Here is a 51,212-nt window from a genome sequence, read left to right as displayed (position 1 = left end):
ATGTTTGATAGAACAAACTTTACTTTTCTAATAAACATTCATCTAAAGGGGAAATTGCATTTATAAATAACACTGCTGCAGTCCCTTTTTTGACTGTGTGTTATTAATCCCTCATTATTATTTACAGAACAGTTTTGTTTTTGTTTCAGTCCTCTTTGATAGTAAATGGTCTTTCATGGTTGGACAAAAAGATATGCTTGAGGACATCACTTTGGAAACCTAATGGGCACTTTCTTTTTAAACAGTTTACCAAACAAGAAAAGAATGATATGGTTCATCAGCAATGAGAATAATAGAATCATAGAAGCCCGTCTCAGTGTAACTGAGAAAATAACACTTTGTATTTCATTGACCTCATTAAACACACAGTCAACTCTCTTGAATTTGACAGCTGAAAGTTGAATGAGTCATTGTTAATTTATGCGGCTCATGGTCATGTTCAAACCAGACTGACCTGTCTTCTGAACAAACATTGAGTGCTACTTTGTATATTGTTGTCAAAAGGAGCTATAAGCATTTAAAGCATTTGTGTGACTGGTTTTTAAGGAGAAGCGTAAGCACACTTGTTCCACTCATCATTTGCTTCAAGGAAGATGGAATTAGTAATGTATAAATAATAATATGAATTATTTAGGATATTTGTGTATTTCATAGCTTTTAAAAACAACTAATAAGGACTTATAACACACACACACTTACACACACACACATACTCTGCATTGACCTACAGAGATTCAGGGAAACATGCACCTGCAGTGCTAGTATTTATATTGCCTTGATAACAGTGTGTTTTTTAAACTCTGTGACCACAGTTGTCATCGGCCAAAGTCCTGCTATCAAAGTGTTTTGTCAAACAAGATGACTGCTTGTTCTTCCGCAGCGATAACTCCGGTCGACGAGCAGAGTCGCCTCCCGCTGCTGTTATCATGGCACATCAGAAATCCAAACACATCCAAGCACCTTCTGATGCTACTCATGCAACGGTGTGTTATCACCGGAAAAACAACGCATTGCGTGACATTTAAGATGTCCCAAGGAAGTGGACACGTGTCCAACAAGATGTCCCACTTCCTTGGAACTTTGCGGTGTCATCAATTAATTAATTAACTTTGGTGCCAAAACAGTAAGCTAAGGTGAAGTAATCTTAAATACCGTCAAATGGGACGGGAGCTTTGAAACGCCCGGTGACACCTGCCAGTTCTTTCACCTTGATTAATTAATTTACTGCCTTAAGGCCCTGAGACAAACAAACATTTACGCCCAGCCTCCATCTGGCTGCATTGTCAGCATCTGATTGCGGCCTTCACTGACCCGTACAGCAGCAAGACATTCAGGTGCAATATAAGTGATATTGCAATAGCTGTACTAGTTTCTAATGTGTCACTTTATCAAAGTTGAGAAATGATGAATGCTGAGTGAATCATTTGATAATGCCATGTAGATCAATTTCAGTTAAAAAGCCACAGAGAAAGCATCCCCACACAACAAAAGTTCTCCCCAAAAGTGGATTAAAGAGGTGACGTAGACAGGTAAATCTTTTATTCACATTTTCTATGAGTTTGGGCTTTTTATTTTCAACACATTGCAATTGCTGTATTTTTGAATTTCAATTTTCAAAGCCACCCTACATTTTTCATAATAATGATGTTTAACGCGTTTATTTCCCCTTGTGGGCCACCGTAGCATGCATACGTGTTGTGTTACGTTATACACATACGTGCATAAGTTTCATAAGCGGTAACAAAACAGTTACCAATCGTTTAATAAAGGTTAATTAAGTCAACAATAGATTTAGCTATGGGCAACAAGCCATAAAACAAACAAGGAAACCATTAAAAATCATTTTAAAATTGGCACACGTTTTAGTTTTCGTACGCAATAGGCACTACACAAAATAAAAAGGTCACGCTCTGTTTACAGCACACTTGCACAGGGCTGGATGTATTCTTCTTTGTAGCACGTTATCTTCGCGTGATGCCGCGCTACACTAAGCCCCCCCCCCCTCCGTATCTCCCTCTGAGAGCGTGTCTCCGACCCTGTCCTGTTTCTGTAAGCTTTAGCCCCTTGGCTGGCATGTTTGACGGATGATCTACTTGGTTGCAGTGCACGCAAACATGCCCCTCGCGTGGACTCTGTGTTCTGAGGGTGACGTTGGACTGCTTTATGAGATATATAGACAACAACTACTCCCTCAAATGGGATGGGGCTTGTTTCAAACCCTTGCAAACTCCTGTTTCATCCATGTGGCACATGTGCACAGTTGGCCAATGCTCCATGAGAACACATTCCTGGTAATTATCTTGCTCAGATAAAAGGTTATACAATGTTTTGCACCATTCTTCACCTGTAAAGCAAAGCAAAGTGCTTTGTGACTCAACTTCTATTGCGATCAAGGGCGGTTGTGCACGTGTTTCTGTCACAAGTGTGCTTTTGTGCGTGCACGCTCCCAACCTACCGACATGTTTGTGTGGAAAAAAACTGTTGACACCCATTAGTGCTATCGGCAGACTTTCAGCTGGAGGTTTCCTGACATGGGGGGGCGGGTGTTTGGCGCATAGTTTGCATTCGGACGGGTTCCACGAATGGAAACCCCCGGAAAGAAATATTGATTGGGTCCGGCGCGTCAGCAACCCAAAATACACATCACGGAAACACGTCAGCAGAGTCCTTACAGCAAACATTAGGGGACACTTTCCATTGACACATTCTGTGGTAACAACGCCCGAGGAGTTTGGAAGTGTGTGTGTGTTTGTGTTCAGCATGCGTAAGCTGAGTGGGCCTTTGTCTTTGCTGTGTGCCTGCAGAAGCCCTGCTATTGGTCATAAAAGTTCACGCATTAGGACACACGGAACTCCGACGCCGTCCTCGACCTTTACTCCTGCGTGCGCAGCGCGTGTGTGCTGATGCGGTGTGTGCACAGGGTTGTGTTGTCGCGTTAGAGTACACTTCTGATACACCCGGTGCGACACAGGCAGGGCCGTATCATTAAGCTGCTTGTAGAGTAAGTGTCTACATCCGTGTGTGCGTGTATGTGTGTGTGTGTGTGTGTTGCCCTGTGACCCAGGTAACAGTCCAGGTTAGTGATAACCTGGTGGTAATCTGATAGATTAAGCCTTAGATAACGCCACACTCGCTCAGGAGGTAAACAAGCACCGGGACTTAGGTTGAAAGTGGCGAGGGACCGGCTGTTCTGTGGAAATTTGCTGCACACGTCCCAATGTGGGGTTTTGTGTCAGTGGAAATATCTCTAGCCACACAAATGGTCATGTTTTCCCTCCGGTGTTGTGCAGAAATCACAACTTGCAGATGAAGTTTCTTTCTTATTTTACAAAGTCAAGCAAATGCATTCATGGCATCCCTACGTCTCCTGGAGGAAAATGACTGAATGCAGCTCTACATACCTCCTCTACAAAGTTTAAAGAGCTATTGTGTAGGATTATTTATTTATTTTTACCCCCAGTTTGTGGCATGCTTCTAAATCCTACACACGGATCCATTTGGTAGTATGATCGCTTTCTAGCAAAGTTTGAAGGGGAGATCGATACCACTCTCAGACAGTTAGCCTAGCACATTGACTAAAATCGTGGGGAAACTGTATTTATATGTTTTCACAGGACGGGCATTCCAGTAGCAAAAAAATCTTTCAGAATACTGCTCCAGGGCTATGGCTAATAGCAGCTTAAATGCCAGAAGTACATTTATGTCACGCTTACTGGTCCCAGTGCACAAAGGAACCCAAAAGCATAATTTTTTACTTTACTCTTAGTAGTACTGACGGATCTCTGACTTAGTACTACTAAGAGTACAGGCAAAGTCAAAACTCGGGAGATCCGTCAGTCGGGGCAGGCAGGTAATCCGTAGATGAAAACAGGCAGGGTCAGAACCAGGACAGCAATCAGACAGGTAGACAAATCCAAAAGGGGGAAGGCAGAGAATACGTGGGGCGAAAGGCAGGCAAGGACATCGGCTAATTCAGAAACACTGGAAACCTTGGCATACACACAAGACAATCTGGCAGGGATCAACAGAATGTGACAGGCTTAAATAGTGAGTGGCTGACGAGGGCATGTGCTGCAGGTGAGAAGGGCAGGTGAGGATAATGTGCTGATGTGGGAGGATCTGAAATGACAGGAGGGTTAGTAGACATCCAGGTGGGATGAAAAACAAACTAAGATGTGGTCAAATGTGTGAGAATTGATTTAGATAGATGTCCTCGTTTGGCAATGCAGCGAGCAGCAAAGCAAAAGTTTGGAGCAATGTTCATAAAAGTCTGGGTTTAAGAAGGCATCAGAAAGAAGCCCATAAATCCTCTTTTATGAGGATTCAGCTCAAAATTCCTTCTCCTTGTCGTTCATTCAACACACAAAACGCAAAATGGAGAAACTTAAGCTGCTGCCATTGAAATAAAAAATATATACTGTATATATAAATACATAGATGGTCCTTATGCAGACATCCACATACGAGCATGACTCAGAGTGTCGAATGCGTACTGACCCAAAGCTACAGGCTGAGAATAGGCTCAGAGACCATGGTGCTGCTTTCACAGCGCTCTTTTACAGATGGAGCAACGTTACTGGTGCAATGGAAGGGATCAGATTAGAGTAATGTAGGGCGACAAAATAGAGCTGGCTTCATAGCACGCTATCAAACAAAGGTAAGATATTTAACTCGTTCTTCCTGGGGTTTTTGTAAGGGAAATCTAAATATTTTTGACATAACAATTGGCAGTTTGCATTTATCGATTTATTGTAAAGTATTACATTGGGTGCTGGACTACCAGTAAAAGTAAAAGTAAAAGTAGTGTGAGGGATGCTGTCACAGCTAACATTAAAATATCAAATAAAGGAGATGAGATTTATGGTTCCATAAAAATAAATACAGCGTGTGAGTTTGAATGTGTGTTTTGCAGCTGGGTCACTAGTAGTATCATCCCAAATCCAGTGAGTCAGATTGCTTGTACGCTGAGGGGCCGCCCTCAATGTTAAACTGCCATGCTCCGCATTATAGGCTTAAACTAATGCCTCATTAGCATCAGTGTCTCACTGACTCTGCTCTGAAACCTCCTCCTCCTCCACCACGGCAAACCTGTTAACATCACTGCCAACCACGCAGAGCCGCAGGAAACTGGTGCATGTGAAAAAGCAATATATGACAAAAAAAAAACAATCCACACTGAATTTGAGTTCAAATGAAAGTTCAGATGGAACTCCCTGCAGGTTACTCCAGCATCTTAAGGGTGCTTAATTCCAATCAAGGAAGAATCCTGTTTTGAGAGAGCGGGGCCTGAGCACATGTGGCACAAATGACCTCACACCTTAAATCTGCAGTACAGGTGACGTGAAATCACTCCCACACAAAACTAATCACACAAAGCATGGCGTTTTTAGTAATGTCAAATATTCCTATGTGTGTTTGCACTCAGCCAGTAAAAGGTTGCACACACACACACAGATGGAAACATGGATAAGCTGACAGGCTTCATGGCGTCACTGTATTTGTGCATCAAAGTCACCATAACTCCTAATCTCGTCCTTGCGTGTTTTGGGTTTTTGCGATGGAGAATGTCGAGCTTAAAACTTGTGTTACCACTGACGTGTGTGGGTCAGAGTGCAAACAGTGTGCTCGGGATGTTTGCATTTTTCCAAGAGATTTGTACAATGACAGGAATAAAAGCAGGGAATCATGATTAACGATGGATTAAATGTCATGAAAACAAATGTGGTCCTCAAGCCTTTTAGCCATTCAAGGAGAATATGTTGTTATTATGCAACACAGGGATGCACAACGAGTCCATTTACTACACAGCACACACATGGCAGACAAAACAAAACCAAAACAGGAGTGCATTCCTAGAGCAGTGCATTGTTTTTCTAATTTGCCTAATAAGAAATGTAAACAGCAGCAACAGAATACAATTGTCTGGGCAGATGATATGACATCTTCACATTAACAATTCAACGTGAGGAAAAACATATTCCATTAAGTGTTTGATCACCAAGCATCATGATGTAAACAGTCCACCTCATTGTCCCGCCAGTCTAAGTGGCATCTGGTCCGGCTGGTCTCACACTCACAAATGAGCATTAAAACAGTCCAGTAGTGTTTCATATAGCAACATTTTGCAAGACTGATGTAATGTTTTCCTATTACAATTTCAGACACCAAATTCTTTTTTTTCCATGAAGCAAAAACAACCATTTGGTACGAGGGTTAGAAGGCCCTTTTCTCCCAGATACGATGTGTGGAAAGAGGTGAGGGGGGTAAGGAGGTTGGCGATCGGAGGTCGAGGTTTGGGAGCACGTCAAGCGCGGCCTTGTGTGTGTTGAGAATCAACTGGAATCGGATTCTGTACTATACAGGGAGCTAGCGTAGGTTTTGGAGGACTGAGGTGATGTCATCTCTGGTGCGGGAGAGCAGATTAGCGGCTGAGTTCTGAATGTATTGCAGTTTGTGAATGATTTTGGTGGATGAGCTGTACAGGGTGATATTGCAGTAGTCCAGTCAAGAGGAGATGAAGGCTTGAATGAGTGTTTCGGCAGCTGAAGAACGGAGGAAGGGGCGGGAGACGGGCAATGTTTTTGAGGTGTGATTAAATGTTGTGTTCATGACCGAAGATGATACCAAGGTTACAGACATGTGTAGAGGAAAGAACCGAGGTGCCATCAATGCACAAGGAGAAGTTGTGTTGGGGTTTGTTTAGTGATTGTAGTCTGAGTCTAAGGATTTCAGATTTGTCACTGTTGAGTTTGAGGAAACTGGCTCGCATGCAGGCTTTTACATAGACAGTTGGTGATGGTTGAGTGGGTGGTGGGGGTGATGGATTTGGTGGAGAAGGTGTCGTCAGCAAAGCAGTGGAAGTGGATTTGTTGATACTAAGTCACTATACAGTCAGAGAGGTATGATTTGAACCAGTATAGCAATGCTTGCTTTTTTCCTCCCATAAAACAATTTTATCACTTCCTTAGTTGCTAACTTTCCTCTTACTTCTTAATTTTTCCTCTGCACATAGATACTGAAAAAGCTTTCCCCCATGATCTGATTAGGTATAAACGATAAAAGCATGGAAGAAAAACCCATCCAGCAGGCAGTGATCTGTTTAAGCTGTGTCCATGCCCCCCACTAGCTATCACACCCGCTCATTGGGAAACAAATATGAGTCAACTTGTGCTTGGCTCTTCTAACGAGAGCGTCCTCCTAGAGGGTTTCCTTTGGAAAACATGTTTACGAGCCGCGAGAGAGCGTCGGCTGATACAGCGGCATGTGGACCGGGCAGGCTGGAGTCTTCCACTCCGCTGCCAGCGTGGTAAACAGCAGCAGGAGTGTTTTTGAACGGGGGGGGGGCGGTACATGGGCTCTGCATGCTGTCCAAACATGTGGAGTCTGAATGCCACAGAGCAAGATATACAGAGACTTTCCATTGACACACACATACACAGTCACATGTATGTACAGGCTCCCCCACAGATGGCAAAACAGATAAGATACGCCAAAAAAGTAAACTTTTCCACAGATTATATATATATTATATAAATCCGAATCCTAAGAGAAAATCTGAAATATTTTCAAAAATGAGTATCAAATAATGCTGATGCCTCATTGATCATTAGATCTCCCTATATAAACCACCAGACAGGAGATAATCGACCCAGAATTTTTCACTTGTTTTGCAGCAACAAGTCCAAAAAGGACAGATCAAAACGAAAAAAGAAAACACCCAGTATTAAGGCACTAAGCCAAGAATCCAGATGTCTCGCCTTCAGGCAGCTTTCCGTCTGGGCAAGCATGCAGAAGTGATGGCTGGTAAAAGCCAAAAAGGTTCAGAGAGAATGCATCAAGGCTGATTGACCTGTTGTCCTCTGTGTAACTAAAAAGTGCTGATGGTCCTGGAGAAGGAGGTTAAAGAAAGTGCAGGTTGGTAACTGATCAAGATTTGCCATGGCAACGGCACCGTATGTTCATCCTGCGGCCGGTAGCTCCCATTCATTTCCCCACGTGTTTTGTCTTTATTTATTGTTATTTAGTGTCACCAATGGCATTTGACAGAAGACATTAATCAACACCTGAAAAGGAACGCGTCCAAATTGAACTAAACTTTCCCAAGGAGGAGAAACCAGATGGAAGCAAAGCTAACCCAGCTAAGACCAAAGGCTGCTCCACTACCACTACCACCAGGAGGCCGTGGCTGTGTTTACAGCAAAGTGCTTTGAGCTCAAACACAATCAAGGTTTACATTATACTGTTTCTTACAAATGGTCTACAACTGGATGTTGTTGTGAATCACTGCGTTGCATAATGACAATGAACTGCCCTTGAAGATAGCGGAGGCTTTATAACCTATAATCACTTCCTGCAGTTGGCTTTCTGTGTCTCTTTGACAAGTCAGAGACAAACAAAGCAGTAGGCCAAGAACTAAACTAACTAAGCAATAAATTACAAATCCCATTTGGCCATCAGGCCATTATAAAAAAACTTTCAGTTTTCACTTGATTTGTTGACCCTGTAAATACCTTCAGTTATACTTTCCTCCTCCTTTAGCCCTCAAAGGTCTTCCTGCTGTGAATATTGTTGCGTTGTGATCTAGCACGCACGTGTGCAACGTGTCCTCCGTGTGGACAGTATAAACAGCAGTTCTACGAGTCCCTTAAATGACAACCGTTACTTAAGCCGTAACTCAGGTTTGAAAACAGCCGACTGCGCAGCATTTTCTCGAACCAATTGATATGGATAAAACGCCGGCATCATGAAAGCAAAACTACATCCTCACGAGTATTTTGATCATGTACTGTGTTCTAAAGAATATGTGTCAGTATGTTATGCTTCCATGTGGGCTCACAGGTCCTCTCTCTTTTCTGTGGATCATGTAAAGTGGGTCATGGCTCCGCCCGGCTGCTGCGGCTGCTGCGCAGTGGAGCCAGCAAGCCCCGGCTGAAAGACGTCCTCAGGCTGATCCAGGGAGAAATAATGGGGCCAGCGACTCTCAATCCCCTCGAGAGCTGCTGCAGGGAGGGAGGCCCGGTGGAGTGCGGGGTTGCCAAAAGAGCAGCTATAAGACCCTAATTTACAATGAATACCACACACGCAGCTTGAATGTGCAGTGGGTGCACGCGGTGCATGTTCGGGAGTGGTATTTGAAGTTCAGTTTCACAAGATTGTTTCCTGTTATGCCTCTCTTTGCAGAACAAGGCACCAACACATGAGGGAAGGGGCACGTGGGTTGGATTTCCAGTGCTGCCTTCCTGTTTAATGACTGAATGTTCATTGATGACAGATCTGAAAGTTTAAATAATAATATAAAATATTAAAAAAACAAAAGTATCTGAAGTAGCCAATCCACCTTCTTCTGTTTACGTCTTTTTAAACGTGTTTTCATGTTCTCCCCTTTGTAACGAATGCACTTGATTTCACTGGTAATTGGGGGCTCAAGACTTTGTCAGAAAGTTGCAGAAGATAAAGCCTCCAGATCGTGTGACGGTGATGTGGATTTCCGTTCTGAATTCATTCCTCGTTTTGTCTGTGTACAAGCATGTGATTGTGAATAGGATCCTACATTTGGGAATAATTGGGGGCATCCAGGAAGAGATCAGACAGAAACACACACAGAATAACATCAGAGCAACATCCTGTAAACTGTATTTTAGAAACCTTTAAAGCCTCGTTGCGCAGGGTTGAAAATTTTACATTCCTGCCACACATGATTTAGTAAGCTGTTCTCTATGTTGAAGAAGCAACAACTAGTGACGACAAAAGCATCAGGCAACAAAAAATGTTGGTCCTGTGTCCTTCTCCTGAGGTTTGCCATCAGAGCACAAATGTGCCCATACAGATATTATTATTATTTTTAAGAAAAAAGAAAAGGAAAGGGAAAAAAAATGGTTTTTTTGTCAGACGGACACTCAGTGCCGAGAATGGTGAGGAACACTGTGTCCCTCCTGGTGGCTTGGTGGGGTTTATGTAAGGCTGGTTTCTGCCTGGCAGCAGAGAAGAGCCCCTCTAACAGTGTCATATTGCTAATTAATACACACCAGCCGGAAGTGTGCCCTCACTGCATGTGTGAGTTTATGTGTGTGTGTGTGTGTGTGTGTGTGTGTGTGTGTGTGTGTGTGTGTGTCTGTACTGCAGACACTTATTACCCATGGAGAATATTAAAGCAACTACATCACTGTGAGTGTGGGATGTTTTTTCATAATTTAGAGGGTTCTGCGTTTTAAAGGGGACATACAAGCTGAACACACACGTCATCATGTTGGCTAGTTCCTAATGTCACGTTTCCCCCGTCGGATTGCTTATCTCCTGGCCGGGGACTAACCACTCACGCTTTTGGGTTTCAAACCTATTTGAACTGAGCCGTCACAGAGACTAACAGCATAAAGCCGTGCCAGCAGCTCTGTTAGGCCGCACGTTAGCAGTTAGCCTAGCTTAGCGAGGACTGGAATCGGGATAAGCAGCTAGCCTGGCTATGTCGCACATTGAATTTGACTAATTTGCTCTCAATAATAACAATGGTGGTTTGTGGTTTGAAGGGGAAACAGGGTTTAGAAATTCAACAGAATATGTGGGAATTTCTATTTTTATTCAGCTAAGTGTGTTCCCCAGCTGTTCTAAACTAGGCTAATCCCCCTCTAGCTTTAGCTCTGTATGTAACGCACAGACATTATTGTGTTGTTAGGCTTATCTAACACTTTGTAGGTAAACTATTTTTTTGAAAACCAAATTCCATTTGTCATTGGAAGAGGTCAATGGTGAATTTTACCTTAAGGTTAACTTTGCCTACAAATAATAATCAAAATTCTAAAATGAACATAACTGCAAAGAAACACGAGTCCCTGTAAAAGTTGCAGGTGAGTGTGTGGTAGAACGGAGCAGGTGGAATGGTGTCGTTTCACTTCGTACTTCGGACCTGCTCAACATCCAGACTTCCATCTACTAAGTCCTTCATGGAGACGCGTGGCTGGGAAGGAAGTCATTGGCTCAGTATGAGCTTCCTGACTTGGCCCCGGTTTGAAAAAAAAAAAAAAACACTTGCAGAAAAGGAAAAGCGACTTGTTCTTCCACAGATCGGGGGCACAGTAGGATATCCGCCTCCCTTGAAACAGTCAGGAAGCCGTTACACTTTGTGCTCAATGCATGATATTCCAGTGAGGGAGGGAGCAGAGGAGGGGCAAGATGGGATTTGGAGTGAGGTTCATAATTTGTGGTACAAAGAAAGATATATCAATATGTCAATATACAGTAAGTAACATCTGTAAAGCAAAACTTAAATGTTAATGTAATACTAAGCCATGCTTAGTCCGGTATGACCAGCAGCTTTGCTTTTTATCTAGATGATAGAATTGTTAAATTCTATACAGTTCTGAAATTTCTCACCAAAATAACACTAAAACAAGTATTTTTATTTTACTGTACTGCCAGAAATGGGTATTTCTTATCAAATAAATGTATTTATATCATTTTTTTAAAATGTCATATCAGTGTATTTAAAAAAGGCCTGAACATTACACACTAATAAGAACACAGATGATTTGTGGGAATAAAGGAAGACAAGCTGTAACTCTTTAAATAAATGCATTTATTTTTGTAGGTTGCTATCCATAATCAATACAGACAAAAGCAATACTTGACTATCAGAATTTATAAATCATCATAATCATTTTTTGTGAGCATCACAATAAACAGTATATTGAATTATGTACAATGGAAGACAACAAAGCTTTCAGATTGAGTTCATCCAAGATCAATCTGTCGGTCCGTGGACACAGAAATGGGTAAAGCGCTTTTGAGACAAGAAAAAAAGTTCCAGAAGAAAACCAAAAAACATGGCAGAAAGAGAAAAGTACATGGAGCAAAACAGCTTCTCCTCGCCACAAGAAGAAAATAAATCACCAATGCAATGTTACATTTGGTTCCACAGTTGTTGTAAACTAGATTGTATTCATGTCACGATTGCATATGCAATTAGGTAAAGTGAGTCAACAAGGCAAAGAGATCTGTATAATAAAATAGACAGAGTATTTTTTCATATAGTCAAACTGCAAGGGAGAAAAGCATACAATATACTGTACAACCCCAAAGCAAACATCCCATCCCCGTTTTAAAAATCTGTAGCCAAAGTCTTTACACAGGAACCTCATTGCAACATAGCTGATCTAGTTGAATATATTGTTTTAAGTTAAACTCTTTCTATGTACACAATATACACATTCAAGGCTCTGTAGATAAATAGATACCACATTTTAGCATGTTACGGCTGCAATATTATTAAACTCTGTGAAAACCGTTACTCGCGATATGTTTGTGCGGTGTTCCTACCAGCTCAGCGATACATTCAGACACGGTTAAAAGGTTTACAATCCACTGTACACCAAAGGGGGTTGTTAGCCTGCTGGAGTTGGCCCAGTGCACGCCCCAGTAGAACAGTCAGGGCTTTCAGATTATGTCAACTCACCATCTGTTGGCCATTACGGAGGTTCAAAGCTTCGGTTTCAGTTTTAGAGATCCTACAACTTTTGGAAGAGATACGACTTTTCTTTTTGTTATTCAAAAGTTAAATTTAAAAGAAATGAAAACAGCATTGGTTGTAAATGTCATCTATTAGGGGGCTAATGGTAGCCAAAAGCCAGTCTGTACCTAATATTAGCCAATGTCAGCACAATATGTGCTAATATTACAATTTGTTTTGGCATCATTCTGTAATTGTAGATAGATAATTTTCCCTTGGTGAGCTTGGCTAGTCACATAGCTTTGCTGAAATTGTAAAATAACGCAATGTTCTTCAGCGAGATCCAACTTTTTATGCTGTTGGAAATACAGCTTTATTTTACAGACAGCTGGTTTTCCCAAAGAACCTCCATAATGGTGCCAGATGTGTCGTTGTGGTTGGCCAGCGATTGTCTCCTCACTTCCGGCCTTACTCTTTGACCAGAAACCAGCTCCAGTGTGCCCCACCCGCGTCGTGGCTCAACCCCCTCCATTACCACCTCAGCTGTACAGTTGTACCGTCTAATGATATCACAGCAGCGCGGCCTGCGTTGAGCGCAACGGCAAGCCATATAGGTTTGAAGGTAGGAGTGTGTGAGGTTTTAGGGGCTCAAGTGACTGAGGAACTGTGGGAGGTACAGTGCATTCAGATGCCTAATATTGTGGGGGTCTGAGCGGAGTTAAAGACATGCATAACTCTTAACAACATTTAGAAATATAATTCTGTAAGTCCAGCGCATTGATTGGACCAAAAATAAACTAAGAATAAATAAGAAATTAGTAATTAAGAAAATATTTTAATATCGATACAATAAATCAGATCTCTTACTATATATATCAGAAATAATATTTTTACTGGTAAGCTTTTTAAGTTCCACAGAATAACAATATAGAGATGGAGGCCAAAACAGACACACCGTAATAGAATATTTATCTCTTATTTCATTAAAAAAAAAAAACTAAGAACAGTATAGGCATTAAGGCATTGGGTAGGTCCTATCAAATATTCGTCTTCCAAAAATAAATAACATTAATCTAAATATAGTTATATATTCCTTGTACCGTGGTATCTTCACTCCCTGGGCAATTTGTATGGTAAGTTTCTTTGTTCACTGTTAGTTGTACCTTGTCTCAGAAACACACTCGCATTCACACAGGCAGTTGTAAAAATCACCCTCCGGTAAATGAATCGTATCTGGTTACCATTGGAGCTTTGTTACTATCTAAATATATTTGCGCCAAAATGTGGGTCACAGGTGAGATGGCCTCTGAAAGCGCAGGGAACATTAGACTCACCAATACAACGTCCAAACATCCACCCACTCACACACACACACCTGTCCTGCCTTCAGCAAAATGACATGCATAGACGGTGACCTGCTTGTTGTGTGTGTGATTGTTGCCGGGGGTCCAGACAGTCTTTTAGGGGCGAGGAGCCCAGTGGAAGGGCAAAGTGGATTCTGGTTTGTTGCTGAGCAGCAGGTCGGTGAAGTCGCCAATTCAAAGGATAGAGGAATTCTTCAATCTGAAAGAGACAGCCACAGAGAAAGAAAAGGGAGTTAGTGGGAATATCCTGTCAACACTCTTTGGTGTAGAATGAGCATTTGTAAGTTTTTGAAAAATGAAAAAAAAGAAAACACCCGTTTTATTACAAAAAAAACCCAATGCCAACAACGCAGAGCTGAGAGGTCTGAGGGAACAGTCTCATACTGTACAGTGCAAACGCATTCAGACTCAGATTACGCTGTCTGTGCCACAACAAGGGACGCTGGGAAAAGCAGCTCCAATAACAGGAACAGCGAGTGCCGCCCAACGGTGTTGAACAGGAGGGATTAAGAAGGTTTTAAACTGATTCATGTCCCTTTATTTAATGATGATATTTAGTACCCATTTTGGTTCGTTACAGCCACAATTTGGATCAAGACTGGTCCACCAATGCTGTGGTTGGATGGCGTTTGTCCTTTCTTAACACACCAGCTGTTTTGAGGAAGCTGCTTGAAAGACGGTAGATGGGGGCGGGGGGGGGGGGGATTGGTTGTGGAAGTGAGAGGCTGGTCGGTAGCAGCCGTTATTACATAAGCTAGGATAAAAATGAAGGGGGGTTGGGGGGGGTTCTCGTCATGCTGTTGTGTTGCTATGGACACCGGCTGAGTGGAAGAGAACTAGCTTCCATTACAGTAGCTGATACATCTGTGATGTCATACACAGAGAAGAAATAACCATGCATTTGTAAGGATAATTATGAGTGATTGTGTGGCCGCTGTTGACATCTGTGCGTGTGTAAGGGGGGGAGGGGCCTTGCAAGCAAAGAGACGGAAGGATTTACTTAAATTTAGAGTGGAGGTCTGGAGGCGGGGGGGCCTGAGAGCAAGGCTGTCTTTTTTTTCCGTGGTCCTAACTAGTTGCCATATTTGGAGCATTCTTGAGAAATTATATTCTTAAAATAAAAAACTAATAATAAAACAGAGGGCGGCAGGGTAGTTGATGACATTGGATGTTACGTCAATAAATCCCGATAAATACTATCAAAGCAGGTATTTGTCAATTTAGAATATTTTGTTGACATGGAGATATTTCTCCATAACGATAATTGGGACTAAATGTTGATCTGCTAATGCAGGACAAAAATGTACACCCACAGTCCGCACCGTGTAGCCAGCAGCTGATGTCCACGGAATAGCCCTCATTGATCTACCTCTGGCCGTCTAATCCCGCCCGCAGAGGCTGTAATCTCATCTGGAGCAGTGGCTGTCTAAATGTAGGCAATGCTGGCCATGCAGTTATCTAGCAGCTACCGCTTCTGTCTGGAACATCCCGGCCTACTTTAGGCCCCCCCTCCTCTGTGCCATCACACCACACACACACACACACACACACACACACACAGAGCCTGGAAACTCTGACACAGGAACCTGCGGTGTTACGTGTGCATGTTTGCTCTCTATATATCAAGTAACACAGCATTTCTGGATTTGATTCCGGTTTGTTATGTTTGCAGGGTCTCGGCTTTAACGGCGGTCCGACGGAGACGTAAATAACCAATTCAGCGGCTAATGTGTGCGTGATTGAGTGTTTCAGCCGATGTGCAGGGAATGCAGCATCAGGCCAAAGACTAAAACCAGCGCTTTACGCCAGAAAACAGAGAGGAAAACGAGCTGCACGGGAACCACAGACTCACAATGCTTGCCAATTCAAACAGTACTAAAGAGTGCTATGTGCCAACATATTCATTCGCTAATGCGAAATGTTAACATAGTGGTGCGTCTTTTTAGTCTTTAAGAAAAATTTGTTTTAAAATTTTGTTTAAAAAAAATCCATTAAAAAAAGAAAAAAAGAAAAATCAGCTTGTTATGACAGCTGCATCAACTGGGCATGCTCACAGTCAGTTAGGGATGCATGGCTATCCCGTTAACATTGCGCACACAACACGCGCACACAGGAAGTGAAAGTAACATTTACACACATGTAAACCCACTGCGGGTGCATGTGGATCAAGCAGCGCCACACAATGACATCACCCGCTTTACTACCGAGTGAATGATGTGTCCTGAAAGCGGGATTTGAGCCAATGGATATGAATGCTTTCAATCTGGCCGATGAATTTTACACACACTCTTAAGTGCTGATAGCAGTTATCAGAGCTTCCTTTGGGCACTGAAAGAGTCACAGGGGGAGCCAAGGCGCTAGGCGTTAGGACATCTAAGCCGGGCTCTAGGTGGAGGATCGAAAAGAACGTCGGGAGAGGGAGGGCATCCTGGCAAATACATAAAAACCAAAAGCGCCTGGCAGCTAAAAGAAAACCCAGGCGATGCACTTTGACCTGCATCACCCAGCTTGGCGTCATAACGCTGGGTCCAAGCACGGAAAACAAGCCATCGCTTGTCCAACACTCCCAGAATGCACTTTGGTCGCTCTTACTTCTGCTAAGTGAACTGCCTAATGAGGCAGCAGTGTGCACGTGCCTTCCCCCGTTATGCACGCATTCCTTGACTTCCCTCCCACAAACGAGAAGGCACTGGAAAATATCTCTCCCTCCCTCTTAAAAAAAAAAAAACATCCCCAGGAGAAAAACACACCCCTGCATGCGTACGTGCTAGAGTCCACATGGATGTCCCACCCCGCTCCATCTCCCGAACATGACAAATAACAACTTGTTTTCTTCTTCTGTGCAACGTCCAAAATAAAAGTCCACATAGCGGCTCTCTCTGCGTAAGGTGGGCGTGACATCCGGGTACCTGAGCCCCCCCTCGCCAGTCTTTAATGTCAACACTGTGTGCTGTTGTCCTAGTTTTTACCGTCAGGTATATACAGATTGTATGGTTGGAATAAGAGGTCTGCATCCGAAAGCCCACCAGCCCGAAAAACTCGGGCTTTACAGCACTTGCAATTTTTAATGTATTTTTATTTAAAGAATCCCCGTTGTGTCATCCTTTTTGGCGCAAACACCGTTCATTCATAGTGAAGCGTCGGTGGAATTCAATTATCTACTCTTTTTTTGTATCTGCAGCCCACAGTGACGCGTCCTGCTCCCCGTGCTGCTTGTTTACTTCAGCGCTCTCAGCTTGGTCACGTTTTTGCTGCGTTCAAATGCTGCGGGGAAATCTTTGCTCAGACCAAATATGGACGGGACTAAAAATAAAAAATTAAGCAGGGTGAAGCATTGCAGCTACATTTATGACCCACTCCTGCTCGTTTTTGATACAGACACCCCGTTGTTTAAGTGCACATATCGCCAAAATTAACTGATGCATACAGAATATGAAGTACTCAGAAGTTGGTGTTTAAGAGCAGTACCTGAAGGCTGCACCAGCGTAAGGGCTTTAAAATCACAGAGCAGTTTACCTTGATCCTTGCTTTTTTCTTCAAGATTTGGTACAGCTCTCTGCTTTTTTTAATCTATAACGTGCTTTGGTTAAAATGAAATGAGCAACCGTTCACAACTCTTACACTTATTTAGCAGTAACACATTCAGCAGGGACCTGACTCACCTTTGGCAGTGGTTGTGGCCTCCTTGAATCCCAAACAGACATACGGTGAGCCGTGTAATCCATTGATACCCCCTTTGCAGCTGCTGGTGGGTTTGAAGCTGGCCAGATCCTCACATTTCTCCACGTCCCGATTGTCCAGCAGGTTCAAGGCAATATAGTTGAGCCTGTTCGGGTAGCCAGCCGAGCTATGCCGGCTCATCGGGCTGCCGTATTCCTCGTCGGAGCCCTCGCTGCTCCGGGACGAGATGTTCTCCACCGAGCTGTGCCTCTTCATGGCATCGCCGCGGGCGAAGGAGGGGAAGACCGGCGTCACGGTGGCGGTGGAAGAGAAGGTCTCAGAGCTGTGGCGCCGGCGTCCCTGCGGGTTGGCCCGAATCACCTTGGCGGAGCAGTCGGGGTCCACCGCGGAGGAAGAGGTGGCCCCGATCAAAAAGACCCCAATGCCTTCTGAGACTCCCTGGTCCTCCAGAGAGAGCCTGCTCTCCCTGCCGCTCTGGCAGCTGTGGAATAAAGTTCAAAATATTTCATGAGTCAGAAAATACATTTCACTGTCATGATTTAAAAAAATGCATCTTGTTGACAATAGTATTATACATTCATTAAGATCAAATGAAAAAAAAGGATACTGCTTAATATCTGCATCAGTGTTATTAATGAATTACCTCCCAGCACAGTTACACATACCTTGCGGTGTTCTGAAGAACAAGCTGCACAGGGGAGCTGGTCATCCCAAATGTCATCTCAGTGTAGTCACTTTTTACCTCCTCGCCACGGGCCTGAGACCCTTTCTCACCGTCCAGACGATACACTCCGTCCTCCCCCGAGCACATGGGTAACTCTGGGAGCGTGCCCAAGCGTTCAGCGGGAGTTTTCTTGGTCGAGTGCGAGCCCAGCTCCAGGTTCATGTAGTCTGTCAGAGAGGACCTGCCGGGGCCCCCGACTGTACAGCCCACCGATGACGACTGGCTCTCTGTGGAGGCAACGGAGAATCGGGCAAACTCGATGTTGATGTATTCCCCGAGGCTCCGGGGTTCTCCGGGCAGCGGGTGCTCATTCATGCTGGGCAGGGTCCTCACGGTGTCCAGGGACAGCCGGTTGGGCCTACCGAGCCGCCCTCTGTAGTGCAGGTTCTCCGCCCGACCGTGTCGAACAGGGGAGGGCACAGAGGGGCTCAGCGGGGAGCCCTGGGCCACATTGGGCTGCATTACTGAATAATAGTCGGACTCCCCCGCCCTCTGCCTCAAGCTCTGCGGGCTCATCAGCACATACTGGCTGCTCTCCTCAATATTGGAGGCCTGCAATTTAGCCGGGAGCGTGAGGGAGCCGGCCTGGTACGCCGACCTCACCTTTGCCGGTTCCCCAGCCTGCTGGCCCAGGTAGTAGTCGGGGGGTGTCTGCAGCGGAGGAGGGTTCCCAGGCGACATGTTCATGTATTCGCCGTGCCTGTCCGGGCTCTCAGCAGAGGACCTGAAGCCGCACCACATTCTCATGTAGCCGTTGTCCTCCAGGGAGCTGCTGCAGGGGGAGCTGGTCTTGTAGCCGCCGCCGCCGGCCGCCGTCTGGGGGTGCACCCTCGGGTTCACGATCTGCTTTGGTGCAGAGACACACATGGGGCTCATGGGCATGTAATCGGGCGCCTTGCCCGATTCGGACGACACGCCGGGCGTCATCGGCATGTAACCGTCATCGGCGAGGTTACTGCTGGAGCTCCTGGACGAACCGATTTCGACGTCTCCATAGTCCTCAGGGTAACACACTTTGGGCGAGGCGGAGTTAGAGTTCTGTCCTTGGGCCATCCGCATGAGCGTGTACTCGTCCAGGGAGGCCGACGACAGCGGCGCCACCACCCGCTGCTGACGCGGTGTAGTGAGGGAGTGCGTCCGCTTCCTGTACGCAATGTTGTTTGCCGAACCTTCGCCGCCACCGACCCCAGACCCGCCGTCGTTCGTCCCCTCCATGATCATGTAGCCACAGGGGTCACTGATGTCGCGGGACGGGGGAGTGCTGCACAGAGAGTCGGGGGTGTCGCTGCGGGTCAGGGGGATGAATCGCAGTTCCCCCGGGCTGGAACTGTAGTCGTCGCACGTCATGAAGCCAGTGTCACTGAGGGAGCCCGAGATAGAAGCGCTGCAGCTGAAGGGCCGCCTGCCCTTATCAGGAGTGCAGATTCTGCCCCCCCCTCTGGGAGACATGCTGACAGGGCTGGAGGTGCCCGGCGGGGAGTTGGAAACCGGCATGGACCGGCTATGATGCAGGCTGGAGGAGGAGTCGAGCATTCTGCAGGTGCGCCCACTGCTGAGGGTGTTGGACCTGATGAGGTGATTCCCGGAGCTCGGACTTCCATTCCCGCATATGGACATGGACACGGGCCGGGTCACGCTCCCGTCCCCCTCGCTCGCCGTTCTGGTACGACACGACGTGGACTTTCTCCCCGAGGAAGGCGCCACCATGCTGTCCGTTCTGGATCGCCTCACCAGGCCCGTCTGGCTCGGGGGGAGGTTGTTGAGGTTGCGCCGGGTGGGCACGGAGATGGGGTTGGTGCTGGCAGACTGGCTCTTGCTGCGCGGCCGGAATTCGGAGAGCTCCTTCATGGCCTTCATGGCCTCGAGGATGGTCTCGTGGATGTTCTGCGCCACCACAGAGTCCTCCGCCTGCATCCAGAACTCCCCGGGCCCGGTCACGGCCGAGCGGCCCACCTCGATGAAGAAGAAGCTGTCCGAGTGGCCGCATCGCCTGATGTTCATGAGCTGCAGACTGACAGCGGCGGACTCGGAGTTTAGCTTGACGAAGCTGATGGTCCTGCTGGACAAACACAGCCTGTACACTCCAGTGAGGTTCTTGATCTGACCCAGGCCTTTGGACTTGAGGTTGACCTGCCACACCTCCGTATAGGCGGCCGTCACGGGGGCCATAAGCCCATAGCTGGCTTCCTCAAAGCCCACCAGGGAGGACGTGGACGCGGGGCTGTCATACATTTTCCCCTCGGCTATGAGGTCGGTCAGAACCTCATACCAGCTCTCCTGCTCCTGCTCGCTGTCCGCGGCCACCGCGAAGTACTCGTCCTTGGTGTAGAGGGCGATGAGGTGCCTGTGTTTGGCGTCGGCGCGCTTGTTCACGCACAGACACGAGTCCAAAGTGATGAGGCGCTTCGCCGCTGACTTGTTCCTCCATTTCTTCTCGCTCTCGTAGTACTCCAGACAAGCGGGGCTGCGCTCCGTGGGTTCGCGCAGCACGAAGAAGCGCCGGTGTCCGTGTTTCTGCTTCCTCAGGTATCCGCACCTCTTCACGCCGCTCGTCCCGTTAGGTAACAGGTGTCCTCCCGTCGCCGGAGGACTTGCCATTTCTTCTCCACGTCTATTTATTTTCCTTCTCCAAGTTTCAGACAGACAAGCCGCTTGCCTTTTTTTGTTGTTTTTTTACTGGCAACCAAAAATACTTTAGAGAGCCCCGTTTAAGAAAAGTAAAAGAAAAAATATATTTCTAATTCATCGCAGACGTCAAAAGCTGCGTCCGCGGTCGCGCCACGGCAGAATAAAGGCTGCAGCCGGAACCAGACCGGAGACTGATCTGATCCTGGAGAAAAACAACATGTGACGCTGCTGCTCTAAAAACAGAATAAAACACGGAGTCATAGGGGGCGGGACGTGCTGCAGGGGTCGTGTCTGTTCGTCACGTGGCTCTGACGCTCCCTATTGGCTGTTTAAGTAATTCAAAGCGAGCAAACCCCGCCCCCCCCCGCCTCTACCCCTTAGCTTTTCCAACTGCCCCGTCGTTAAGAAACAGAAGTCACAGGCCCGTTGAATAACAGCAATTCCTGCAAACTGTGGAAAGCAAGTGTGGGCAAAACACACGGTAAATGCTCGGTTGATGTGTGCTGCACCAGGGGAACACTCATTGTCACGGTGCAATTGACGTGCCGATTTGAGATTATTAAGGATTTGAAATGTGTAACATAATGCTGAGGCAGTAAACAACCCTGATGTCCCCACTTGTTATGTAAGGAGCATTGTGGCATATATTTAAAGCTGTGGTTATTCCTCTCCTGCTGGAACGTAATGGTTCCTATTTCCACACCATCTATTCTCCCATACGACACTTCAGCAGTGTACACATTTGTTTATCATTATGGACATTAACTGTTGTGGAAAAAGGTAAATAAAAAACAGCTGAAGAAAGGGGAACCTTTTTTGTGTTATTTCTATGTTATTTTATCTTCCTTCGTGCTCTTGCATCACTTTGCTGCACATTTATAAAAACAATTCAAGGATGTTATTGTTGAATGAAAGACAGCCATCTCACAGAGGAGGGGATGACCAAAGCCAGTGCGTCAGAGGCCCCTGTGTCATAACAAGCTGTAGAAATGCTGCCATCGTCTGGCTGCTCGCCCTCCTCCCCACGCAGGATTCCATCAACACATTGTGGATCACAATTAAGAGACAAGTCGGAAGGGCGCAAAAATGACGTACAGAATAACGACAGGATTGTGCCGTGAGGGGCCTCGCACACATTTGTTTGTCAGATCATTTTGGCAATTCCAAGAGTTATTCCACCTTTGATCTTCAGGATCATTGGTCACCGGCCGCCCCCCCGCCCCCCAATCAAAAAACCCCAAAACACAATATTCCTAATCTCCTCAACAAGCAGATTACACTCAGTGAGGTGTCCGTGTGAATGTCTGGTACGGTATGGTGTGTATCTGCCCCGTTAAGCAAACACATAAATACTCCAGATTAAGGCTAATCCCCTCCTTCTCTAACCACTATTGTGTTCATTAATTAAATTGTTGATGCCTCTGTGTGTGTGATCACTTGGCCTTTGCCTATTTTTCTGTTATCACACCAGTGTTCACTTACACAGGGATCAACAGGGCCTGTGGCATGTGTTTTCAGCATTAGCCGTCACTTATAATCTGAAATGTGGGCAAAAAAACATAAACACCTTTGCCAGGATTTAGTAACACGTAACAGATATAAACAGCCTGAGGCAATAAAGAAACAAAGGAAACAAAGCGATTATTGTTGACATCTAAGCGGCAGGGACGCACAATGCTTCGGCAACAACACCAAGGGGATGACGCTGAGCGCTGAAAATTGTTTTGTTTCGCAGGCAGTGAATGGGATGTGGTGTGCTGATACGTTCCCACAGAGTTTTCCATTCAACACCAGTCTGGGTGTCTTCTGTCCCTCTGCAGGCCCGAGTGTGAGGACCATTTTATCACCTGTGTGTGCTGAGTCTGATTAACAACTTTTCCACCTTGTGCTCGGTGTGAACAGGACATCTAGAGTTTACAACTGCATCCAACAGCCTTCTTCAGCCGTCAGAGGTTGTTTTATTTTGAAGATAATAAGAATGAATGAATAAGAATGATAATAATCATTGTTGAACCCAAAACCAGTTAAAGCTGTCGCAGTCACCAGTTATGATAGTACCAGAACCAGAACCCATGAGGAAACCTAAAGGGTTTATTCAGTCTATATGTTTGCAAAAACCATTAAGAAGTCAAAAGGTACCAAATGTTTACCTTATTAATCCCAGTGTAGTCAAATACTGGTGATAAAGATCAGACTTCCTCTTTTTTTCTTGTTGCCAGACCCTCACACAATTAACAGATCAGTGTACCAAGGATTTTCCATGTTTCCTGTCCTGGGGCACAGAAGCCCTTTCAAGTGTCATAGCTTCCACACATAGAGGGTTAACTTGTAACACCTATGTGATTGTTGCTCACTTCAAAACAAGTGTGGATATGATCCCAGAGACCTGCAGTATCCCTTCGCGAGAGGAGAGGAGAGGCCTCGGCGGCAAATGCCTGAATGCATATATATGCATATATACAAACACACAGAGATGAAACAAACGTCCTGAGGCAAATTACTTTTACAATCGAACCATTGCAATTAAAGCTGCAGGTATTACATATTTCAATTACCAATTGATCCATATTTATGTTTTTTCTGTTAACCTATTTGTAGTTTAGTCTTCAGTTCCCAGAGGCACGTATGACCTATTTTGTTTTTCTTATGTCAAATCTTGACCTTCTTCTTATAAAAATAAAAACTTTCAGATCATATTTTTCGACCTATCGCGGCTAAAGCTTCAGCTTCAGCTTATGCCAAATACTTTTAGTTGGACGTGTAAGAGGATTTCTATTTGAATTTAGCACAGCACTGACATCTAGTGGCAGAGGACAAAGGCTGCACAGCCGTTACTGGGAAAACTTCTTGGATCCGCTTCATAATAGGTAACATTTTAAAATGTTTTTAAAATGCTCTCCTTCTCAGGTTCACCATCCCAGAATGTATAATGAATGATTCATTATGATTGTCCAATAAGTCAGAATCACGAAATAATTAGTTCAGTCAAAAACCAGTGTCTCATAAGGTTGACATACGTATTTTTAATGCAAGGAAAAGAAAAAAAAACAATTATGCAATTTGGATTCCAACTCAAATCTTCTACTAAATCAAACAGATGCAGATGATGTTTCTTGTCGATCACACAACTGAGATGCACATGATGGGGGCTCCGCGATGTCGCGCGTCACACACATCACGTGACAGCGAACACGCTTATTGGTTGGGTCTCCTGGGGTGACGAATGTAGGAAGTAACTGACTAACTAGGAAGGCTGTTTGTGATTGTCCTCCATCTGTAGCTCTCCTCCACAAACGGAAACATGGTGTCTGCTGCGCTGCTCTTTCTGCTGCTCGGTTCTGTCTGTCGAGAAGCCGCGTCAGAAAGAAAACTAGTATACGTAACTGTGGTGAGTATTGTTAATAAGTGGTATAACGCTACGGAAGCTGTGCTGAAGTCTGGAGTTATTCATGGTGGACAGACGCTTACGAATCTCCATTCAAAATTGAACAAGTTATGTGTTTTCTTTAATGCACAGCAAACCTGCATATTGATCTAGAAGGGAATTAGTCTGCGAATAAGTCCTACTGCTGCAGTCGTCATTTCGGCATGTCGACAATCCACCTAGCAATGTCTTTTTAAGAGGCTAATTTTGTGTTTGGTAAACAAAGCTTGCTATTTCGCTCAATTAACTTGCAAATGTGCGATGCAAAAATAATAACATAATCGAATAAAAGTGTTTGACTCGCAACGTGTAAAGGCTTAGGCTTGTTCATTATTTTGAGTCGTGTGACGCAACGAAACCAGTAAATAACACAACATGGAGCTCTGCTAACAAACGCAGCTCGTGGTTATTAACTTGCATGACGTTACATATTACTATGTTTGTCAGGTTGACTGTAACTTGGTGTCATGTAGAAACTCCCAGTTTCTGATGTGATCGCGTGGAGATGCGCATATTTAGAAAGCAGAACTACTTGTTAAAATAATTGACGGTCCAGCTGTCCTGACTGATCACAGAGCACCCTTAGAAAACTGTTGTCGTCCACATGCTCTGTACAGACGATGCAGATGAGACACCAGCTGGCAATCTTGCAATCCTACTATGACGTGAACATCTTGCTTATTATTAGCTAATTGAATTTAAATCCCATTATATAATACATAGAGAACGTTTCTAAATGTAGCGTTATGGCTGATTGGGATTCTGTAAGTAACGTTTGAAAGCAGCACTAAATCGTCCCTCCCGCACATTGGTGCTTGTTTGCATGTCCCTTTTTATTATTGCATTTATCTGTTAAACAAAAGCCAGTGACTTTCACCCATCTGCTCATTTCCAATGCAAAACATTGAGATGCTCACAGGAAGTTGAAGGAATAAAGTCTGTAGGTCACCGTAGAGTAAAGGATAAGCTGGTAACACGCCGACAACCTATGGGTCAAAATATTGTAATGAGAAAGTTGCAGTTTGAGTATGGCAAAATGAACCGTTTGCCTCATTTGAACTGTATTGTTAATGTATACTTTAAACTCCTCTTTGGCTTGATGGTGAGAATGATATTTTTTTCCACACCTCCCCTATTTTCTGAGTTTTTATTTTTTAGCTTTTTAAATAATGGTCAATGTGTCATGGACGTGAGAATTGAAAAAGGCACCGGACACACTTGTGTTCTCTCGTCTTAAAGCCGTGACATCCGGCATCTTCCTTGTTAATGTATGAGTCCTGGAGGTAAAGGTCAGGAGGGCAGCGTAGATTATTCCTCGTACAAAAGTCCCATCGCGGCAGTTGATGTAACATTATTATTATTTTACTCGTTAAGCAACTGTGGCCTGCCTGATAACCATTGATGGATCAAGGTGCAGATACGATTAGGTGTTCTAAAGGGATAATCCACCCTTCGAATAGTGTTTACAGACTTTATCTCGGTCATGCATGCTCTCGGCACAAGAGAGCCACACTTTTCTGAAGACTGTTTGAAACTCAAAACTGTTCCATTTGAGTGGCCTGCTGATGTGGCAGCATTTGGGAACGTGGCCTAATCGACTGGATACGGATATTACTTTCTGGCTCTGCACGATTAAGGCCTACAGTGCTTCCTCTGTTTCTGGAAATGTTCCCTTTTAAGGCCCCATCAGGTTGGAACATCTACTCTCTTGGACAGTCGATTTGATCAAACTCTGATGAAGCTGTTGGTTGAGTCTCTGAGCAGCTGCATGTTTACAAATGTTATCCCTTTTGCGAGCCATCCAGAGAAGCTAGTTTAACATTTTCATTATTTATTTGTTATTTTTCTACGCACAGCAATTCCACACTGGCATGAATATGTCCTTGTGGCGCTCGCAGCAGCGGTTTGCCCGACTAATACCTCCCTTCCGCCATGACTTGTGAAGCGGCAGTGCAATTCTTATGACTCATTTCTGACCATGTCACATGTTGAAATAGTCAAAATCGTATTGACTTGATCAAACGGCTCTGTCTTGAATAATAAAAAAAAATGTGCTCATTTTTTTCTGTCATGAAGTCCTTTTGTTAATAAGCCATCATTTTCTTGTATATTCCGTTTCAATTAGGTTTCCAATATATTAAAGTGATGTTCACTAGCTGGGGTTACTAAGAAAGAAGATTCAGGATGTTTTTTGTACTTCAGTTGGGTCTTGCCTGACTTCTCCTTTCTGTCCCCCTTCCAGTTGTTTCGTCATGGCGACCGGTCCCCTATCAAAACCTACCCCACCGACCCTCACCAAGAGAGCGAGTGGCCACAGGGCTTTGGACAGCTATCACAGGTGGAGCATTGCAGAGCATCCTCTGTTGTCTGGATCTTCTTGATGTATACCTTATTGGGTACATTTCAAGCTCTCCGTGGCTTGCTCAGTCACAGTGTAATTTTAGCACAGTGATCTGGCGACCTGTGTTTTTTATTTATTATTCATCATTATAACCTCATTTATCGGGCAAAGTGTGTCAAAGTTGAACTACGTCCTGTGACCTCATTGCTGTGTGCTCTTTCAGGAGGGCATGAGGCAGCACTTGGATCTGGGCCGGTTTCTCAGGAGTCGTTACCAGGGGTTCCTGAACGAATCGTATGATCGACACGAGGTAACATTGATCATATGACACTTGATCAGTGCACCTCGCAGACAGACAATGGTTCATATGAGTATTTAGTGGAGAGGGGGCGCTCCGACATGCCGGTGTTTATAACCGCTTCTGTCCGCAGATCTCCGTCCGCAGCACGGACTACGACCGCACCCTGATGAGCGCCGAGGCCAACCTCGCAGGTCAGACCCCCAGCGCTGCCGCCCTCCTCCGCCCCTCCCTACGATTGGTCAAACTCTCCTTATGGCCCGCATTAACACTCTCTTGTCCGCCGCCCAGGTCTCTACCCCCCCACGGGTCGCCAGGTCTTCACGGCGGACTTGAAGTGGCAGCCGATACCTGTGCACACTGTGCCGCAGAGTCAGGAGAGGGTATGTGTTTGTGCACATAGTTCAACCTTTGCTGTGGATGATTGTACACACTCTGTATGAACTCTTTTGTTGAACTGTCTTTGTTTCCTTTTATTTTATTTTTAGCTTCTCTCTTTTCCTCTGGGGGACTGTCCTCGCTACAAACAGCTGATGAACGAAACAGAGCACACGGAGGCATTTATTAATGTCACAACAGAGTACCAGGTGTGGGGGCCGGTTTTCACGTAACGTAGAGAAGCAAAGTCTAAATCAACATGACCTGTTTTTAATGGCTTTTTTTCGGCGGTCCTCTGTGCAGGACCTCATCGAGCTGGTCAGGAATAAAACCGGACTAAATAACACCACCGTGGAAACCGTCTGGAGCGTGTTTGACACACTGTTCTGTGAGGTGAGAACACACACACACGCACATGACCAACAATGGCTTATTGGTTTGCTGCACTTTCACTTTAAAATAAGAGCGGCCCTTTTGCTCAAGGGATGAGCTGTTTTTTTTCCACGTCTTGTGTTAACAGCTCTCATGGTGTTTGGTTTCTGTCTTGTGACTCGACCGCCCTCGTCAGTTTTTAAGGAACCCCATGGACTTTCGGCCTGTTGGAGGAAGAGAATTGTGCAATTGTCTGGTGCAATGTCACATGTGCAATGTCTTATCTGGTTAACCCAAGTCTTTGCTTGCATTTCAGCATGCCTCCAATGCCATGTAGAACTCTCAATATAAAGTATTGCGGTTTTTGTAGTTCCTCCTTTTAAGGCCAGAGTCTTAAAGTGTTATGGTTTCCTTAATTCCCATTGCGTTTTCTGTTTGTGAATTCAGTCCCGGCACAACATGACCCTTCCTGACTGGGTGACTCCTGAAGTCATGGGAAAGCTGCGAGTGCTCAAAGACTTTGGATTTCAGGTAAAAGTAGAATCTGCAGTTGCTATGGTTTTAGTTTTGGACCTCTGGTGTCCCGTAATGGTCTCAATGCTGTTGTGTAGTAAGTTATATATTTTTTTATTTCTATACAGGTCACATTTGGCTTCTACAAACGGCAAGAAAAGAGCCGGCTGCAGGGAGGTACACGAGTGAAATTGAGAGAAATTCAAATGTTACCAAAACTGGAAGAGAAGTGTTTTTAGCATCACTTTATGATGATGATGGGACTTGTTACCCAGGGCAACAGTACGGCTCATTGATTTCTTTTTAATAAAGCTCTGTGGCACTAAGGGATTGGGTTTAATACTTGTAATTACATTACTGGAGTTGCATCACAAGACTTAAAATAAAGGGCTAAATAGGTGTCTTTGTCTTTCAGGCATCCTGTTGGGTGAAATAGTGAAGAATCTTTCCAAGATGGCCGTCCCAGACCCAAAACTGAAGCTTAAAATGATGATGCTGTCGGCAGTAAGATTGACAAATTTTTTTTCCCTCTCATTTGGACAGAGCCACGCTCAGTGTTTCAAGTATCAATCCTAGGTGTCTTCTGCCTGTAGCTTAATGTGTAGTGCCAAGACAGACTGGTGTAGATCGTCTATCCCTCAGGGAGAAAAAGCAAGTCAGCACATTTCCCAAGAAGACTTTTTGAAACGTTTCATTTTGTAATGTGTGCGCCTTTTCCACAGCATGACACCACTGTAGCCGCCCTGCAGGCCAGCTTGGATGTGTTCAACGGAAGACAGCCGCCATATGCCTCCTGTCAAATATTTGAGCTGCACCGGGACGACAACGGGTGAATCACAAACGCAGAATGAGCTGTAGACCCTCGCTTAATGAATAACGTGAATAAACACTCATCGGCTAATGAGGAGCTGACACCAGGGAGGATGTTTATAAGTGCATACATGTAGAATAGACATTTACTTTAACACAACTAGAGTCAAACATGCATCTTCCCCTCAAACAATGAGAGACTCTAAAACTGTCTTTGTTTCTCCTCCCTTCCTGTCTGCCCCCCAGCTCTGCCTCTGTGTCACTGTTTTACCGGAACAGCAGCAAAGAGGAGGCGTTCCCTCTGCAGTTACCCGGCTGCTCCCTCGACTGCCCCCTGGACGACTTTGTCAGAATAACAAAGCTCTCCATTTCAGAAGACCGCGACAAGGAATGTCAACTGCCTTTGAAGGGGAGAGATAAAGGTGAGAAAAAAACACACACAAAATACTGAAGGTTGCGAATCAAAGCGATATTGTGCCCCCCACTCATCCGATGTCTTGATCCGTCTTCAGAAGTGATCATCAGTCTGGCAGTGTCTGGCTCTCTGCTCCTCCTCCTCGTCATCCTCCTCCTCGGCGTGATGTGTTGGCAGAAGGAGCCAACCGGTAACCGGGGTTACCACCAAGTGATCAACCAGGAAGCCGTAGAGGAATCCTGACAGGAGCACAGACTCGTCCCTCGGACATCGGCGAGCATGGAGTCCTGGGGCAGCAGCAGTGAAGACGATGAACTTTGAACTGTTCAAAAAAATAAAAAAAAATGTCTGTGGGGCTGGTTCCATCAACAATGTTTGGGGACCTGCAACTTCAATGACGGCTTCCTCGGCTCTTGACACTAACACAATGGATGAAACGTCATCTGAGGGACCAGGAATGTGAAGTAAATGAAGCGGAGAAAACAACTTTTAGTCAGTTTGTCTTCTAAAGAAGTTGCCGTTTTCCCACATTGGTCTGATGTGGCCAAATATGTCCCAGATGTCTGCTGTCTATGTATGAATAGTTTGGCATCCCGGTGTCTTCCCGGCTCGTCACATTCTCGTTAAAAACATGCAGGACAGGACTTTCACCTCAGATATCATTCTCAAAGCTCACTTTCTATCATGAGCAGAATACTTTCGCTTACTACGTATGTGTTCACATCTGCGGGTGTATTCATGGGCTACCAGTTTGTGCGTTGCAGTGTGATTGTGAGGACTAATGGTCGAGATGCCTTAAAGTGTTTTTGATATTTTGGCTTGTTTTGGTGCAGATGTTAGACGCACTATTTCCACAATGGAGCAGCAGGGTGGTGCTGACTCGCACCGAGCGAAACAACCAAGAGCATCGTTACAAGTGTCCTTTAGCAAAATGGCAACCAGCTAAATCTCTTGTGCGCCTTTCAACCAGCTTCTTAAATATGCAGCTTTCAGAAACACTGTAAACTTTGTCTTTCAATCCGACTGTGAATGATTTGACAAGCAGTCCTGTTCAACGCAACTTTATTTTGAACTGTTGATCGAATACTCTTTTTAAGTACAACTAAACCCCCAACCCATATTTTTCATCTATATAAGTGGATTGTATTTTACTGTTGAATGTTTCATGTTCGGACCTAAACGTTGTTTCAACTAACGGTGAGCTTGTGAAACGGACATAGGTGGGATGTAACAAAGTTCCAAAACGTATTAAAGAGCTAGTTCATCAATTCATATTTCTATTTAATGATATCTCACTCAAACGAACTAACGTTTACATTGTATTTTGGTAATGCAACTGCCCCTTTTATAGGGACAATAGTTATCATGCTAGCGGTTAGTGTCTGCTAAATTAAAGAGTAATGCTGACTGTTAAATTACATTTAGCCACACAAAGTGCTAACTTATGTGGAACACCACAGTTACTGTCAAGTCATTTCCAGGGTTAAGGGTCTTCAGCCAAAAATTAGGGGTTCAGTGTCTATATATGGAGGGATGTGTCACCAAAACCTTTGTCTTCTGGCTCAAATAAATTTCAAATCCCAATGCAACATTGTCCAGAATCTGGCTCTATTCTTAAGTCACAATTTTGCACTAAATTAGTTTGCAGTGTCAGTCATTGTAGTTAAATCAAACATGGAGAACCTGATCTTTGCTTAAAATATTTATGTTCAAACTGTCATTCAAATTAGAATTAAGGCTCTATGAAATTCATTCTTGTTTTTTGGGGGAAAAATAAACTAATGCGAATGTAGACGTCCAACACATACGCTGTGGTGAACTATTTTTGCAGCGAGTTGCTGTCTTGACTTAATTTGGGTTAAACGTGTTAACTAGTAAACTCGGCCACGTGACCGGCTGCATAAGAAGAATTTCTGTGCAACTCACTGGCTGTTTGACACCGATCACACCTATGGGTTGCATCATTTCAAATTAATATTTGTGATTGGGAAAGATGAAAGATTCCGCTTTGTGTGTCTTAAAAACAGTGCAGTAGGCCTTTATTTAAACATGGTAGCGCTTTTCTTGCATACACAGTTAGTGATCTGTCACACAATAGGTTACATTCAGAATGCCACAGATAAATTAATCTATAACAAAAAAAAAAATTATGAAAACAATCTCCATTGTACAGCTGATAGAGCAACGTTGTTAAACACATGATGTCACCATGTAAAGAAAGTATGACATGAGTTCCTGCACTCTGCAGAAGCATGCACTGCAGATGTGGGTTTTCTTGCAAGAGAACAGCCTCGGTTACATGGCTGCATTTCAGCGTCCTGTGAGTCTGGTTGATACATGCAATGCTTTTTCATTTCTTGCTTGAATACAGTGTTTACGTGGTCATTTACAGATAGAGTTTCAAGACATCTGAATTTTGTTTTTACGTACCGTGGAGTTTGCCAGCATTTATTCATTCAGTCCTGACTCAGCACAGATGGGTATACTGATTTAGGTCTGAGAACTGGGTGCATGTATGAAAGTGCTCCATTAAAGTGAAATATTATTTCAGGCTTTAATTGGTCATGAGATTCAGAAAATGTGTGACTTAATGATATAAATTGATCAAATAAAAAGCAAAATTGAAAACCTAAAATCTAAGACCGCACACACACACACACACACACACACACAGATACACACACGCAGACTCAATAACACATGGATTAGAAATTGATTAAGTTGACACACAAATAAAAAACGCCAACTGTTTCTTGTGCAAAGACTCCTTCAGGAATGAAAGTATAAAGATGTGATGGCACATTGATATTTCCTTTCTGAAAGGCTAAAAATGGTAAAATATCAAATTGAGGCGATGATTGAAGAAAATTCATAAAACAATTAGGAGACAGAATCCTACATCCATGCCCAACGTCTTTCTCTCTGAAGGTGAACTAAGTGCAAATGTTTGCCCTACAACTCACTAAAGGATCAAACTAAATGACAGGTTTTTGGTCAAACTTCTGTTTTGGCAACATTTTCACCCTGTTGACGAACAATTCCAGGGTTGATTTCTACTTAAATGTGGAAGACTGATCAAACAGTCAGCAACGGTACTTGTAATTAATTCTCTTGTCTCAGCTTTTTCACACTTTCCATTGCATCATTATTGGGAGTACAGTATATTCCTACAAGAGTACTAAGTTACCGTGAATGAGCCGATTTTGTTAAAGCCTGAAAAGGTTGTTAAATTCATGCGTGGACCCCCCCATTTAGTTAGAGATTCCATTTTTCACACGTTGACCGTGTGCTATTTAGCTTGACGAAGAACACGCATTTCCATGAATAATCGGATGATATTTGTCAACCCTGAAAATGACCTATTTTGGGGACAGTTGTTAATACTGCTAAGTCTATTTGACATATCTAAACATCACGCAAATCCAGTAGCGAGTTGGCGTCTAAAGTCTCAAGCTCGCTAACATCATTTATACAGCTTTTCTATTTTTGTGGCTCTGACTATAAATAGTTGAAAACTAAATACATTTACCACGAACAAATGTTCTGATAGATGGAAGTTTGGGGTTAGCCTCTTGTATTTAGGTTTTTCCAAGAATTTTCTTAGTTGAAACAGATTAGGAGTTAAAGCTAACCGTTAGCAACTAGCACTGCTCCAAAAGACAGCACGTCTTCGTGTCCACAGGTGTCTGTGGGAAGTGAATAGTTTGGAATTAGCTCCGTTAGCAAGCTCGCAACATGGAGCACGTCTGAGCAGAGTGGCTCGTTCCACAGAAGAAGCACAATTGGGTGACATTTCCAAGAAAAGGATGTGTATCCAGTCCCTGATGATTCCAGCCTTAGAAATGATAACGGACTTGAATGTTTAAACATTAAAAGTTTGGTCTTTGCGGTTTTGGGTGCACCAGCCATGTTAGTGCTAGATCTCTGGTCCGCGGCCTGCGCTTGCTTTCTTTCCGGTCCATGTATCCCATTTAAAGACAGTGATGTCTTAAGGGATGCAAGCATCTTCACTAGAGCAATTTGGCGATTTGGAGCAATGCCTCAGAATATTACTCAAGAGTACCTGCTTTGATGCATCCGGGAAAGCAAAATGGTGACAAAAAAGGCAGGAACTTGTTAGTTATTAGTCAAGTTTCTTTCAATCTTTCCGGATGGACGCTGCTCCATCTGTGGGGTGCAGAAATACGTTTGCGAGCCACAGTAATAGCTCTGCGGCGTGGAGAAGTAGTTACTGTGGTGATGATGATGGTGGTGGTGATGGTTGTGGTTGTTGCTCTGCGGGGTGGAGTAGTAGTTGTGGTGGTGACTCTGGATGTTTCCGTAGGCAAAGAGGAGGGGGGCCGTGGAGGGCGGCGGCTGCAGGGCGGGAGCTACGCCCACCGCCAGAGTTCCGTCGCGTTGAATGGAGCCGTACCAACTCGACGTGCCCAGCTGGGGGGTGGTGGCGAGGAGGCTGACGGGTGGATTGAGAAGAAGAGAAGGAGGCACGGGAAGAAAATAAATAAATAAATCAACCAAAAAGTATTTGTATACAGGGTAGTGATTTTGTTGGGTGTTTGCCCACCTGGCGCGATCGGCCCTGCTGTTAATGCTCCTGGACAGGTCGTCATCGCTGTCGTACCGTCGAGGGTTGTCAAAGAAATACGCTCTGGAGCTGAAACTGTGGCTGTTGATCATCCCTCCTGGAGCCTTAGAGTCAAAAAGAGATGTCCAAGTTCCATTACACTTTACAGCCCTGAAGGTTCAGTATTATCCCACCGACTATTGCTAGCAATTTGTACTTTTAACATGTTATCTTACCAGGTTTTGATTTGGTCTCTGGACTCGGAAGAAAACCACCACTAAACTTGTAGGTAGCAGCTCCCAGAAGAACAGAATGATCCCAAACGCTATGTAGGCTTCGCCGCTGATCTCCTGCACTTCGGCCTGCATTACATAAATATTTAAGACTCATCATCTGAATGTGAGAGAATGATAGGTCTATCTAGATTCATTGTTTGTCCATTCTGGAGCACGGCAGAAACATGGCAGCCAGCAGAGACAGATTTAAATTGAGATGTCTAACAGACAGCTTGTATTCAGACAGATCACAATAAAGGAATTTAAAAATGTCTGATTATGACATTCACACAATGGAATCCTTTAAAATGGGCTACCCATCTCAAATCCTAAGCCATGATGTAGGTCAGGACACACACACACACACACACACACACACACACACACACACACACACACACAAATATACGGTTATTTATAGCCAAACAAAGCCCTTTAACCTACTGGGCATTTCTTTAGCAAAGCTCCTTCAATGGATTGTCCACTCACACACAAACAACTCACACACAAACAAAGGCACTGGGTTTCTGGCTTAATAAAAGCTGGTTTTCTGTCAAAAACCCACTCCTCTCAGTCCAGTACCTGATCGGAAACGCTGTACCAGCCGTAGTTGAAGGGACTGGGTCGGTCCTGCGGCGACATGGCCACCGCCACCAGGTTGTAACAGGCTCTGGATGTGTAGAGCAGGATCACCGTAGATCCAATGGCTGTAGCTTGGCCCACTGATGTACCCTGGGTAAAAAAGTAACCACATTTATTACAAGTCATGCATCCGTTGTCTAACTGTTAGCCATTGAAATTTACAGTTTACAGACAAAAAAATGACTAAAAGGTTAGTAAAGTATTCCTGTTTTTAAATATGATTGCATTTCAAAACTATAAAAAAAATGACTTTGACATACAGTTTTTCTATAAATATCTCAACACAAAAGCAGTAGTACAAGAATTTCGCCTGAGCACAACACACTATTTGGTTTGATAGCATGAATTTATTTTGAGCCTTACCTTGGACTCGAGGTAAACGTTGGCAGAGGACATCTTGGCAATTTTGTAGACGCAGACGGCAAGAGAGACGGCGCACAGGACAAACAGACTGTCGTTGATCAAGACCCTGGCCAGAACTGCGTGCTGGATACCCCCGTCACTGCAGACACAAAGGTCACGACCTCTCAGGTGAAACTGTTCCGTGGGCGCTTAACCGAGAGGAAATTTGCTGTATTCTTTGCGTTGCTTTCGTTTACCTCGGAGGTTCGGAGCGCTCCAGAGCTCCTTGCACCCATAACGCACAAGTCAGATTCACCACCAGGAAAAATACACCGAGACACAGGAAGAATAAACGCAGAGTAACCCTGGGGAGGGAAAGGGACAAGACAGTAAGACGACGGCCCAAAACATTTATTTATGCAAAAACAACTTATTGAAATGTGTTGAGTTTGCTAAACAACTGTGTTTATGTGTGTAGGGAAGGGAAAAGAAAGTCTGGTTGGAGAGAGGAAGAAGGAGAAAACTGCAATTAACAAGAAGATGAATAAAGCTAAAAGGACAGACTTACTTGTATTTTGTGAGCTCCGGGGAATACTTGGCTTTAGCCTTAAACATCACCTACACAAAGAAAATAAGAAAGAAAAGGATACATAGCAGTTAATGGTGATAACTTTAATATATTTGTTTAAGATAATATAGGAGAGCAAGGGAGGGTTTTTGTGTAAACATTCAAGTGCACACTCTAAATTGACTTTATGAAAATCGTGTTTTGCCCGAGGCGATATGTTATAATTGAGAGGAATAAATTAAGGCCTCTGAGCCAACTGGCCGACTGGAAATCAGAAGAAAAAAAAAAAAAAATCGACACTTTATTTTTCATGGGTCCCCCCCCCCCCCCCCAGGCTAGCCCATTAAATATATACACTAAAATGACACACAAAGTGATGCAAGTATCCATAAGTCATTGCAAACTGGAAGAAAATAGCAAGAAATACCTGACAAATGAAAATACAAAAATCATTTTTCTTGCCATGACATGTTATGAAATTTATCCACCTAAAAACCAGCCAAACCAAAATGACATTTCTGTTTAATACAACCTGCCAACATGTTGCCAACAACCGACTTGAGAAAGTCCAGTTTGGGCAGGCAGGCCTCCACTGGGCCCGTTCACCGTCGTCCCGCAATGACCTTTTAGATGTAGCAAACTGTTTACCCCAAAATGTAGTTTATTCTGTTTTAAACGAACGTGGGGAGCGCACCATCTCTTACCAATAGATATTTTCGATATTATGTGATTGGATGGCCACAGAGGTCTCGATCGTTGCTCACCATTGAGATTAAACACACATAAACACTCAGCCTTTTGTGAGAGGATGTAGGCCAGAGGGAGGTAATTGGTAACCCAGAAATGAAGCAGCCAGCCAAAAGGACACGACCAGATTACAGACTCTATGTGCGCACAAACATCACGGGGAAAATGCAGCTAAATCTTCGTCCTTTCTTAGTTCTTCCAGCGGAGGAAGAGATTAGCATGAATATTTTCTCCAGTGTTTTAAAAAGGAGAAGTAAATAGCCAGAAGTCACGCCTGACTCATCAGAAAACACAGTGGTGGCATGATGTTATATCAGCGTTCTGCTGATGCTGTTCACAACTCTCTGTGAGTTCAACATTGAGCAGCACTGTTTAGCAGCAGCGCACAAAAGAGGTGGACATTTGATGCTGTAATATGGTCGTAAATGTCTTTGTTGGTTTGGTTAAAGCTTTTAAGAATGAGTCACATTTAATCATTAACTTTATCCCCAAATCAACTTGGGCACCTTCCTTTACTCTCTATGAATTAAAATGCAGTCGGTCTCATGCAAACACTTTAGTATAAGACACTGTTTAACGCCTTGGTTGACTTGAACCCATATAAACTATGGGTCCACCGTGGGTTTTTCAATGTCAATGAGATATGAGCATTTCCATAAAAAAGGAAATTTCCTTTTATTATTTTTGAAAGTCTTGAAGAAGTTATTTTTCATGAAATTTATTTTTTGTGAAATTTAATTCCATTCAGCACTTCAGATGGATCTGTATTAGATTATTCTACATACAAGAGCTTGAATGGTAGTCGGTCAATCTGTCGTTGTCACACGAATGCATAAACTGCAAATTAAACCCTTGTGTTTGTGCAGGTGCAATATTTGATATTTTTGTAGCTCTGTTTTGGTCTACACCAGGAAAGATCCTGGCTAATTTGATTCACGACTGTCATTGCATTACCATATTGTTAAATTACTTTCAGTGTTTGATTCATAGTTTTATTATAACCGAGACCGACATCATTCTCCTGTGAAAGGAAATGCTATCTATTAGTCATGTCTGACTTGGCGAGACACAAAACCACAAGTAGGAAAAGTTTGTTCTCTGAGCCCGCCAGTCACATGGTTTTCCGGACATGGATTGAGATACATACTTCGAACTGACGATTAACTGCGGAGGAACGCTTTGTTGGCAATGGTGGAAAGGGAAAAACGGCAGTGTGCCAGTTGTGCTATGCAAAGTAGCATAACCACCACACAAAAATAAATTGTTTTTTTTTATCCTTTTGACAGGTTTGCGACCTGAGACACCGTTGGATTCATTAACTTATTGTTAATTTCCACTCATCCAGTGGGACATGCTTCCTTCTCACTCACACCCCCATTTTATGTGACTAAAGATGCACCCTGCGTTTGCCTCAGAAGGCCGTGTTTGATCTTCAACCAACCGAGAGTCCCAAAGTGTCTTGGTGTTTGCCGACAGGAACAAACCGGTCTTTGGCAGTTGGGGTGGGCAGGTGTTGAGCAACAGCTACTCCATTCTTGTCCATTTATTAAACAAAAATGTTCATGTGACGCAGGCTTTTGTTTTTGTCAGTGAACTGAACTGAGCCAATCTGCAAAGCCTTAGAACCTGATTTGAGTCAGTCAACAGACTCTGTAGAACATGTAGGCCTAGTGGTGATTACAGTAACCACATTTCACCAATCTGTGGTGGAAACTCCAAGAAAGGGGGGGGGGGGGGGGGAGTATTTCTTACCCAGGTGCAAACTCAAAGAGTCCCTGCTGGGTGTCTTGGAGTGGTGAAGTGACACAGCATTGACACAATGATGAGCCATTCCTTTATGGCTTGGGGGGGGGGGGGGTGTCAATGGTCTGCTAATATGCTCTCAATTAACTATTAGGTATGTTAAACAAACTGTCAAAAGCAATATGGGAGCTGTAGTTGTGGAACTATTTGCTGAAAAAATGACAACAGGCTAGATGTATTTGTCAAATTGTTGTTGACAAAACTGTGATGTCAGCTGTTTTCTTGACCCCCCCCCCCCCTCTGCGTGCAGTCATACCTGTGTGAAGTAGAGGTTCAGTAGGCAGAGTGTGAAGAACTGCAGACAGACGGGGCAGCAGTAGAGCAGCCAGTAGGCCAGAGGCTGCAGCCGGTTGGCCTGCACCACATTTTTAAAGTAGAAGGAGAAGAGGGTCGTCCTCAGCGCGGCCCACAGCAAGCACAGAAACAAAAACACACTCTGGTAGCTGAAGCGCTTGTGTCCGTAGTGCAAAATGAGCCAGAGCTGCAGGTAAACGAAGGCGAACAGGAGGGAGTACAGGACGGTGTACACGGCAGTCAGACCAAGCTCCAGTGTTGGGGAGATCGCGGTTTCAGGGGACTCGTCCAGTGAGGTAAACAAGTAGGAATCGACCTCCTCTCCTGCCGAAAACATCTCCACCGCACTAACACATGGGATGCTGTGGAGGGGGGGGGGGGGGGGAACACTACAACTGAACCGTGTTAAATGCACCGCCGATGAAAAAAAGACGAGGGTAATCGGGTGAAAGCGTGCGACAAAAGCAGTTTAGTCTGAGAATAAGTGTCATAGTTAAGCTCCGCCAGCGTTTAAATCCGATACTAGGCTGAAGAAAATAGGGGGTTTAGATTTAAAAACAAATGCGCAACGTTAAACAATATCAAGAAACGGAGAAGGAAAACATGGGAAAGGTCCATCTCTGCAAGGCTGTTCTCTGCAAAAAACAACTTAAGGGGGGCAAAACCTCCAGATCAGCTGTGATGCCGTTTTAAACCCGCCCCCTTGCTCTCGACTAAAACGGAAACTGGCGTTTCATATGCCGCCATCTTGGCTCATAATAAGCCGCATTTGCTTGCGAAACAACTGATTCTGGAGCCACAGATTCTGGCCAGTTTCCGAAGCTAAATCCGCGGATAAATCTGCCAAATGAGAGACGTCCTCACGCCCACTTTCTCTATGCGCTGATTCATTGGCTGATCCAGCCAACCCAGCCTCCACAGCCTTCTCACGCCATTGGCTCATGATGATGTCAGCTGCGGCAGTTCCCGCCCTCGGGTCGTCTGTTATTGGTTACCAAACTGTTTCCCGACCTTATTGGCTCAACGAAGCATATATACGTCTCTTGCTAAGAAAGAGGCCATCAAAACAATTTCCCATTTTTTACGTCAAGTTGCAGAGCGATAACCAACAGTTGTGGGGGGGAAACGTGAATGCCTTCAAAATAAAAGCTTTGATAGAATCGTAAAACAGCCATAGTCTTTGCAGCTAAAATTATGATAGTGTAATTTTTACGTTTCTCATAGAAGTTGTATGGACAACTCAGAGCCCTCGCCACATATTTCCCAACTAAGGACTTTATTATACAATAATAACAGGAAACTGATGTATCACAAGCAGCTTGACAGACGTATGCTGCATCGTTCTCTCGAGATACATTTTTTAAATTTCACTGCGCAGTTGAATTAAAAACCCACCGTTCAAACACGTTCATGGCATACCATTACAACTTGCCCGGACTTTTGTATTTTGATCTTACTGACAAGTGAAGCGTCGACGTTAGCGATTCATAAAAAACATGCACGAACATTCAGTGGGAAACAGGCCGAGCATAGTAATTCAAAGTAGCCAACGTTAGCATGAACGGCACTATCATCCCCAACTAAAAGCACCATTTCAGTGCTTTGTTGACGTTAAACGCCAAGGAAAAGGCTGCTTTCTTTTATTACTCGTCATGTAAGTTATCTGCGTCAAACAGCGGCGCTACTCGTGCTTTGTGACGTTAGTGCCACTTGGACTTGCACCTCGACTCCCTCAGGTAACGTCAACATGTCTCTAACCTTTCTGCAGTCCCTGCTCTCATGTGTTGCTGGCGCCGACATTTTTGAGTTTTCACAGCCGGTAGTAAAAATAATAGTTGTTGAATACACATATTCGTTCGTTTAATAATCACATAGCGCAGGTCAGACGAGTGCTCACATCGGTACCAACAGCATTGCTGTTTTTCTGTTTATTCCCGTGCTTGGCGAAACGTTTCGCATCTACAGTCCCGGAGGCTCTTCTCCTCCGCCATGTGGACGTGCATCGCTGCTCTCCTCCTGCAGGTGGCGCTAGGAGGACGCGCGGAGGGAGCCAGCCCGTCGGCCCTGACGGAGTACACGGCGGCGGACTTCAGCGATGAATTGCATTCTGGGAAGACGCTGTTCATCTATTTCCAGCAACTAGGTAGGTTGCACACACCTCCCTTTTGTAGTTTTTTGTAGCAGTTTGTGAAATACACATTCATAGTTTATGTTGAGGTGTCGCTAAGCTGTTAAATGGAATTGAAGCCTTTTAAAGTAACTGATATCTGTCCCTAGTCTCCTCGACCATCTCTCTCTTCTTGGTGGAGTTGGATCAGTCCGCTGACGCTCTGCAGCATTATGGGGTGCTGGTTGGCAAGGTAACCAAAGTCCTGCTGTCATAGATGTTTGACACAACGTTTTTGCAGAATTCTTTTAAAATTCCCTGGAAAAAGTGGACACGTACACTCGTCAGTCATATGGGAGGTTTGTTTTTGTCCCTTTTCTGTTTAGGTAAACTGCAATAAAGAGCCTTTTCATGGGTACTGTGCGGAAGAAAAGGCCATAAACACAGTGTTTCTCTTCAGGTCAGTGGCGTGCAGCGGCAGAAGGGAGCTGTACATTTCAAATTTGTTCACAAAGATACACCAGAAAACAAGCATTGGGTTGATATTTTCTTGTCCCATGTCTTTTTGCCAGAGGTGGAAAGGAGTTCTTGGGTTTTAGTCTCGACACCGTGTTTGACGTCAACTCCATAGTGTCCGAGGTCCTATTGTGAGTAAGCAACACTCCGCTTTGACTGTCAGTCCTTCTGAAACATGCAATGGACAAAATCAATTGCTTGGATTTACAGAGTAAAGAGTTACTTGTGTAGTTATTAAAACGATTTAGCAATATATTGATTAAAAAACAACACGCAAAATCTTTTTTTAATAAAAAATAGTATCTAACTAAAGAAATAGATCGCATGCACACTAGATTTTGACAATCTATAGTGTAAAATACAATAATGAAAACCTTACATTTTGTTGCAACGGAGAAGCTACAATGAGAGAAGCTTTTCTGTGCTTCTTCACTTGATGGCCAATTAATCGACCGGTTGTTTCAGTGCTAAATGTTCTCATTACATGTGATTGCAGGTATTTGTTGAACTGCTGTGAATATATTGGATATTAGTCATTGCGCTGAAAATCATTCCCTACAAAATCAAATTTTCCTCCTATTTGGCTAACATTTGCCAGCAAATTAGAGTGAACAGCTGTTAATGAAAATATTCAGCCTTTTAACTACAATATGAACTAACCACTATATATTTCCGTGCTGTTTTGATTTGATTCATGTCTGTACGGACCAAACAGACTTCTGGGGGGAAGGTATGTCCGAATTGAGAGAGGAGCTCCAGAGTGATCCTTTTAAGAAATACTTAGATGTATTCTGTCTTTTCTAGTGCCATTCTGCGCGAAGAGATCAAGTACGTTCACACAGAAACTGACCTGCTGGCAATGGAGAAGGCCGCCAGAGGGAAGAAGGATATCGCTCTGTGTTACGTCAGCAGCCTGGGAACACAAGGTACGGAAACCAAGGAGAAGATGGATGTATGGCTGGAGAAATGTCAGTGATGGAGACAATCTGGCTAATTTTTTTTACAATTGACTTATGGATCGCACTGTGAAAGATGGCGAGTCCAATTGATTATTTTAACTTATTCTTTTCGCTGATTGTGTTACTTAAGAGCACAGATCGATGATGGAGACGGCCTATGTGTATGGATCCAAATACCAATTCATCCTCATCACCGGAGGCCCAGTTTTGAACCATCTGGGGTCGGTTGTTTTTGATTTTTTTTCCTTTTCTGGATCATATACCAGATTGTGTTTTCCTCAGGCGGCTGAGAAAAGACTTGTCATTTGTTTTACACGTTCCACGTAACCCTGGAGACAAAAACTAGAGTGAATCGGTCATCGGAAGCGCATTCACCGTCTCTCCCTCTCCGTCTCGCCTTGCAGTGTCGATGAGACGTCTCGCTCGTCTCAAGTGTGGTTCCTCCACTGCAGCGCCCACAGCAGGTCCATGACCTCCGAGCACTGTCCCTCCACCCGCATGGGCAAACCGCTCTCCACCCTCAGCCTCCACACCTTCCTGCAGCTCATGGAGGCTCCACTAGTGGTGAGCTGGGTGGAAAGGAAGGCTTGATGGTCATTGTGTATTTCTTTCAAAAGTGAACCGAATGTATTCACACGCGCACACAATCGCACATGTTCTCTCCGCTGCACAGTCAGAAGTTTACGAAGACCCGTCCTCGGTCCGCCCCCCCCAGTACCCCTACCAGGACACCCCCCAGGTCTTCCTGTTCTCTCGTCCCGCAACCAAGAGAGAGGACCTGGACAAGGCCACTGCTCTGGCCTGGAGGCTCCGCGGCCTCGCCTTGCTGCTACTCGTGCACAGGTAAAAAGCACAGGTGGATATGGATCTGATACTATTGCTGATTATGTTGTGGTGTGACTTAGTTTCCTGTGTTGTTCATTCTTTTTTATTTTGTAGCGTTTGTCTGTAAACCCAGCAAACCCCTGTAGATCTAACTTCAGTGTGTGTGTTTGTTGTCAGGCAGAGTCCCGCAGTGAAAACCCCCGAAGAATATAATGCTGCTTACAAGCTGCCTGAGAAAGTAAGATGCCATCGTTAATACTCTATAGATCAAAAAAAATGAGATGCCTCATTATTTTCTTTTTGTCTTGTGTGTGCACTTTTTAAGGGTTCAGAGGTAAAGTATTTGCACTCAAACAGCCCTGATGAGCTGTTGGAGCTCTTCAGCAATCCAGTGGATGAGGAGGAGGAGGAGGAAGAAGAAGACGACGAGGAGGAGGAGGCGGCGCTGGACATGCTGGACGATGAAATTGCGGAGTCTGTCTTTGAGAATCGTCTGAACTTGCCGGACGCAGACTCGCTCGCCCAGCTGACCTCCGACAACTTCCACGACACAGTGGCTCAGAGCAGCCTGACGGTGGCGCTCTTCTACCTCCCGTGTAAGCAGCGCTCCTTCTGCCCACTGAATGATCTGGCAGAGGAGCACACAAGAAGGAATTAATGGTTGTTCTGCGCTTTCCCCACCAGGGAACGCTGTTTCAAAGGCCGTCCTCAGCTCATTCAGTGATGTGGCGGAGAGACTTGAAGGTAAACAGGAGGGCGGGGCAACAATCCGCTGATGAACGTTAGTATCGTTGGAGATATATTGATGATGTTTCTCTGTTCATATGTCTTGAAAAGACACGTTCGGCTGATTAAAAAAAAAAAAAAAAAATCCCTCCAAGGTTCCGAGGTCCAGATGAGCGTGGTGAACTGTGCGGAGTGGACCGACCTCTGCGCCGCCGAGTCGGGCAGCTCCCCCCCAATCCCCTTCCAGCCAATCACAGCCTTCCCCACCGTCTTGCTTCTCCGCCCTAAGGAGTCGGCCCAACGCTACGGGGGCATGCTGGGTACCGAGGCGCTGCATCGCTTCATCACGCTGTGAGTCCCCGTGCATGAATTTGTCTCTGAGATGATTTAGACTTGATGTAATCGTCCTATATTCTCCTCACTGCCCTTCCACTTCAAATTAGGGCGAGTTCAACAATAAAGTTAACAATTCACTAACATTTCAAGGAAAAATGTAAACTCCTCAGTAGTTGGAGTAGTCCGTAGTGCCCTACATTTAAAGACATGACTCTAAAACCCCATATGTAATATTGGAGACAAGGAAAGACTAAATAAGCTTTGATGTCCCTGTAGGGATGTTTGTCTTAGACATCTTTCCACCAAGGACCTCAATCTGCACCGGAGAACCACAAAGAATGGCAGTGTTTGACCAACCAAAAAGCAAAATTCAGGAAACACCCCATATACGCTGGCCACATGTTCACATCGGGAGAATATAAGCTTTTACAAATATATTTGAAAATACCGTAGTTGTGCCACGTGTGTGTATCTGCGTACATGCGTACATGCCATCTTCAAACCAGAAGCCAGCCGCCATCTCCGGTGCTACTGTCCACCCAAGAGGAAGTGACATCATTCCTCCTGGAAGGGCCCCCCCCCGGGTCAGCTGGCTACAGGCCGGATCGGGCCCTGGGACTGTTTGAGACCCTCTCAGACGCAGGTGGGAGTCTGTAAAATGACATTTCCTGAATAATGATGAGGCCTCAATGGCAGATGTTAAAATGACTTCGGTCATGAATACAGCGCCCGGTCTCGCCAGGTGCGCGGCAGTTCGCTGAGGCGGCAAAGTCACTGAGAGGAGAGGTGCTGACCGGACTGCTGACCGATGACCTGGCAGAGAAGTGGTAAGGACTCTAAATTCTGTCTCATGCCTCACTTTAAGTTCGAGCAGCTTAGTCAGTCGTCAAAAAGGACACTTGATTCAACGCGTGACACCGCATTGTCTCCACGTTACATGGCGTGCCCTGCAGGGCAGCGGAGCACGGCGTGGGTCTCCCTGCGACGTTGGTGCTTCCATCTTGGGCGAAGCACACCCGGCCCCCCGCGCTGCCCGCTTCTGCCTCCGCCCAGGAGCTGCTTTCACACATCAGCACCGCACTGCTGCACCCAGTGGTAAAACCAACAGTGCTCATCCCTCCTTCACATTGATTAAAACTGTTTTCCAATTCCAATTTCCTGATTTTGAGTTTAAATACAGCCACAGAAAGCCAATTTTGCAAGGCAGACTTCTATTTAAATCTCTTAAAAGTTATTTTTCCATGAATAAACGTTTGACAGAATTTCACGGATTACATGTCCCGACTGTTGGATCCAAGGCCTCCTCAGCGCTTTCCAAGGGGAGGGAGCAATGCCGACTTAACTAATTCGCAAACAGGGCAATACCGTGGAAACGGGCTGTTTTTGTTTTGAGTTGTTGGATTTCCAGATTCATTGAACTACAGGGCACTATGGGACCACACAATACCCAAAGATGTCTGTAGGTGGCGCTGTGGTCTGTGTTTTTAACAAGACCGAAATGCAGCACGGTGCAATGGGTTCATCTATTTAAAAAGGACAATTTCTTTGATAAATACATCAACCTCATGGAGTGTATGAAGGGGGGTGCAGTCACAACAGCTGCCTAATGCTTTGGTGCGCACACTGACAGGCTGCTTTTAGGTTATAAGCTTAGTGCGGACCTTTTTTAAAAAAAATATTAAAAAGGTATACTATATATTTTGTTACGTTTTGAACCGTCTTGATTCTGTCTCTCTTGCAGAGGAACTCCCAGTAATACTGTGCACGTTTTGAAACTCCTCCATCTTTTTTTCTTTAACTCCAGCCGGAGCTGACGGTGGAAAACTTGCCGTCCTTCCTCGCCCTTGGCAAAGGCCTCCTCCTCCTCTTTGTGGGGGAGGAGGAGGACGAGATCGGGCATACGCAGAACCATGCGCTGCTGGAGGAGATGAGAGAAGTGGTGGAGCTGGGTGGGGATTGGATGGCGCGATACCTGGTCTGCTGGCTCCACCTGTACGCGATGAGTCAGCCGTTTTGTTGCAAAGTCACCCCACTGGATGGTGTTAAATTGTTGATCTTCGTCTGCGTTCTAGCGGCCGCACTCCGGCTGGTATGTCTGTCTTGGGGTCGTACCTGGGCTCCATGCCCCCCCTCCCTGCCCTGGTCCTCACCCATTTGCCCTCTGGAAGTGAAGTCTATCAGTACTCCCCCAATACGCCCATACTGGCCTCCTCCGTCCTGCAGTGGCTGCAGAGGGTGGAGGACGGGACGGAGTCGGCAGCAGGTGAGGAGGATGAGGAGGAAGAAGTGCTGAACAGCAACAGTATAGGCAGCAGTATGTAGGAAGGTATATCTTATAATGTGACACAAAACCAACATGTATTATTTAAATAATACATTTTAACCACACTAGTGTCCAACCAAACTTCTCATCTCCTTTTCAATATTATTCTTTTCCATAGTTAAAAAGGGAAGCAAAACCGAATCCCATATCAAAGAAAACGCAAAACAAGAACAGATTTTTTTTTAACAACAACCGAAAGCGGTCATGCTCTACAGAGAATATTAAGCAAAGATGTTTTTAAATACAGCTCACGCCATGCTAAAAGCCAGCAATCAAGAAAGATCCATTGGTAATTCCCCTTATTTATTCACACTAATTACTCTCCCCCGATTCAAACATAATATTCATCAAATGTCAAAAGAAGACTGGATCGAGTAAATAGCGGCGAGGCGGGTTATGTGTCACAGGGGAACACATAGGGGAGCGTGTCAAAGGTTTCCAAAGTAAAATCGTGAAAGAAACTATTAAATAGATGTACTGGTTATCTGCCGTCCTCTCCCACAGTGGATCTCCTTTACTGAGGCACACACACACACACACACACAGCAGAATGCTGCCCACGGGCCGACAGTAGCAGGATCGGGCTTGCGGCTGTCCCGCCCGAGGAATCCGAGAGGTCATCGCAAGGGGCTTTGAGTTGAGCAGCTACAAGTCTTTGAGCATTTTGTAAGAATAAAAAATGGTCTCTAAAGATAGCGGTTAACCTCCCAACCTTTTGAACTATGTAGTTCGGGGGGGGGGGGCAAAATGAGCCCACACGTCCTCATCTGAACTAAGGAGTTGCCTGAACAGACCTGCAAACTATTTTAGACGCAGAGTGAAGATAAAGATGAGATGTGAAAGGTTTTTGTTGTCATTGTTCTGATACAGCGGGGTTAGTGAGGTCGCCCTCAGCCATGTTGAGGCGTGTGACCTCTGTACTCCTGTAGCACATGGCGCACTGTGTTTCCACATGTCTCTCTCTCTACAGGGAAGTTGGGGGAGGACAGCTGGCCTCCCACCGCCGAGCTATTCGACTTCCTGAAGATCATGGATATGCAGGACCCTGACCTCAGCCGACAGCGAGCCTCAGAGGCAAAGGCGGAAGAAGGAGGGGACTCCTTTCCCGCGCGGGACAAGTACCCTCACACCGAGCTGTGAGGGAACGAGCCGTGGTTCTGTTCACAGGAGCACGTATTCACGTCCTGGTTTCTTACTGCAGCGACTGATTCCTGGTTGACTTAGTTTCTACTCGATTGGCCAACCATGTGATCTATTGTTTTGTGTGTAGCTCAGCTGGGGAAGGAAACTCGTGAGTGAGTGTACCCGGAAAAACATGTTTTATGATGTCAAAGACGTGTTTGAAGTGCCAGAAAGCCCGCCATCAGTCACACGATCGCACGCGGTTAAGTCATCCACAGATGATTTGCCACACAAGTGTTTTTAACTAACTCACATCTGCCTTCCCTCTTAGATGATACAGCACGTGGAAACTGCAGTGACATGACACAGATATATTTTCATCGTGTATGTGTCTTGTAAATTAGTCTGAACTTTCTTTTGCTATCATTTTAATTCCTGTCACGTAAGGACAGCGGCACAACAGGTTGTGGCTGTGTGTCATTTTTAATTTTTATTTTTTCTTTTGTCATTGGAGATGCGGAATAGGTCAGTTGGATTTGTCCTATCTCATTATTATTATTATTATTCTTCAATTTTTAACGGTGTTTTTAACATCTGGTTTTTGGGACTGAGTTGTTACAATGCATTAGTCTCCCAGTTAAAAGGGAACATTGATTTTTAACCGTCTCCTGAGGGATCTGAAGGGCCATTGTGGTTGAGGGCAGAATGTCTTTTGAACCCTTCAGCTTAAGTTTTTGAGTGAACCGATGACCGAGCACAGGATCCAAAGACTATCAGTTTTTTTTAATGCTGTAAGGGTTTGGTGTATCATGTTGGAATCGATTATTATTTGACAAAAATAGTTTTTTCAAGCCCACGTTTTGGGGGTATGTTAAAATGTATATAATTCCACAACCAGGCTTGTAAAGTGTTCTAAAGTACTTGTTAAATTGGTTTATTTTTGTAGATGTGCAGAGCACTGATCAGTATATAAATATGTAAATATAATAATACAAAAAAACAACTAGTAAATGTACTTCTCCAGAACGCAACAGATTGGTTGTAACAGCCAATCTGTGTGGTTAAAAGACACTATTCGCTACTTCCTGATCAAACATATTAAATGAGATGGCGGAATGGAACTAAGTGGACACGTGTCAGAGAAGAAGAAGAAGAAGAAGAAGAAGAAGAAGGTTAAAGGGTGAACCATCTTACCGTCTGGCTTCAGAAGAAACGACATGTTTGTTAAATGTCGAAGTTAGAGAAGTAAGAAGTTTATAGGCACAGGCTAACGCTGATGCTAGTTTTCAATTAGTTTTTTGACCGTTACCATGCATTTGTAAAGCTAGCATTAAGCTAGTTAGCTAGCAGCTGTGAAGAGAGGACAAGGAGACCTGTCTTCAAGTGATAATCAAAAGCTTTTTTCTTAGTTTTAAGATAGAAAATTGTTTTCCTGTTCTGCTGAAGAATTCAAGGTCGGGGGGCGAACAGGATGTGTTAGCAAGGCCAGACATCTGGAGGAAGGAGGGATGCTCTAACTAATGTCGTTAAGAACTAGATAACATACTTATAGACAGAGGCTTTTGTGTTACATATATGGGAACTGTTTCTGTCCTGATTTAGGAAGCAAGGTCTGCGGGTCAACTAGCAGCAGATGTGTAAGATAAGGGGGGAGGGCCACACCACACTTCATACAACACTCATACTGTGTTCATTGTTTACGTTAGGCAAGGTGGTCTGCACATTGAATGTGACCAGATCTTTGGATGCAGGGGGGTGACAGATCCTCCTACATTCCAGCTTAGGGCCAATAGAAACTTTTTCTTTGTCTTTTGGGTTATAAAACATGATGTTTTTGCTGATGTTAGTTAGTTGTTCCTACAGCCTGCGTGCTGCCTGAACTGCTCCTGCCTTTGCAAACGCAGCGCTTTTACTTGACCTGTGATCTGATGAATAAATTTACCAGAACGAGAGAAGTTGTTTTGGCTGATTTGTGCTAAATTATCCCCGACCGGGCTTCCAATCCTTGAACACGCCAAAAATATCTTACAATTTTGGTGACGTCCCGACGTGATTGGCTGACCTGGACAAAGAGAGACGGGGGTGTCCGTTTTCCGGACCAAGCTGAAGGAACGACGGCGTGGTTCAGCGTTGACAACAAGGGCGCCCACAGCGGAAAGAGGTGAGCAGACAACCTTTTGTTCTAAATGAATAGAATGTCTGTGATTGGACACATCTAAAAAATTGTTGTCAACTGCAGAATTCGTCTCTGTCCATTGACTGAAAAAGGTCGTTATAAGACCACTAAATTTTAAAACTAAATTTGGAAATTTTCTGTTGATCACATGTAAAGTATAAGCACATACTCACACTGAATTCAACATTAGGGAAGGTAAATGAGTGTCCATAGGGTAGGGATTTTAGTTTTATATATATAAGGAGTTTGCCTGAAGTCAACTCATTAGAAATCCAGAGTTGAAGTTTGCGTCCCTCTGGTGATCGCAGATCGTTACGTTCGCATGCAGTAAAGACTGGCGATTCAGTGTAAGTGTAGGGACTCAGCGGGTAGGGATTTAGTTAATTAAAAATAAGGGGGTTTAAAAAGGAACGACGGTGCTCATTTGAGCTATCGAAGGTCGACCCTCAGTCATTAGAAATCCAGAGTTGAAGTTTGCGTCCCTCTGGTGATCGCAGATCGTTACGTTCGCATGCAGTAAAGACTGGCGATTCAGTGTAAGAGTAGGGACCCAGCGGGTAGGGAACTTTAGGTAATTATATAGAGTTTAAAAAGGAATGACGGGGCTCACTTGAGTTCCCTGAGGTCGACTCTTAGTCGGTAGAAATCCAGAGTTGAAACGGTCCCTTTGGTGATTGCAGTTGCACGTATGTATGTCGTGGACTGGCAGTTTAGATTAGAGCAGGGTTTTTTAAATTTATGTTAATCATTAGTCAGAAGAAAACCCAAGTTGAAAGGTACCTCTGGTCCTGCAGCCCCATTAGTGTGATATGGGGACTGGCAGGTTAGAATATTAGATGACGAAATAAGGACACAGGGAAAGATTTGTTATTTTTCATACTGGGAAATGTGTGGGTGGTTGGTGTAACTCCTGGTGTTTTACCAAACCTGGAAGCTGTGTGGATCAGGACTTGAAAAGGACTGAGAATCTGACAGTGAAAAGTGTTTGACCGGATTACACATCTGTGGGGATATGTATTAAAGGGTAAAAGGGAAAATCATAGTTAAATGATGGTGGTATAAACACGAGAGAAATAAAACAATACAGGTGAACTGGTGTTATAAGCCTCAACAATCGAGCGCTGTATTCCTCTAATACAGTAGAAGTTTCTTGATTGGGTTCACAGTATTGGGCATTGCGTCCTTTCTCTTGTGTTCAAAAGCCACGTGTGAACAAATAAAATAACCTGTGATGAAAATGGAGGAAACCATAACGATATGGGAGGGGTGTAAAGAAGGCACTCTGGGTTTCGCCCTATTTAAGACTTACAAGAGACATATGGATAAAACCCTAGAAAAAGATAGGAAAAGCGTAACAAAAAAATATGTGAAGTGGGTTGCACAGATGCAGGAAAGAGGAATGTTTGGAAGGGAGACAGATTCTCAACCAACAGGCGAGCAGCTGCAGATCCATCTTAGGATGGCGAGAAGAGGAAAAGACCAAGCGCATGCGCTCCTTGC

The 51,212-nt window shown here is 44.6% G+C and overlaps 4 protein-coding genes across 6 annotated transcripts; 2 read left to right on the top strand and 2 right to left on the bottom strand.

Annotated features, from left to right (window-relative positions):
* Window positions 1-11,548: 11,548 nt before the first annotated feature.
* Window positions 11,549-21,044, bottom strand: LOC119213930 (insulin receptor substrate 2-like). Its single transcript, XM_037465186.2, has 3 exons — window positions 18,150-21,044; window positions 17,466-17,965; window positions 11,549-14,002 (listed from the first exon to the last, which is right to left on the bottom strand). The coding sequence occupies exons 1-3, from the start codon at window positions 20,804-20,806 to the stop codon at window positions 13,998-14,000; spliced, it is 3,162 nt and encodes a 1,053-aa protein (XP_037321083.2). The 5' UTR covers window positions 20,807-21,044; the 3' UTR covers window positions 11,549-13,997.
* A 3,016-nt stretch (window positions 21,045-24,060) lies between these two features.
* On the top strand, window positions 24,061-31,560 carry acp2 (acid phosphatase 2, lysosomal). Of its 2 annotated transcripts, none has more exons than XM_062561366.1 (13): window positions 24,061-24,224; window positions 26,503-26,598; window positions 26,825-26,911; window positions 27,033-27,093; window positions 27,191-27,282; window positions 27,388-27,481; window positions 27,570-27,670; window positions 28,097-28,180; window positions 28,291-28,339; window positions 28,578-28,666; window positions 28,885-28,991; window positions 29,219-29,394; window positions 29,485-31,560. In XM_062561366.1, exons 1-13 carry the CDS (start codon window positions 24,138-24,140, stop codon window positions 29,628-29,630), a joined length of 1,269 nt encoding a protein of 422 aa, XP_062417350.1. In that variant the 5' UTR covers window positions 24,061-24,137; the 3' UTR covers window positions 29,631-31,560. The 2 variants fall into 2 exon arrangements, with proteins under 2 accessions (XP_062417350.1, XP_037313401.2); XM_037457504.2 differs by having other exon boundaries at window positions 27,388-27,486; window positions 27,581-27,670.
* Window positions 31,561-31,897: 337 nt separating this feature from the next.
* On the bottom strand, window positions 31,898-39,439 carry gpr137c (G protein-coupled receptor 137c). Its single transcript, XM_037457468.2, has 8 exons — window positions 38,585-39,439; window positions 35,779-35,828; window positions 35,468-35,575; window positions 35,232-35,370; window positions 34,809-34,958; window positions 34,188-34,313; window positions 33,952-34,076; window positions 31,898-33,840 (listed from the first exon to the last, which is right to left on the bottom strand). Exons 1-8 carry the CDS (start codon window positions 38,957-38,959, stop codon window positions 33,504-33,506), a joined length of 1,410 nt encoding a protein of 469 aa, XP_037313365.2. The 5' UTR covers window positions 38,960-39,439; the 3' UTR covers window positions 31,898-33,503.
* Window positions 39,440-39,962: 523 nt separating this feature from the next.
* On the top strand, window positions 39,963-49,314 carry txndc16 (thioredoxin domain containing 16). Of its 2 annotated transcripts, XM_037457444.2 has the most exons (20): window positions 39,963-40,358; window positions 40,588-40,765; window positions 40,900-40,982; window positions 41,116-41,189; window positions 41,302-41,376; window positions 41,961-41,975; window positions 42,050-42,171; window positions 42,335-42,425; window positions 42,609-42,768; window positions 42,878-43,047; window positions 43,207-43,267; window positions 43,355-43,625; window positions 43,714-43,773; window positions 43,911-44,106; window positions 44,598-44,734; window positions 44,834-44,918; window positions 45,045-45,186; window positions 45,896-46,083; window positions 46,164-46,354; window positions 47,385-49,314. In XM_037457444.2, the coding sequence occupies exons 2-20, from the start codon at window positions 40,612-40,614 to the stop codon at window positions 47,552-47,554; spliced, it is 2,445 nt and encodes an 814-aa protein (XP_037313341.2). In that variant the 5' UTR covers window positions 39,963-40,358; window positions 40,588-40,611; the 3' UTR covers window positions 47,555-49,314. The 2 variants fall into 2 exon arrangements, with proteins under 2 accessions (XP_037313341.2, XP_037313351.2); XM_037457454.2 differs by lacking the exon at window positions 41,961-41,975 and having other exon boundaries at window positions 47,385-49,313.
* The last annotated feature ends 1,898 nt before the right edge of the window (window positions 49,315-51,212 follow it).

This window comes from Pungitius pungitius, chromosome 3 (assembly GCF_949316345.1).
Source record: "Pungitius pungitius chromosome 3, fPunPun2.1, whole genome shotgun sequence".
Taxonomy (NCBI): Eukaryota; Metazoa; Chordata; class Actinopteri; order Perciformes; family Gasterosteidae; genus Pungitius; species Pungitius pungitius.
Note: the sequence above shows the minus strand (reverse complement) of the source record. Positions and strands in the feature narration are given on the sequence as shown.

Excerpts from the sequence above, each read along its gene's own strand:
- LOC119213930 (XM_037465186.2), bottom strand. The coding sequence starts at position 20,806 with ATGGCAAGTCCTCCGGCGACGGGAGGACACCTGTTACCTAACGGGACG. Across the intron at positions 17,966-18,149 it reads GTTCTTCAGAACACCGCAAG|CTGCCAGAGCGGCAGGGAGA; the intron begins GTATGTGTAACT and ends TTTATTCCACAG.
- txndc16 (XM_037457444.2), top strand. The coding sequence starts at position 40,612 with ATGTGGACGTGCATCGCTGCTCTCCTCCTGCAGGTGGCGCTAGGAGGA. Across the intron at positions 42,769-42,877 it reads TCATGGAGGCTCCACTAGTG|TCAGAAGTTTACGAAGACCC; the intron begins GTGAGCTGGGTG and ends TCCGCTGCACAG. Across the intron at positions 46,355-47,384 it reads CGGGACGGAGTCGGCAGCAG|GGAAGTTGGGGGAGGACAGC; the intron begins GTGAGGAGGATG and ends CTCTCTCTACAG.
- gpr137c (XM_037457468.2), bottom strand. The coding sequence starts at position 38,959 with ATGTTTTCGGCAGGAGAGGAGGTCGATTCCTACTTGTTTACCTCACTG. Across the intron at positions 35,371-35,467 it reads GAGCGCTCCGAACCTCCGAG|TGACGGGGGTATCCAGCACG; the intron begins GTAAACGAAAGC and ends TTGTGTCTGCAG. Across the intron at positions 34,959-35,231 it reads ACGTTTACCTCGAGTCCAAG|GGTACATCAGTGGGCCAAGC; the intron begins GTAAGGCTCAAA and ends TTTTTTACCCAG.
- acp2 (XM_062561366.1), top strand. The coding sequence starts at position 24,138 with ATGGTGTCTGCTGCGCTGCTCTTTCTGCTGCTCGGTTCTGTCTGTCGA. Across the intron at positions 27,094-27,190 it reads CGCCGAGGCCAACCTCGCAG|GTCTCTACCCCCCCACGGGT; the intron begins GTCAGACCCCCA and ends TCCGCCGCCCAG. Across the intron at positions 27,482-27,569 it reads TATTAATGTCACAACAGAGT|CCTCTGTGCAGGACCTCATC; the intron begins ACCAGGTGTGGG and ends TTTTTCGGCGGT.